Source organism: Mangifera indica, unplaced genomic scaffold (assembly GCF_011075055.1).
Source record: "Mangifera indica cultivar Alphonso unplaced genomic scaffold, CATAS_Mindica_2.1 Un_0072, whole genome shotgun sequence".
Lineage (NCBI taxonomy): Eukaryota > Viridiplantae > Streptophyta > Magnoliopsida > Sapindales > Anacardiaceae > Mangifera > Mangifera indica.
In genome coordinates, this window is record NW_025401164.1 from 1 (window position 1) to 70,532 (window position 70,532).

The 70,532-nt window shown below is 33.4% G+C and overlaps 7 protein-coding genes and 1 long non-coding RNA gene across 22 annotated transcripts in view; 4 read left to right on the forward strand and 4 right to left on the reverse strand.

The window, feature by feature from the left end:
- Positions 1-1,480: 1,480 nt before the first annotated feature.
- LOC123207329 (transcription factor TGA2.2-like) lies at positions 1,481-10,442 on the forward strand. Of its 10 annotated transcripts, none has more exons than XM_044624694.1 (13): positions 1,481-1,700; positions 2,552-2,593; positions 4,098-4,217; positions 5,694-5,809; positions 6,022-6,074; positions 6,184-6,372; positions 6,604-6,678; positions 6,768-6,827; positions 7,832-7,909; positions 8,035-8,086; positions 8,534-8,805; positions 9,546-9,794; positions 10,099-10,442. In XM_044624694.1, the coding sequence occupies exons 3-13, from the start codon at positions 4,120-4,122 to the stop codon at positions 10,243-10,245; spliced, it is 1,389 nt and encodes a 462-aa protein (XP_044480629.1). In that variant the 5' UTR covers positions 1,481-1,700; positions 2,552-2,593; positions 4,098-4,119; the 3' UTR covers positions 10,246-10,442. The 10 variants fall into 10 exon arrangements, with proteins under 10 accessions (XP_044480629.1, XP_044480634.1, XP_044480630.1 ...); XM_044624699.1 differs by having other exon boundaries at positions 5,706-5,809; XM_044624695.1 differs by lacking the exon at positions 2,552-2,593 and having other exon boundaries at positions 1,481-1,766.
- Positions 10,443-11,781: 1,339 nt separating this feature from the next.
- Positions 11,782-14,871, reverse strand: LOC123207331 (NADH dehydrogenase [ubiquinone] 1 alpha subcomplex subunit 6-like). Of its 2 annotated transcripts, XM_044624705.1 has the most exons (3): positions 14,477-14,871; positions 11,977-12,198; positions 11,782-11,946 (listed from the first exon to the last, which is right to left on the reverse strand). In XM_044624705.1, the coding sequence occupies exons 1-2, from the start codon at positions 14,687-14,689 to the stop codon at positions 12,013-12,015; spliced, it is 399 nt and encodes a 132-aa protein (XP_044480640.1). In that variant the 5' UTR covers positions 14,690-14,871; the 3' UTR covers positions 11,782-11,946; positions 11,977-12,012. The 2 variants fall into 2 exon arrangements, with proteins under 2 accessions (XP_044480640.1, XP_044480639.1); XM_044624704.1 differs by having other exon boundaries at positions 11,782-12,198.
- Positions 14,872-16,753: 1,882 nt separating this feature from the next.
- Positions 16,754-22,010, reverse strand: LOC123207326 (peptidyl-prolyl cis-trans isomerase CYP22). Of its 2 annotated transcripts, XM_044624688.1 has the most exons (7): positions 21,719-22,001; positions 21,596-21,619; positions 21,034-21,121; positions 20,107-20,199; positions 18,672-18,704; positions 18,107-18,163; positions 16,754-17,053 (listed from the first exon to the last, which is right to left on the reverse strand). In XM_044624688.1, exons 1-7 carry the CDS (start codon positions 21,880-21,882, stop codon positions 16,943-16,945), a joined length of 570 nt encoding a protein of 189 aa, XP_044480623.1. In that variant the 5' UTR covers positions 21,883-22,001; the 3' UTR covers positions 16,754-16,942. The 2 variants fall into 2 exon arrangements, with proteins under 2 accessions (XP_044480623.1, XP_044480624.1); XM_044624689.1 differs by lacking the exons at positions 16,754-17,053; positions 18,107-18,163; positions 18,672-18,704 and adding an exon at positions 19,678-19,891 and having other exon boundaries at positions 21,719-22,010.
- A 523-nt stretch (positions 22,011-22,533) lies between these two features.
- LOC123207342 (disease resistance protein RGA2-like) lies at positions 22,534-29,068 on the forward strand. 2 transcript variants are annotated; one of them, XM_044624721.1, is made up of 5 exons: positions 22,534-24,540; positions 24,640-26,053; positions 26,137-26,187; positions 26,443-26,541; positions 28,272-29,068. In XM_044624721.1, the coding sequence occupies exons 1-2, from the start codon at positions 22,603-22,605 to the stop codon at positions 26,047-26,049; spliced, it is 3,348 nt and encodes a 1,115-aa protein (XP_044480656.1). In that variant the 5' UTR covers positions 22,534-22,602; the 3' UTR covers positions 26,050-26,053; positions 26,137-26,187; positions 26,443-26,541; positions 28,272-29,068. The 2 variants fall into 2 exon arrangements, with proteins under 2 accessions (XP_044480656.1, XP_044480655.1); XM_044624720.1 differs by having other exon boundaries at positions 22,534-26,053.
- A 1,160-nt stretch (positions 29,069-30,228) lies between these two features.
- Positions 30,229-33,894, reverse strand: LOC123207324 (protein SUPPRESSOR OF GENE SILENCING 3-like). Its single transcript, XM_044624686.1, has 6 exons — positions 33,681-33,894; positions 31,905-32,799; positions 31,439-31,733; positions 31,042-31,286; positions 30,768-30,925; positions 30,229-30,679 (listed from the first exon to the last, which is right to left on the reverse strand). Exons 2-6 carry the CDS (start codon positions 32,778-32,780, stop codon positions 30,469-30,471), a joined length of 1,785 nt encoding a protein of 594 aa, XP_044480621.1. The 5' UTR covers positions 32,781-32,799; positions 33,681-33,894; the 3' UTR covers positions 30,229-30,468.
- An 8,242-nt stretch (positions 33,895-42,136) lies between these two features.
- LOC123207332 (jasmonate-induced oxygenase 2-like) lies at positions 42,137-43,445 on the forward strand. Its single transcript, XM_044624706.1, has 2 exons — positions 42,137-43,011; positions 43,094-43,445. Exons 1-2 carry the CDS (start codon positions 42,184-42,186, stop codon positions 43,340-43,342), a joined length of 1,077 nt encoding a protein of 358 aa, XP_044480641.1. The 5' UTR covers positions 42,137-42,183; the 3' UTR covers positions 43,343-43,445.
- A 6,530-nt stretch (positions 43,446-49,975) lies between these two features.
- LOC123207333 (protein unc-13 homolog) overlaps positions 49,976-70,532 on the reverse strand; it is a 29,152-nt gene continuing 8,595 nt past the window's right edge. For 2 of the 3 annotated variants that reach the window (XM_044624708.1, XM_044624707.1), the window contains exons 10-27: positions 61,108-61,317; positions 60,709-60,810; positions 60,380-60,610; positions 59,586-59,660; positions 59,262-59,342; positions 58,686-58,868; positions 58,444-58,599; positions 57,234-57,326; positions 55,340-55,411; positions 53,301-53,418; positions 52,457-52,635; positions 52,125-52,206; positions 51,791-51,892; positions 51,600-51,706; positions 51,082-51,159; positions 50,909-51,004; positions 50,599-50,694; positions 49,976-50,368 (exon numbers count right to left, since the gene is read on the reverse strand). In XM_044624708.1, coding sequence (XP_044480643.1) covers positions 50,192-50,368; positions 50,599-50,694; positions 50,909-51,004; positions 51,082-51,159; positions 51,600-51,706; positions 51,791-51,892; positions 52,125-52,206; positions 52,457-52,635; positions 53,301-53,418; positions 55,340-55,411; positions 57,234-57,326; positions 58,444-58,599; positions 58,686-58,868; positions 59,262-59,342; positions 59,586-59,660; positions 60,380-60,610; positions 60,709-60,810; positions 61,108-61,317 — 2,238 coding nt within the window. In that variant the 3' untranslated portion in view covers positions 49,976-50,191. The remainder of the gene's footprint in view (positions 50,369-50,598; positions 50,695-50,908; positions 51,005-51,081; positions 51,160-51,599; positions 51,707-51,790; positions 51,893-52,124; positions 52,207-52,456; positions 52,636-53,300; positions 53,419-55,339; positions 55,412-57,233; positions 57,327-58,443; positions 58,600-58,685; positions 58,869-59,261; positions 59,343-59,585; positions 59,661-60,379; positions 60,611-60,708; positions 60,811-61,107; positions 61,318-70,532) is intronic. The other variant, XM_044624709.1, reaches the window with a different exon arrangement.
- Positions 54,376-54,900, forward strand: LOC123207334. The gene is made up of 2 exons (XR_006500313.1): positions 54,376-54,494; positions 54,863-54,900. It is a non-coding gene; the product is annotated as an uncharacterized LOC123207334 (long non-coding RNA).

The window sequence follows — 70,532 nt, forward strand, 5'->3', positions numbered from 1 at the left end:
AGTGGTGGTGGTGGAAGATGGCTAGATTGGTGGGTGAGAGAAAGGATTTTAGGGTTTCATTTTGATCTTGAAACAATAGTGATGATAGTAGAAAATAATCGACAATAATGGTGAAAGAGAAAAAAGAACCATTGAGATTTTCCTTTGGAATGAACCCCATTGAAGGAGAAGACAAAAGGTTGTTATGATTTCCATTTGGGAAATAATATTAATTTTATCATAAAATAAAACTTAAAAGAACAAATATTAAGACAAACATAGAAGCATCGTATCAACTATCACATTAATAGGTATAAACTATCGGTATTATTTGTTGATAAGTTTAACATTATTCTTCAAAATATTATACCCTTCTACATAACTTTTTTTATTTTTATATTATCATACGTATATTTTTTCACTTTCAATTTTTATCCAGTGTAATATTTTGATTATTCATTACCCTTTAACTATTTATTATTCTATATATAAAACTATATAAGTTTAGAGACTTAAGCATTATTTAAATAACACTGGCTTAAAAATTACATAAATAACTATATGTTTAATATCAAATGGACATATATGTTAATTTTCAGAAATTTTTGAATGGCCAAAAAACAAAAATTTAACACTAGTAGTAATCCATCTTAAAAAAGTAAATCATTTTATTGACACTTTATGAAAAGATTTTGCAATAAAAATGAGACATCTTTTTTAAATCAAATAGATTGACCTTAATTCGTTGAGAATGTGAAAATTTCTTCTCAATATTTTCCACTAAATATTTGTATATTTATTTGTTCCGTACCAAACTTTGAAAATATTCACTTGCGTGACACAAAAGAAGAAGGGCATGTTGGGATTTTCAACGGTGTAATATAATATCACAATAAATTAATTTGAATCGTAAATTCTGGTTTGACTTGAAAATTTAAACCAGGGTAAAATCTGGAAAGTAGAAATGTGGAGTACTGGTAAAAACGAAAAGATAGAAATGTCGCCGCCCGTACTTTCTGCCTATTTTGAACATGAGAAGCGTGTTGTAAGAATCAAGTACACGTGGCCATATTTTAACTTGTACTGATAATTACCGTAAATGCTTTGACAGCAACGGATTACTGTTAGAAAGCAAGGTTGACTGTCTACCGTGTCAGTATTTCTGACATATTTAATGCGATGAAATATAAAATAAGAAAAGAAATCTTAAAATTTTTTTTTTTTCAAATTTTAGGTATAGTAAAATTATTCAATTAAAAAATTTTAATAATTTATTTTTATTTTTAATAGTAAAATTTAACACAAAAATGAATTTTTGAAAACTAACATAAGAAAGCTATATCTTGGGCGAGAATAAGCCTTTTGGCCGCTCAATTACATTTCAACGCGGTCCATTCTAAATCTAAATAAACCTAAACTATGACTGATATAAATAATTTTGAGTAAATATAGGCGAATTTAGTGATTATCCCACGAAAAATAAAAAAAAAATTCATGTCAAAGCAATCAACCCTATATAATAAGGTTTAATAAAAAATGACTAGTCCTTGGAAGGTGGAAGATTTCTACTGAGGAAGCCGTCTAGAGATTAGAATGTTCAGTACCTTGGCACGCTCTCTCTAATCAATTTTTACAAAAACAATAAGTAACAAAATTTTCGTAACCACCGTCACCATTAATATTATCATCATCATCATCTTGAGCCAGAAGCAAAATCCCAGGTGGGTTTAGTTCAAACGTGTGCTTTTGCTGTGCCTGTTATACTAAATCATATGCTAAATGATGAAGTGAGTAGCGTTTAGCGTTCAGTTCTAGCTAAAAGTAGTGAATTTGATTATAGCAAGCTTGGTTTTCCTTTTTTTGCGTTTTTTGGGTGATTTTGGTATATGGTTATTGCTTGATTGGCTCTAAAATATGTTTACAGTACTTTAGTAAAGTGGGTCTATGTCTCTTAGAGATTGGCGTCTGGGTATTGTTGTCTTGGTGTATTTTTGTACCTTTCTGTTGGTAAATATGGTTTTGTTCTTTGAAAGGTGCTCTGCTTAAGGGTACTTTTTGTTGTTTCAGTTTGATGATGGTTTCTGGATGTTGTACTGTGGCGCAAATTTGTTTGCTACTTGTTATGATTTTAGAGTTTGATAGTTAAGGCTGTAGTATTTATGGTCACAGCAGGAAAATTAGATTCCAGTTTTAAAGCTTGTGAAATTAGTGGTCTTGTGTTATTTGCTTTTGGTTTTTAGTTGGGGTAAAATTTCTATATTTTTATTATAAGTTCCTTTGATGTTTAGAATCTATATTCTAGGTTATATATTGTTTGATCGATATATTGCTGATTATGGCTCCTTATTAGGATTGAATTGTTCTTAAACTTATGCAAAGATTTTAAAGCTTTAGAAGATGTTTTAATTGAGGTTTTTGGCTTCTGGGTTTTGTTGGGTTGGAGTAAATTAATGATGTATGTTAGGATGGATAGGAGTGTTGATGTCTAATAGCTGTTGTAAGAGGTTTATAATATGTTTCATGGTTGATTCTGGCAAATGGGTCTTAAAGGGTTGCTGTTAGATCTGTGCAGGGATTTAAGGAGTGCTGCAAATTTATGCAATGCATGTTTATGGTAGGTGTAGATAGTCAGGTAATCTGTGTTTTATGGTAGTTTTGGCCTCTGGATGCTTTGAGGTTTGTATTAAATAATTCATGCAATTTTAAGTTTGTTCATCATTTAAGGCTTAAGTTTCTGGGTTTCTGTAGATATTTTGCTTCTGGGTATCAATGAATTGTATAGTAGGTTAAGTAGGCATCTAGAGTAATTGTGACTTTAGGCGTCTATGCATTCTCGGATTGTTGGATTGTGTAAGTTCTATATAAAGGCTTCTCTAATTGCCTTTCCCTTTTATTTTGTCATTGGTTTTTTCTGGGTTACTTCAGATGTGTGCTACACATCTTAGAAGGGATGACTTTAATCTTGTCAACTTGCCCTACCTAGGGTTCTGATGATTTCAGCTGTAAGCTCTGGTTTCTGGGTCAAATTGAGCTCTATCTTAGAAAGTTCCATACTGTCAATAAGTTCTATTTTTTTTTAAATTGGGCTTCTGTATAACTTTGGTAACAATCTGTTTATTACATTTTTCATTATGCAAGTTTAATCCTGAAAAGCTTCCCCATTGGCATCTATCTGAAAAGTTCCCTGGGTTAAGTTCCATTTTCTTTGTACCGAACATAAATGAACCGTGTTGGTTTCTTAGTCTGTTGCAAACCTCTTTTAGATAATAATAATTATGGGATATCTTTTTTTGAAATTGATCAGAAATCTCCTTTGTAATATCTCAGATTTTTCCTGCAGAAGTGATTTGGATTTCAGCCAGAACATAGTTGAAGTCAATGATATTTTAAAATTGTGACTTTTGAATTTATTATGTACAGAATTAATGCATATCAGGTGATTCTCTTGAAAGATCTGTCATCTTTCTAACTTGGGCTTCTGGGTGCTTTTGATTAGTTGATCTCATCATACAAATAAGTCAAAATCTATTTGACTAAGGATTTTTTTGTATGTCCTGTTTTCCTTGCAAATTTGAGGTGAGGACTTGTTGGCTTGTTGTTGTAATTAAGTGATCCATGAACCAATTAGTTGTGGAGCCTTGAAACCTCTGTGTTCTTTTAGTTGAAGATATGAATCAAAATAAGGTATTTGATTCTATATGCTTCCACAGTTAGATTTTTATCATTTTTGCTATTCAATTTGTAGTATTTTCTGCAATAGGACAATTTTCTCGGTACTACCTCATTCTGCCTCTGGATGCTGTTTGTTGGTGCTCTGAGACATGTTCTTCTTGTGGATGATGAAGACATATTCTATATGCTTTTGATGGACTGTCATATGGTTTTTGGTTTATGTGATCATGTAAATGGAACCCTTTTTTATTTAAGATTGTTGTTTTAGAGTAGTATTGTTCTTATACATTAGATCGTTGATATTTTCTACTTCTTTCTTTGCTTCTTTTTATTTAAGGAAGTAGAACGAAGGGATTTTCTAAGAATGTGGTATCTTTAGTTTGCATTTTTTTGTTTTCTTAGGGTAAGGGTTGGGAATTCTAATTTGTTTGAGGGACACTAAGCAGGTGATGATGATGATGGTGATGCATGGGGACTAGAACCGTGAGGCTTGAAGATGAAGATGGGAAAGCAGCAGCTACCAGAATGCCAAGTTTTGATTCCCAGTCGCCCATTTCCAACATACTGTGAAATTTCCTCCTAAGTCTCTGGCCTTTTCAATTTTTTGTGCATATTATGCGTCTCTGTTTGCTTCTTAAAAGTATGTGTATTGTATTGACTTGTGCTTCTGCGAATGTGTTCTTTGTTGCAATATATTATAATTTAGTCTAAAGTATTAATGTCTATGATACAAAACTGAGAATAAGTATATTAATAGAGACAAGGAAAATAGAAAAGAAGAGTAAGATTGTGCAAGGTTTCCGCTAGAGACACAACTTTATCCTCAGGTAGATGTATCTATAACTGTACTGAAACAATCAGAGAGGATCTCTAACTATATTTATTCTAGAAACTAGGAGTGACTTGTCTTTGAAATTCTCTGAGATGGAGGCCCCAAAGAGATACAAAAACTTTTTTTTTTCCTCACAAACAGTTAATGTCTTTTCTCTTTGACAATATGGTAATTTATTTCATGCCAAAGCACAAATGAAATATTTGTTGCAATTAATTTGACATACTAGTTTAATACTATGATATGATTATCAGAAATTTTATTTATTTTTAAATATAGAATTATGAACATTTTGTAACGCAACAAAAAGAAAGATGTGAAACTTTTAATCGTGGACATTGCTCTTAATTTGGCCTGGCTGAGAACAGTTTCATATCAAATTTATTTTGATATATACATTCAATATTTTAAGTAAAACCATTGTTTCTGTGGTTTGGCTAGAGTTACAGTTGTTATCTTGCCTAAACTGCAAAGGTCTATCAATTTTAGTGAATACTTTTTGTGATGTTAAATATATCTAGTGCTAGTTTGCATAGTGATGTTAAACATATCTAGTGCTAGTTTGCATTCTCAGTGTTTAGTACCGGACAGGTCACTTATGTTTTTTTTTCTGACAATCTTGGGGGTATCTGGATGCATTTTAGCAATGTAAAATATCAGAAAAATACCTTGAAGCATTTGAATGAAGTCTTCCATCTTCTGTAAACATAAATAGTGACTGCAATTTTTTTTGCACTTTTCTATATTTGATATGCAGTGTGCATTTGTGTTGCAAAATGATACTCATGCAAGTCTAATCTGTGTTGGAAAGTGAATTAGAACTTTCACAAACCCTAGTGCATTAGATTTCTGTGCCAACACTTTAAGTGTGTAAATATTCAATCAGATTGAATTGATTGTTTACATGTTCAAATTTGTTCTAAAAAATCTGAATAAGTATGCTAAGGTGCTGATATTGGACTTAATTTGTTGCTTCTGGTTACACATTCAATTGTTACGTCCACAAAAATCTCATATCAACATACCATGGCTGTGATGTTTTTCTTTTGCAACATTCTTATTTTGATTATCATGGCTTTTTTTTTTTCTTTTCTAGTTCCTTTGTCAAGTAGAAAATTGGTTTATTTTCAAGGCCATATATGCTATAAAAGAGTACATCATACCAAGTAGAAAATTGTTGTTACTGCAATAGCTTAAATTTTTTATGAAGTGTGGCTTTCAGTTATACAGAGGGTGGCACAATCCAGACTTATCATGTTTGTGATATTGGGGCATTTGAACACTCTGCCGGATTTTGCTTAGAGGATGCTGTCAACCTAAGTGGAAGTAAGTATTAGTCAAGTTTTAGAGATCAGTTATAGAGCAAACATTTTTACTGATCTTTACTTGTCGGAGACTATAGTAGAGGAACTTAGCAAATAAGAAATCAGTTTCTTTTTTAAGACATATTTGTATGATTAAAATAATTTCTTTGTCTCAAATTCTGAGAAAGTTTTATATGATGTGTCATGTGGACACTGTGATTTATTCAACCAAAGCAGGTGACCAAGCAGTTGTTTCTGATCCCCTCCAAATTGACACTTTTAATAAGGTGAATTCCATTTTTCCTTTTTATTAATGGACATTTATGCTTGATGTTCATTTGATCTATGGTCATCTTGCACTAACTGCTTCTATATATCCTTTTTTATCTTTCACAGGCACCGACTTCATTTAACATAAATAACCAAGCAGAGACCCAGAGGCTGCTGTTGGAAAAGGGTCAAAAATTGAATCTGGTTTCTATTTCTAGTGGTAATACAGAGAACTGGGGAGAATCTAATATGGCTGATGCTAGTCCCAGGACTGATATCTCAACTGATGCAGACACAGAAGAAAAAAATCAAAGGGTACTGTGTCTTTTTGCTATCATTGACATTCTATTTCTTAAATCAGTGATTTGTAAGTTTTGCATAACCATGCCATTTATCAAATATCGTTGTGCACTCTAAGTTTATTTGATTTAAGACTCTGTTCCTTTTTGCTTAAACAGGGACATTTTTTTTTTTCTAACTCATTAGAAATGTTGATGTTAAATGATATTCCTGTCCATCTGACATATCAGATCACTACTTCTGCAGTTTGATAGAGGTCAATCTGCAGCTCTCGTGGCCTATGATTCTAGTGATAGATCAAAAGACAAAATGGATCAAAAGGTGATATGATGATCTATTCAGATTTAATTATATGTGAGCTTTTTGTGGTTCTGTTTGATCACGGTATTTTGGCTGATTCTTCTAAGCAGATGCTTCGTAGGCTTGCTCAAAATCGCGAGGCTGCAAGAAAAAGCCGATTGAGGAAGAAAGTAAGTGTTGTGCTTTTGTATTATATTTTTTAACTTGAAAATTATCCCTCATATTTCTTAAATATTAAACTTTTCCATAAGGCAGGAAAGCAATATGATCAATAGTTGTCATTTTAGGATCTAACAAGGTGAGGCACAGCTTGTTTTATATATGTAGAATCAGTTTGGTTGGTAAACTTTGTAGGACCCAGTTAATGAGAGTATTAGCCAGGCCCCCATTTAGAGAATAACTTGGTGCTTGTTGTATGGGATTCCTTGGGATGCAGTTATAATCATGGACAAGCAGTTACAAAATTGAATTTGTTATATATATATATATATATATCTTGCCTTTAAAGCAGACTTTTTGAAATGAAGTTATGATGATGTAAAAATAACGCCCTTTTTTGGAAGGAAATGACCGGGTCATATCACTCTGGAAGAAAGATGCATGCCTAAAAAGCATTCATTAGTAGGACCTTAGATTGCACAAGAAATTCCTACACTAGTTGGAAGGAGATGTATGGTTCATAGAGAGGTGGCTGCATGGTTCTTTTCTCTGTGGTCCAAGGTCATGGCTTAATGTTTGATATTGCCTATTGAGCTTCTGCTTGACCTTATTAAGGTCATTCTGAAGCTTACCAAATCTTGTTTTGTGTGTAATTTCTGTTTCTCGGTCAATGATAATTGCCTGATGGCTACTAAAAATAAGGCTTCAATGCAGAAACATTTGATGAGTTCCTTGCTGGCCAATTTTATAATTATTCTGTTATGAGAGGGTTAAAATGAAATTTTTTGGGTCCCATATTTCTTTGCTTCCTTCTAACTGATGTTAATTCTACCTCCTTTTCAAGGTACATTCACATGCATATTCACAAATGAGTCTCTTATTGGCATCCATACATTACTTTTGTACTTTATGCTGCAAATGTTTAGATTCACTTGCTACTTGGCCGTGAAGCTTATCTTTGTGCATAACTGATCATTTATATTCTTGTCATTGAGCTGGTTTGTTTTTCCTGCAGGCATATGTCCAACAGTTGGAAAGTAGCCGTTTGAAGCTGACCCAATTTGAGCAGGAACTTCAACGAGCACGGCAGCAGGTAGGATTTGGTTTTCTTCTTTAGCTTGCTGTTTAGTGCATTTTGTTTTACCATTTAATATATGCTTAGAGCATCGTGTATATGGGTTTCAGGCTACTAACTTTCTTTTTGTGTCTCTTATTTAGGGAATCTTCATATCAAGCTCAGGAGATCAAACTCATTCAATGAGTGGAAATGGTATACTTCTTTCTTCTATCTGAAGAAGTGAATGCCTCCTCATAAATAGACTTGACATTTTAAATACAGATAGTACATTTCTCCAGGCAGTGCAGCATGATTCATGATCTACAAGTTCAATATTTGAACTAAAATTGAGTTCTCTTCAAATTATATTGACTATTTTTGCACTCCAATTTACCTTTTATGTGCTCTTGTTCTCTGCATTGGCATGTTTTTGCTGATGGGATCCAGAATATGCATGCTTATGGGGTGGCTCTAAACGATTATATTCTGTTCTGTGTATGCTTGTGCCCAAGAGAAGTTTAGGTGTTTTCTTAATCCAAAAAAGAAAAGAAAGAGTTTTCATTAAGGAAGGAAGAAAATTTGGGGATTTCATTTTTCAATCTGCAGTATTATTTGAATGAATTTCTTCTCATTGACTATCTTGTTCATTGTACCTTTTAGGGGCCATGACATTTGATGTAGAATATGCACGATGGCTTGAAGAGCATAACCGACAAATCAATGAGCTTAGATCAGCAGTTAATTCTCATGCAAGTGACACAGAACTACGAATTATCATTGATGGTGTAATGGCACACTATGATGAAGTTTTCAGGCTGAAGTCCAATGCAGCCAAAGCTGATGTTTTCCATTTGTTATCAGGCATGTGGAAAACACCTGCTGAGAGGTGTTTCTTGTGGCTTGGTGGTTTCCGTTCATCTGAACTTCTCAAGGTGAGGTCATTGTGATCATAAATGTTGTCTGTTGTCTAGGTTATTCTGAAAAGGGAACAATTGATTTAAAAGGAAGAAATTGCTAATGAATTAAAATTGTAATATCATTGAAACGGGCAATGGTAATTTTTTCTTCCCTTGCATACTTCACTGCAATTTCCACTGATTAACCTGTGAGATGCAGTACCTCGACTTTTTTCAAGTTTATTGTAATATCTAATCAACAAGGGCCTTGTCAGGCTTGGTCATAGAAGTATGTCATCAGCCACATCATGTCCCCATGAATTAGTAAGTTAATTGATTTGGACTATGGAGACAACTCAGTTTCTCAGATGTGAAAGTAATGATGAAATGTAGAATGGAGTTGGGCACTTTTGCCTTTATGCATGTGAGAGGAAGGGGGAGTTCTAAAGGGCAGTGCCTTATTTATAAGCATGGGAAGGGTCTAGTAAATGATAATATGTATGTGGACATAGAATCCTCCCTGTTAGATGTTGACAGTGGAATATTTTAGTGAGGATAATATAGTGTAAATCTACGCTCACCCCACACTTTTCAGTTTAGTGGTGACATAGAATGGAGTTGGGCTCTTGTGCATTTGTATTGTCCAATATACGTAAGTTTATGTTTCATGTAGTTTTGGTGGATTGAGGTATTCTGATTGTATAGTTAGCATTTGGATGTATATATTGTCTTTTGAGCTTTTCCTCCTTACTTCTGGTAAACGTATGTGATGGCAGCTTCTTGCAAATCAATTGGAGCCTTTAACAGAGCAGCAGCTTGTCGGCATTGGCAACTTGCAGCAATCCTCTCAACAGGCAGAGGATGCATTGTCACAAGGGATGGAGGCGTTACAACAGTCCCTTGCTGAGACACTTTCCAGTGGATCTCTTGGTTCCTCAGGTTCATCTGGGAATGTGGCAAACTATATGGGGCAAATGGCTATGGCCATGGGAAAGCTTGGGACTTTGGAGGGGTTCATTCGTCAGGCAATTTTTATTCCTCTCTCTTGCCAATTTATTAAAACTTCGTACCTTAGACAGATTGCAGAAAAACCATAATTCGTTTAATTAATTTAAAATTAAAGTTCCTAATTCAATTTTGTGATTCATTACACGATGTGAACTCAGGATTTCCTAGCTTTTTGAAACATTAGAAGTGTATTTTGTTATTGATGGTGCTTTTTTTTTGTTTTAATATATTTTGGGTGTTTTTTTTTGTTTCATTTTTTGTTTGTTTTGCTGCTTCTTAGCAAATAAAAGTCTAATACTTTTTGTTGGATTGTAATGCCAGGCTGACAATTTACGGCAGCAAACATTACAACAAATGCATCGAATATTAACAACGCGCCAGTCAGCTCGTGCCCTCCTGGCAATACATGATTATTTCTCTCGACTTCGTGCTCTTAGTTCCCTCTGGCTTGCCCGGCCAAGAGAGTGAAGACCCAATGTAATTTAGATATTCTTGTGTTGTAGATTTGATGTTTAATACGTAATATCAATCGAGTTGAGACTGATGATAGAATTTGTGTGAAGGATGTATTTCTGTTAATTGTTTTTTAATTAAATCAGCACTCTTGTAAGTGTTATTGTTGCTGTAACCAACACTTCTGTAATGAATTTAAACGATTGGAGCCTGATTACTCAGTTTTCTTCTTCACATTTGGTTGTGGTTGTTCTGGATTTTAATTTATTCTGTGTTTTCTCGAGGAAGAAAAGAAACCATGTGTTTTGTTGGCGCTCAAGGCTTTGAGGAAAGATCAAAATTAATGATTTTAAATTAAATATAAAATAAAATTTAATCACATTATAACATATTATTTATATATTTAAATTGTGTATAAAATATATATATATAAATATTGTTTGTTTTAAATAATATTATATGTATATATCTATTTTAAATATATAAATAGATATGCATGTGTTATTAAGTGATTATGTATTATTGTATATTTAATTTAAAATTATTTAATCACATAATAACATATAAGTGATATTTATTTATATATTTAAAATAAATGTATAAATAATATCTATTTATATATTTAAAATATGTGCATATAATTTTATTAAATTTTCTTTGCCAAAGTCTAGAGTAAGGAAAGGACATGACACTTAATATTCCATTATTTATAAATACTACCAAAATTGAATTACGAATGAAGTTAATTACTAATTTTTATCCAAATAATTGAAACAAATTTCAATGACAATAAATGAATAATAGTTTTATAAATTTATAAACAATTTTTTTATCATCTCAATATTTTTACAAGCAATCAAACTAGCTTTTTTTATTATCTAATCTTGGTATATAATAATGTCCTCATAAGATTTGTGGATATTAAACAATTTTTGAGGTTTATACAAAATTAACCACACCACACCACACCACATTCGAGTACGAAGAAATTATCCCATAGTAAACTCAATTTTCAGTCATATTAAGGAAGAGAAGCAAGCTCAGTTTAAGAGCTTATCAGAAATTACCCTCATAAGAAAAGAGTGAGACTCTCAGAAAATGACTCCTTGGAAGATGAACAAGCTTCATCTGTAAGAAAATAAGAAAATCTCTTGACAACCTTATGCTCCATTTGATGTTTTCAACAGCTACTTCTCTCATTGTAGCTCTCTCGACTTCTTCCCATTTGAGTTTGAACACACCTTAAATGGGGTACTGCTAGCCCCACAGAGATGTGTTCAAACTTAAATGGGAAGAAGTAAAGAGACCTGCAATGAGACACTAAGAACCCTTCATTCGGGGCAGAAGATGAGTCTTGAGGTCCCTGTGCCACCCCGATTGCCCTACTTACCGTTTTAACTTACATGGCTGTAAAACCAAACCACCAGGGAAATTTCAAATATACATCCCACCAGAAATAAAATGTTTTCCATGGTCGGCACTTTTTGATCCTGTGAGAGTATCGGAGTGTCTGAGTCTAAAACAAAGGACAAAAACAGCAATGCAACACAATAACAAGAAGAAGAAGCATATCATTCAGCAGCATTAACACTACCTGATTTATGGAAACACTGTGTACTACATCAAAATATAGTCATTTGGTTTCAACACTGTGCTCGAAAAAGGGCAAAGAAATGGAAGAAATTTTATCCAACAGAGAGATACACAAACAATGCTAAGTTTGTTGTCATTTGGGAGGTTTATACCCAAATGCAATCTCCATGTGGATGGATCAACCAATGTTCAAAAGTAATTGCTCTTATAAAAGTTCTTGAGAAAACTGGACATTCCCTCATCCTTAGGATCCCGGTCCTGCACAAGCCCTTCACGACCCACCACATATTGACCAATCATGTGATGCCGCTGCTTAGCATGCTCCAAAATATTGTTCAGCTCTTCTGTTCCCTTGAAAAGAAGCATATCAATCACCTACAGATTTACCAGGATCAGTACAATGGAGAAATTATTTTGAAGCCAAATATATTCATACTATTTGAGTAAACTTATCACAGTTATGTACAACCACTATAGTTTATTTTCTTCAAACAATTCTATGCCTTTCAAAAGTTTAAAAGAATAAAATCTAGGATGAGAAAATGGGAAATGTAATTAGCAAGAATATAAAAGAGGCACCGTTTCAAGTGCATTACCAACAAATCTCATTTTTCTTTAGGTACTAATAGAGATTCAGCCATCAAAATTGATAATTACATGATGTGGTCCATCTAAAACCAACAAATTATGTTCCTCTTTCCTTTTCCTTTTCTACATTGTCTTTTCTTTGTGGAAGCTGTTACACATTATTCAGGATATCAGGCCACTATGGCATTGCTAACTGAAAATAGACACAATTTGAAGGTCTAAAAGGAATTGAAATACACATTAGACATTGCCAGATTCAACTTGCAGGCTACATTACAGAGAAGAAAGAAAAACCAGAGAAGTCACAAGAACTAAAGAAAAAGATCTTTCAGCAGCAAAGATATCACCGCATGATCTCAGCAATCTATGCAACTGTGCATGTAAAATTTATTACTCATAGAGGGGATCTTTGTATACCTCACACCAGTCCCCAAAAGGAAAAAAAATTTTCTCCCTCTGTTTAAACCATACACTCAAGTTAAATTCATCCTTTGTCATTATTAATATTATATAAGTACAATCAACTTAGATGCATAAATCCTAGAGCACAACAATTTCATCACATCGGTAATTTTATAAATCAGCTCCATGCATCAATAAAGTTATATAAATTACTGAAATCAAATATTATAAATGGAACACATTACAAGGTAGGCAATGAGTATATATTGAAACTTTCTCCAACGGCCAATACTATGAAGAAGCCACAAGAGGAATTCAACTTTCTTTGTACTACATGAATTAGGAGATGAACAAGGGCAGAAATGTGAGCAGAAAAAGCAAAGAGATCATCAGATGGTATTGTTTACTTACTACTACAAAGCCAATCCTCGAATGATAACCACAAGAAAACTTAAACATTTAACCAATACTCTGAAAAACACTGAACCATACACTACTGTACTGTAGCTACCACAATAAGCAAAATGTTTAACAGGAAAAGATAAGGATTGAAATCAATTTAAGTTTCACCATATCCCTGAGAAGTAACAGAAGCTTTGTCCAAAGCATTCAAAATAAACAGCTGCCCCCACCATAACATGATAAATCAGGACACCAAGAAAGCAAATTAAGGAATTTAATCAGAGATTTGCAATGCTAAGACTAATACTAAAGCTCAAAATCTGATAAAAATCTACTTTAACACCTAAAGTATCTACCTTAAAACCTAAAGTAAACTCTTGAACGAAGAGGTTGAACCAAAGCTTGACAAGCTACAACCCATAGGACTCCCAGAAAATAATGATTGAAAAAAACTATATTGGTAACCTCCCTGCTACTCCGATCAAAATGTAGAATTCTCCATGTTTAAGTGAAAAAGATCAGCCGGCTGAGAATATACACCAGGAAGTTCATGTATTTTCAAAAGTGAAGAAAAGTTTGATTTTGCGTATATAAAACTATAATTTTCTTTAAACAATATCTGAAAATGAAAACACAACTTTGCTATATTTCTAAGATAAAAATGAAACACGGTAATAAAATAAGAATGAAAACACTGAACACATCATTTTCTTTTCGCTATTTGTATATTTTCAATTTTTATTGTTAAATACAACATAATTTTTTCTGTCATAAAACGTGAAGCTGGTAAGTGAACAAGTATTGCACATATAACAGTAAAGAATGGAAATCGAAAACCGAAAAGGGAAACCACAACAAACTCACCCTATTCACACAGGTAAATTCTGAAAGTGTTTGAACCGCGGAAAGACCACCAAAAGAAAATTCTCTTGTTTCTAATAAACTACAAATAGCCTTTACGAGGCCCAAAATTGAGAGCCAACAATTAGAAAACCTCACTTGAGCAAGGTAATACAAGAACCCTTCATTTCCAAATCAATCGATTCAAAATAGAAATAACTTAGTTCCAAGTTCACTCAACACAAGCATAAAGTTTTCGGTTTTCTTTTACTTTTCTCTCATTTTTCTATTAATTAAATTAAGCAGAATATCAAAAATATTTAATTGCCATAACATTTTAATAAAATAAAGAAAACGAAGAAATGACGTTTCGTATCAATTAGAAATATAGATATCAATTTAATCGAACAAAAATCGAAACCTTAGGGTTTGTGATGTGCGCGTTCTTGCGGATCTCGGAGGCGATAGTGGAGCGGAGCTGAGACTTGGAAACGATGTCGTCGAGGTTGTAGATTTCCATTACAGAAGGTATTGATCTGCACGAAGTCCTAAAGAAGTCGAAAACGCGGCTACGAGCTTCCTCCAGGCTCGCCGAGTTTGGTGGCACCTTCACCGCTCTGGCTGTGAACGCCATTTATAATTCAACTCTACCCAACTCACTGAGTCACTGACTCGCTCGGCCTCCGCTTCTGGATTGAGAGTGAGAGAGTTATTATGTTTCGGGTGGCAAAAGTACAAATGAATAGTTCAAGTGACGTGTGGGGAGCACGAGCGGGACGACGCCGTTTAGAACGCGATGTAGAATGACTCCGATTGGATGCACCCGTATTTCCGTCTGACATTAAAATTTAGTAAAAGATTATTAATAACGAAAATTCAATTTACTCATTAATTCTAATAAAAAAAATACTTCCCATTTATTTATACAATTTTAAAAAATTAAATCTTCAATAATAATAATAATAATAATGCTAGTTATTTCAATTAGACAAAATTGAAAATTTGAAATTACATATTCCTTGTATATTTATCTATCACTTGATTGGTCAACTATAATTAGTTGAGAGAATATTTTTTCCTATTAGACATGATTAGGGTTGGACTTGAATTGAGTCCGTTTGAGATCGAACTCAATTCGAACGAGTCCGAAATAAACCAATCCTATACGAGCTCTGTTGAGTTCGAACTACTTGTCAAATTTTTTAATTAAAATTTTTAATATAAAATGACATCGTTTTGATCAATATGTATTAAAACAACATCGTTTTAATAACGAAAAATGAGTCGAACCGAATTCAAACCGAGTTCAAGTTTGATTTTCACGAGTTTGAGCTCAGTTATATGTAAACCGAACCGAGCTCGAGCTCGACTCAAATCCAACCCTAGACATGACAAAGGGTTAGTCTTCTTAAGTTGATATTTTCGTAAAGAATATGGTTTTTAGATTTTGATTATACTTGTCTAGTTCGAATGATTATTTTCCATCCATACTATGATAAATCATGAAACAATAAATTTTTATTTTTTAAATTTAAACTTTTTATTTATTAATTCATTATCCTCTTTCACCAGTGAATTTCATTTGATTTTAATAAAAATTTTTGTCTTTTTTTGTTAATGTAATGACAAAAATATTCTAATATATAATATAAATATCAAATATTAATATACCCTTAATTTTATTGAAATTATGGAAAATTTTTATTTTCTATTTTTTTATTTTTTTCTCTCTCACCACCGCTACTTAGACTACTTGATAACACTATAGCCATTAACTTATACTCCTAACAATCAAAATTAAATGTTTACAAAATTCCATTATCGAGAATAAGAAAGGGATAAAGACTTAAGTTATATATAAAATATTATTTGTGCTGATTATCAATTTAACATTGACTAAACTCCTTTTTTTCCCTTGAGAAAAGAAGAGACACTCCTCTATTTGTCATTAGTTCTATCTTGAATAAGCTTTCATCAAAGATTGAAGAGGTAAATCCAACATTCAATAAGGCAACATGAGATTTTGAATATAGCAAAAATGGTCAACCTTCAATAGAACATTATAAAAGGGACAAATTCTATGCTATGCCTAAGTAGTGCTATCATAACATGCACATCAAACAAATTTCTCGCCATGCGTAAAATTTTCTAATATGTTTTTATAAAATCATGTACACACATTGAATCCCCTTAAACATTATACTTAGGGCTCAAATATCGCTTTCACCCAGTCAAAAATGCCCTAACTTTTAGATTCACTTTAAACATGTTTTGGTACCACTAGGTACCTCAATATCCCTTAAAACTCGAGTGAGAAATAGACAAATAGCCTTTTATCCTACTTACCAAAAAGATTATAATATAATTAAAACAATATTCTAATAAATGACTTTTTTAATACTCTTATTATATGCCCTAATTGTTGAATTTGATAATTCTCCATGAAAGAAAGAATATCTTAAAACTATAATAAATATTGCAAATTCAAAAGTTACATCACTTATAACACATCATTTAAAATAAAACTAATAAAATAATATGTTAAAAAAACAGAAGAAAAAAAAATTCAAAAATATAACTTCAGAATTCACAACTCCAATATAAGGGGTTAACTATTTTACTCCCGGATAGTTAACCTGAGAATTCGAAATAAGCCATATCCAAGTATATTTCAAAAAGAAAAAAAATTCTATAGGTATCTATGCAATAAAAATATGCATTAGATGTCAAATCCTCAGGCAATTTACAAAATAAAATTAAACAATAAAACACTTTTTCATAATGCATAAGCTTTTCTGAAATAAAAAAAAATATATATTTTTTTTGTTACAGAATATATATAATTTTTTTTGGTTGAACCTCAGTGGTATTTTCTTCATTTCACCTTTTACATTTCTCCACATTCTGCAATACTGCAAGCCAGTTTTGGCCGGTTGTTGGGTCCAGTAGCCACATTCTCAATCTTCCTGACAACCAAAAGACCGTCTCCAAGCACTCTCTGAAAGCAAGTATCAAAGAGAATGGCAGGTTAAGCAGAAGAGCAGATTCACTAATGGGAACAAAGCTATATATTAGGTTCTTGTTCCTTCAAGGCTAGGCCTGAATAACTCAACAGAGACAAAAATAGGCAACTATTTACACTATTTTTATAAAAAGGTCAATATAACAAAGTATATATATTATCCAAATTTAACTAAAAACAATGATTCAATTTGACACAACACAAGCTGAGTAACACTTTGGTGTTTTGGTTTGAGAAAGTCTTTCCAGGTTTATGTTTTCCACATGAAATTACCCCGTCAATGTGTATCAAGATTGAAATTAAAGACAACTGTGTCTTCTCTGATTTTACTAATCCAGTAGTGAAAATTATATTAGGTGACGGTATTTTAAATCCTGAATTGGGAAGATATACTTTTCCTCCTAGCAAATAGCACTTCTCCACTTTCAACTAATCTTACCGTCAAAATACCCTTGAATCTAATAGCAAAAGCCTTTTTATCTTCACTGGTCTCCATATTCACTGGATTTGTCGAGTTTTGGTATTTAAAAGTTGTTTGAAATCTATGATTGGCCAAAACTAGTCTTCAACACTTAAAATCCACCTAACCCATTTTATAAGTACAATTTCTAATGATACTTATGTAGATAGGTGTTTAAAATTGGTTGTTTGAATTAACTTTTAGGCGAAGATATTGAAAATTGAAGGATTTTGATGATTTTTACAACATTTAGAACTGCATATTGTTTGAATTTGGCAAGATTCAACAGTTATATCCTAAGTAGGATTTTGATGATTTTTACATATTCCTTTTCAGAAATTTGAAAGATACATCCCAAGTAGATGTTCTTAAGAGAATTTGAATCTTCAAGTAAGAATTAAAATATTAAATGCATTATCAACATAAATATGTCGTCAAACTATTGCAGATATAAAATATGAAAGACCATAAGAAAAATATATAGACAAACGTTAGATGGTACATACAATAACATCTTAAACAAAACAAATATCTGTGTACATTAAAAAAGAAAAGATTAGAGAACATACCCCAAATACAACATGCTTATTGTCAAGCCAATCACATTTTGCACAAGTGATAAAGAACTGAAATTAAATAAAGCAACGATTGAGAAGTTAACAAAATTACGAGATGATAGAAATTTGAAGAATCTTTACAACATGTCCTTCCAGTAATAATGTTGAATTCTCAAGTTGTAGAGAAATATTAAAATAAATTCATAAACAAATTTTATGCTCAACACTTTTGGGTAAAGCCTATTCACATGCAGAATAGAAAAAGAAAAATGCATATGACAATGCCAATGAATATGGTACACCATTGCACCTTTGCAAACGTAATTCAATGTAACTACATCTGAACGGAGAAGTATATTTTTAAGCAATTCTCGCATGGCCACTACAATATCAGTCAGCCCAGTTACATAGAAATGCAATCTACTAGAAACATGTACCTAACAGTTTAAAATCCAGATACTTGGTAACAAAATTAAAAAATAATTGATTTGAAAAAACTTGTGTGCATGCCTGCAACCCCCACAAGTGCATGTGAGCATGAAAAAGGAAGGGGAAAGTGGGAAGGTTGATAAAGTACCTGGCATCCATTGGTATTTGCTCCACTATTTGCCTGAAACATGAGCACAGAATACAATTTCAGAGTAGGAAGTAGGATCCCATCATTAAACTCAAAATATTTACAGCAAATTCAGAAGAAAAGACAGGAGGTTCTCCATGCAAATACAGGCATTCAAAGAGGTTGACGACAGATATTTCAACCAAATCTATATGCTGGAAGACACAACTCTAATTTCTTGTTCAGTTCTCACATGTAAACATTAGATGTTATCCTAAGGGAAAAGGGGAATTAAACATTATATGAGTGAAGAAGGCATTAGAAGATTAAAAATCTTTTTACAGTATAATTCCTTCATAAGAAAATTTTTTTCACCGTGTAATTTGTCATTTTATAGAAGATAAATTTCATTTACTACTCTGAAGATTTGGCCTACTTATAGCCGGATACTCTCACTTAGATAATTGACAGAAACCAGTGAAGTTTCTGATAAATTCAAGAAACATCAAAGTAGACCCTGATGATTTTTAAGGAAGTATAAAATGATTTTCAAAACAGAAGACTTCTCATAAACTATAACAATGAGGGTTTGTTGTGGTTTTAACTGAATCTCAGAAAAGGACAGTACAATTTTCATCTAAATAATTCTTACTAAGAAAAATATTGTAAATTTGTTAGAACTCGTATATACATTTCCCGCAGGAAAAGAGGAAGTAAAAAAGAGAAGACTTTTAGCTCTTGGAAAAGGGACCAGGAGACCATTGCTCTAATGCAAAATCAACCACAGAAAATAGGGAGACGTGGCAAAACAAAGGAAAAAGAAAAAGAAGTAGCTGTGGAAAAAGTTGTAAAAGGGAGTAGGTGCTACAGAAGAGAAAAAGGTGCAACAAATGAAGGAATGTGGGGAGAGAGTGGTTCTCTCCGAAGCTGAGCATGTACAGTGGAGACTCAACTGAGTTTTGTGGATTTCTTTTTGTGATTAATCTGTTACTGGAATTGTAATTTGACTAGCAGTTGTAATCAAACATAGTCATTGAAAATATTCATTGTATTGAAGAATTGATTTTGTAAACTTCACTAAGAAATATTTAATACAATACATATTTTCATCATCTACTTTGATTGTGTTACATTTCCTTTTCTATTACATTGCTTTGCATGCCCTTGCTGCTGCTGTGAATGGTTTGCTGGAGATTGGGGGTAGTGCAGAAGAGGTAGCCCAGGGAAGGTTCTGCAGTCAGCTATCGACCCAGGTATCCATCAAAATTCCATTCAATAGTTTAGAGATTTGCTCTAATTACATAAAAGTTTTAGAAATACGAAAGCATCACACCTGATGTTCCAATATACTTATTGTTTGTGCTCTTTATTTTTCCTAATGATTATTAATGCTAAAGTGTGGGACTTGCAGCTACTAGTAGAACAAAATTTAATTATCTAAGAAGGAAAAATATACCATTGATAATAGACCAGGACCAGTGTGTTTGGCAATAAAATTCTCATCCTCGAATTTATGTCCATAGATAGAAGTACATCCACTGCCATCGCCCTGCAAAACAAAATTCAACTGGTAAGCTTAGCAAAAATATCAATAGCTTACAAGATTCAGGACAACTTATCAGAATAATTATTTGACCTGAGATGGAAGGTTCTAATATCAGTTTAAATAAAGCAGAACAAATGCCTACACTATGGACTTCTAGAAATAAACAATGCACCCTTTCATTATTTACCAATAACCCATCCTCCCCACTTCTATTTAAAAGTCTACCAAATTGTTTTTCCGGCCATAGTCATTCAGGAAGAACAGTGAACAAGCCACAATAAATTGCCCAAGAAAAAATTTTGATACAAAATGTAATAATTAAAAGAAATATCGAGCTCCAAAGTTTTTTTATAACAAATGCACATGAATGTTGGAGTAAAGTTTGCGAAGGAAAAATAAAGAAAATTTACAAATCAAAAGGTAGGAATATGTGTTCTGAATTAAAGTAAAAGATAAGAATCATGAGACAGCACACTAGAATTGCTTAAGTAACTAGTAAATTTTGTGCATTATATATATTAAAAATATACTGCCCAAAAAAGTTGGTTTGTAAAATTATATGAGAGTTTTAAACTATTAAATGTTATCATTAAGAGATATGCAGTCACAAATTTGCTTCCTTTCTCAAAATGCTATGGCGAACCTTTACTTCACTTTAAATAAAAAGGAAACATAAATATCCTTCCAATCCCCAGGGATATGCATCTTCCAGTATACTCAGGGAAGAAAAAATAGCCGAGACAGTGTCAAAAGTAATTCATGGGTTAACTTCATTCATAGAGTAATTGGAATGATAAAACAAAAAAAAGCTTAAATGCAGGAGTTGACGGAACCAACCTTCACAAAATCACCAGCTTGAATCATAAAATCCTTGATCACTCTATGGAACTGGCACCCCTTGTAACCAACAGGCAATCCAGCTTTTCTGTTATTTCAATCCAACAGATGAGTAGAAGACACGTTAATCAAATAAGTAGTCTTATATGATACCAAATACAATAGCATTCACCAACAGATGAGTAGACAACAAGTATTACTGACTCAAAAAACGCAGTCTGTGCATCGAAATTTACCCCTATTTACGGGCCTTGGTCACCAGCCACAAAAATTTTCAGAATTTATACATAGGCACAATCAATTCCATCTATTAAAATTCATATTCCACTTAGGCCCCTTCATTTAAGAACACTTACAGTTTAGCTCCCAAAGTGAAACAGATAAGTCAACTAGCATATATCACCATAGCAACAAATACGAGGGAAACAACAAGAAATTACTTTAAGGAAAAAAAATTAGTTGACATCAACGATGAACCCATGATCATTAACGGTAAACATTACAGGATATAAGAACTAGTTTTTATGTAACGAGACAACTAGAAAACACAAAAGCCAGATACCTGTACTCACCGGTGCACAATTGCCTGCCAAACAAGAAAAAACAAGCGAACTTGAAAAGTGTTGTCGGAATAGATATAAGCAGAAGAACAACTAGGACAAGAAAGGAGGAAAGGTGAAATGACCTGAAATTTTCGGCGGTTTTAGGGGCAATGTCGGCGAAGAGTTCCATTTTGATACGACCGGCAGGAATTGTACCGATAGTAATGTCAAAGAAGACGATTGGATTCTTAGGGTTTGGAGGCCGCACGTGCCACTCCACTCCTCCGCCATTGCCGCCAGACGCCATCGGTAGCTTTCACTTCCGCACCGATTCTCTCTTTCTTTCTGCAAATAGGGTATGGGTTTTACTATTTAGGAAAACACGTGCTTGCCATTGATTGGTTAGATTTAATATTTGGAATTCGCAGCCACCTCTGTATTTTTTTGAGTATTGTCAGATACAGACTTTATTTTTAAATAATATTTTTTTATTGTATTACAATCCATCTTAATTATTTTATTTCAATATTTTAAAAATAATTATTTAAATGGTTTTTATATTTTTATTATATTAATTAAAAATAAAATTATTTTTATAAAAAAACTAATAAATAAAAATATAATTATTATAAAATTAAAATAATAAAAATAAAAATAAAAATAAAATTATATTTTATATTATTTATCATACTATTATAAAAAATTACCCATCGTATCACCATTATTAAATAAAATAAAAATTACTATTCTGAACCCAACCACGCATGACATGACCCAAGTTTTCCTGCTACGCTGTTATAGCAGACATCGAAGAAGGGAATTAACCAATGCATTCGAACATTCATCGTTAACAAACAGAAGTCAAAACGGAACAAGGTCAAAGTTGTCGGTAAAGGTGGAAGAAAAAGACATATAAATATGGTTAATTATTAAAAATCTTACAATCTTCACTCTTCAATCTTCATCCACAAATCGAACCTGACAAATAATTTCATAATTTACTTAGCATTGCGAGCTGCAATCGTCAATGGCAGATGGACTGGTATTTGACGCTGCTTGGAAGCTCTTGGAATTGTTGGGATCCCGAGCTTTTCAAGAAGTCGAACTGGCCAGTGGAGTCGGTGACGAGATTAGAAAGCTCAAAGACACTGTCGAAACAATCAAAGCCGTACTTCTTGATGCCGAAGAGCAGCACAACAAAAAGAACCATCAAGTGACGCTTTGGCTTCGGAGGCTGAAGGATGCTTTTTACGATGCCGATGATTTGTTGGACGATTTTGCCGGGGTACTGAAGCAACAAGAGGCGACAAGTGAGGTGCGGATTTTCTTCTCTAAATTTAATCAGATTGCATATAGTCTTAAAATGGCGCACAAAATTAAGACTATTAGGAAGAGATTGGATGATATTGCAAAGGATATGAGCCAATTCCACTTTCTTAAGAATTTTGATGAGAGGCCGATTTTCAACATTGGGAGAGAGCAAACGCACTCTTTTGTTCGAGAAGAAAAGGTGATAGGGAGGGATGATGATAAAATTAGAATAATAGAGCTTTTGTTAGAGTCAAATTATGTTGAGAACGTTTCTGTTATTCCTATTGTTGGAATTGGGGGAATAGGAAAGACCACACTTGCTCAACTTGCCTATAATGATGAGAAGATTATTAATCATTTTGATTTGAGAATGTGGGCGTGCATATCCGATGACTTTGACGTGGGGTTAATTGTAAAGAAGATAATTAAATCTGTGAATCCTAGGGAGGTAGAAAAACTTGATAAACTTGAAATGGATCAACTGCAGAAATGTCTTCGGGAAGAGATTGATGGAAAAAAATACTTGCTAGTTTTGGATGACTTATGGGATGATGAGAATCCCCATAAATGGAGTGAATTGAAAGATTTATTAATGGGTGGTGCACGAGATAGTAAAATACTTGTAACCACTCGTAATGAAAATGTTGCTAGGATTACTAGTAAGTTTCCATCTCAAGGCTTGAGAAGACTTGATGAAGACGAATCTTGGTCTTTATTTATGCAAATAGTGTCTGAGTATGGGATAGATCTAAAATGTTCAGAACTAGTGGCAATTGGAAAGGACATTATAGCAAAGTGTGCTGGAGTTCCCCTTGCCATAAGGACAATAGGACACTTACTCTGCAATCAACAGACCAAAAGTGATTGGTTGCAGTTCAGGGACAGTGAACTATCAAAAATAGCTCCAGAAGGAAGTGGTATTTTACCTGTTCTTAAACTCAGTTATGATCATCTCCCATCATATTTAAAACAATGCTTTGCGTATTGTGCATTGTTTCCAAAAGACTATGATATCCCAAGGCAGAAACTAATATGCCTTTGGATGGCACAGGGGTTTCTTCATTCACCAAACAAGAATAAATGTCCAGAAGATGTTGGCAACGAGTATTTTATGAACCTACTTTCAAGGTCATTTTTTCAAGATCCAGAATATGATGAATTGGGCAATATAACCACATGCAAGATGCATGATCTCATGCATGATCTTGCACAATCAGTTGCAGGAGGTGAATGCACTATGGCAACTTTGGATGGGGAAAATTTTAATGAAATAGTACATTATGTTTCATTTAAATATTCTGACATTGATTTTGGTGCATCTTGTAAAATTCCATCAATATTATTTAGATCAAACCATATAAGGGCTATTTCTTTCCCATGCAATCTATTTTTATTTGTGGAAGAATTGAATCAGTCCAATTTTAAAAAAATGTTATCAAGGTTCAAGTGCTTGCGTAGCTTGAACTTAAGTGGATCAAGGGTTAGAGAGCTACCGAGTTCTATTGGTAAGTTGAAACATCTACGATATCTTGATCTTTCTTATAATGTGGATATTAAGAAGCTTCCTACTTCGCTCACGAGGCTAAGGAATTTGCAAACACTTGATCTCTCTGGTTGTGGGATTAATGAATTGCCTAGAGATATTGAAAAAATGGTGAGTCTTAGGCATCTTATTGATAAATGTGATGATTTGATTAGCATGCCATGCAATTTGGGGTTATTGACCAAACTTCAAACTTTACCATTGTTTAAGGTAGGAAGGAGCAATGGATCAACTTTCCAAAAAAATTGTGAGTTAAGTGAATTAAATGGGCTGAATAGTTTGAGAGGAAAGCTAACAATCAAGAATTTGGAACACATGGAAAAAGCCACGACACCAACATTGGCCATCTTAGAAGCGAAGCAGTATCTTCAGTCCCTTAAATTAAAGTGGGAGCCAATTGATGATAATGTTGTTAGTGATGATAGAGGAGAGGTTAGGATTGATGAAATATTGTTAGAAGGCTTGAAACCACACCCAAATCTCAAAAGATTGTCTATATTTTGTTTTGGGGGTGTGAAGCTTTCTAGTTGGCTTTCCTCCATCACAAATCTAACTTCAATTAACTTAGTTGATTGTGAGAGGTGCCAGCATATCCCACCACTGGAACAGTTACCGTATCTTAAAATATTGTCTCTTAGGGGCTTACATGATTTGGAGTATGTTTCAGATCAAGGAATGGATAGTTCTTCTTGCACACCATCAACAACATTCTATCAATCTCTTAAGGAGCTCAAACTCACGGATTGTTCTAAATTACTAGGATGGTGGAGGAGAGATAAAGATAATGATGATGATGGAGAAATGACTTGGTTGATTGAGCTACCTTCTTTTCCCTGTCTTTCCAAATTAACTATCAATGGTTGCCCTAAGCTGACCTCCATGCCTCTATATCCATCTTTGGAAGAATTGTATTTGGAAGATACCAGCTCAAAGCCATTGCAACAAACGATGAAGTTGGTGACTGGTGTAGCAGTAGCTCCATCTACTTCCTCGTGTTTTTTGGTTCCTCTCTCCAGATTAAAGTCTATGTCAATTGAATGTGTTTGGGATTTAGAAGTTTTACCAGAGGAAGGAGTGAAAAAGCTCACTGCTCTCACAGATTTAAAAATTGTATCATGCCCGACACTTTTTCAGCTGTTTCGAGGCATAGGACACCTCATTTCCCTCCAGAATATCATTATTCGAGATTGTCACGACTTTTTTGATGAGGACAATTATGACATGCAATGGCAGGGTCTTAGGAGCCTTTGTTGTTTACGATTGTCTGGGCTTCCAGCAATGGAGTCCCTCCCATTGGGGCTTCAATATGTTGCCACTCTGCAGCATCTCGTGATCTGGGACTGTCATAATTTGCTTGTTCTACCGGAGTGGATGTACAATTTAACATCCCTTGAATATCTTGAAATTGTGGGTTGCCACAATCTGATATTTCTAGCAGAAGGAATGCAATTACGAAGGTTGTCTATTTTCGAATGTCCCCAATTGTCAAAAAGATATGGAAACCGCAGGGGTGACGGCTGGCTAGATATTGCTCATATCCCAAATATTATTATTGATTTGAAGTTGATTCAAAAGGAAGGCTGCTATCTATTGAGTGAAGAAGGATGCTCTTCTCCTTAGCTTGGTACTTTTCTTCTTTGCATTATCTTTATTTATAAATTAATAACTTGACCCTTTTTTTAGCTTGTTTTATTTTTTGTGCAACAGACATCAAAACTCGCTGCTAATGTGATTTTTGCAATTGCAAGAAACCAAGAGGTGCATATTTCTCACTCTCACCTGTGTTTTAACATTTTCATGGGTTGTACTAACTTGATTGTCAGCATTTGATTTGCAATATGTTACACATGCTGATTATTTCTCCAACAAAATAATTTAAATGTAGATATCTTTTATCATTGTCTAGGCAACAAGTCTCTAGTTAGTCAAATTTGACTCTTTAACCATACTTAATATCTGCCAATTGTACAAGACTCCAGACAATTCATGTCTTTTCTGTTTTGAATATTACAGAGCTGAATTTGGGATGATTACTTGCTCATCTTTAGGAAGACAGAATTAATGAATTTGTCCTCAGATCTGTGGCTTACCAAATACCAACAATTTGTCTAGGTAATCATCCAAATCTTATTTTTCTTCTTTGTCTAGTTTTGTACAAGATGATTACTTATATATGTTACAAAAGCTATATTCCTTTTTATTTTACTTGTTTTTTGTGCAGTATGCAAATTTAATTAATTTTGATTTTAGACTCACGCATAACATAAAACACTCTCAAGATTATTTTGGTTCTTTGATTTTGCACTCAATTCAGCAAATCAGTTTGTTTGAAAACTTCAACAGCTTCATAATTCTTTTTTAACAATATGAAAATGAATTTCTTTTCTCTACCTTGTCTCACACATTAGCATTGTCTTTGTTGATGGAATTTAACAAGCTTAGTTTTGAACCTCTCTATAAAATCATTCAGAATTAGTATTTCTTTTCTCCTTATTCAGCATGTCACTGACTCAAGGCAAAAACGATGATGGTTTTCATATCTGTATTATCATTTATCTACACTTTGCAGTTATTCTTCACTGTAACAAACACTAAATTGATTTGGTGATGCACAAGATTGCTCTGTGGATTCTTGCATAGAGTGGAGAAGTAGTAGTTCAGGAGAAAATCATTTCTGACAGCTGCACACCATGAATCTTTAATGTGGATATTATTTTTGCATTTTATTTTATATAAAACCTTCTAATGTTTTTGAACATTAGGTCAATATATTAGTGATATTTTTCTTATAATATCACTTTTTTCTAAAATAATTATAATAATTTACTGGTGTAGTTTAGAAATTTATCCAACTTTATCAAGAAAGTTTCTATTGAGTGAAAGATGCTAACATAGCAGAGTGAGTTGGTCAGGATCACCCACTTCCTAGAGCTTAATTTTTATACATTCCGAATAAAAGTTCATAACTCTTTTCTTCATCTTGGTTTTTTGCTCATGAATAGGACATACCATGTTATTCTCTCTGCTCTATGATCCTCCATTTTTCCTTAGGGGGGTTTAAATATACTAGGAACCCAGCCAACTAAGGCACTAACAGAGCAGTAATTTGTAACCAGAACTGTTTAACTAGAAATATAAGCCAAACAACACCAGGAAGACTGTAAAAATAATACCAACATACGACTGCTATTTTAGATGTTCTAAGAAGAATTCTAATATTTACGCTACAATTCTCTTAGCAGTAGAAATTGGAAATCTAAGCAATGAATTAAAATTATAAACTAGCAATTCAAGGAGCTGGGACCCCCCTCAGCCAACGGCTACCCAGACCATTTTAATAAACTCCTCTCCTTTTCTCTCTTTCTTTTTCCCTGTTTATTCCACCATCTCTAACTAACTTCCCAAACGTCCACTCTAAGCAATCCTTGTGGCCTTCCCTTATCATTTGAGATCTTCTAAAATCTCCCTTAGTTCCACATTCTTTTCCTGATCAGTTCTCCTAGCAGCAGCTCCCCGTCTCCTACTATACACCTTAAAGGAAGTGGTCTTAACAAAATATTAATCAATTTTTATGTTATACAAAAGTCGAGTAAGACTTGCTAGAATTGATCACAAATTCTCCGGTGCTCTTTTAGCATGGGGGGTAATGCACTAAGGCAAGGGAAACTTTGACTAGTAAATGTCACAAATATACTTTCTCATTCTTTTGGTATTTTCCTATGTATTAAATGCGTGGGAGGAAGATATTCTCCCAGAATTGTTGAGATGAAACTGATTGTTATTCCTTTACTTTTCTTCTGTCCTTCTTTAACAGTACTTAATTCTTTATGCACCTTCTGCAGTTGTAATGATCATTCTGAATGCTGGAGGATTGAATGCATCAGTTGCTGGGTGGTTTAGGATTGGTTCTGGGTTCAGTCATGGCTTTTTGATTTCTGCTGCATGCAAATAACCACAATGCCAAAGGGTTCAAAACTTCATTTCCATTGGCCATCTTTTTTCTACTGAATTTTAAAAGGCAATTCTTCAAAGAAGTCTTTACTTTGTAAGGAGATACGCTCATTGACCTGCAGATGCTTTACAGTTTAAATAATGAACCATGCTGCTGTTCTAGTGGATTCCCAATTTTCTGGTTGCTGGTCACCGGTTCCTTGTGTTGAAGGACTGACTCCTTCAACGTCTGCTAAATTAAATTGGTGAATAGATTTTCTGTATTTAATTTGTTGCAAACTGAACTTTGCTTATGGTTGGCAGCTCCTGAAATCAGGTTTGCAAGTTCTTTTGTGCCTGCCTTTCGTTGTTTCTGAACATGAGTACTGAAATCTACACGCAGCCATTTGAAGAATTTTACACGTATTCTATCATTCCAGCTAGAATGCAGACCCATCTGAGGGGTTATTTCTAAGAAAATGGTGAAACATGAAGAAATTAATGTTTATGCAGCTGCTGCAAGTTGTGTCAAAATGGTTACGGAGTACACGGCCTCTTTTCCCCACTTGCTGCGCTTGTGAACATTGTGGACTCTCAGCTGGCCAATTTCCCCCGTCATATGGCGTTCTTTTCTTGCTTTCAATGAGGCCCGTCAATTGGTCGGGCTAGCATTATTTGATCTGAAAAGAAAAAAAGAAACAGTTTCAAACTGAAAAAACAAAAAAAAAAAAGCTGCCATCTGTGGCCGTTCCATTTGTTTTTAATAGTATAAAAGAGTAATATTATGTATATATATTTTTTATATATTGATAATGTATCATTATATGATTGTATATTATTTTATCTAAATTTAAAATCATTCAATCATATTATGATTAATCATATGTATATTCAAATTATGTATAAAAAAATATACGCATAATTTGATTGTTTGCGAAATTGTCTTTTAATATTACAGTATTTTGTAATTTAAAATATTTAATATGGATAGTTTTGTTTTTACCATTTTGAAAATCAACCTGAGAAATAATGTAAATTTTAAAAGTTAATTAGGGCACCTTTTAAAAAAAAAAAAAATTTATAATAATTACATATAATCAGTTTTAAATATAGTTTTACTAACAAAGTGACATTGCATCCAAGAATGGGGATGTGCGGTAAATAAAATTTATAAAAATATAAATAAATAAGTATTGAACTTCCAGTAAATAATAGCACAGAAGAAAGAAAAAACATTTTCTTTATATTTGACGATATAATTTTTACCTTAATCTCTATCGCAATCGAGTTTATGTAAGCTTACACAATAATAGTTACTTCATTGGAGAAAATGGTCCCCTCAAAGTTCTGATTTAACCAGCACTAATCAAGGGAAACATATGTGCTCATGCTTACGCTTGAAGACCAAAATTTCTAGCATTAATTCTTAAATTGAAAATGGATAAATAATTACTTTCATATTTGGATATTCCGTTTGATAAAATATCGCTATATAAAAACATATGTGTATAAATAATTATGTATCACAATAAAATTAAGTATTATTTTATCATAATATATCACAATATAATTAGATATTATTTTATTTTTAATTTTTTATTATTCAATCACACAATAACATTACAAAATTATATAAATAACATTACTCTTCAAAATTACTAACTCATATAATAACACATCATTATTTATACACTTAGTTTTATTATCAAATAATATATTATCATATGATTAAATTTATCTTTAAATCAAAATCACATAATTATATAATGACATAACATGCAAGTATCCAATTGGACACTCTAATTGAATAAACATAATTTTATTGCATTTGAATTATTTCATTCCTGTTTTGTTTCAATAATTAAACTATTTTTGAAAATTATCTTGATATTTTAATGTCTTACATTAATATAAGAAAGTTCAACAAGAGAAAAATAGAAGGGTTAGCCATTGTTCAAGAAAAGAGTCCACATATAGTCATACTGAGTTGCATACACACCATTGAATAAGCTGGCTGCGTGCTCCCTTCGTTTAAGTCATGACGAAACAAAACTGAAAGCTAACCACTTCTTTCCCTCACAAATTCTTAGTTTTCATATCCTTCAAAAGCTACGAAGAATCCTGAATGTGGGTGTATTCCTCCATCAATTTGGTCAGCATTGCACTACATTCATTCTCGATCTCACACTGTTCTTCGTAAAACCTGTGCTTCAACGCTGCCATCTTTTCATCGCGTATTTTGAATACCTCCTCTCTCTTCTTCTCGAACACTTCCATTTCTTTGTCTTGTAGCTTTATGAAATTCGCCATCCTTTCAGTTCTGTGTGAGAAAACCATCAATCATTACCCAAAACAAAACATACCCGGACTCTAAGTTCTTCTATCTCAGTTAATTATTACATATATACCTTTGCCTCGTGTCTTCAATGTTGGATGCATTTTCGATTGATTGCTTCGCTTTCTCCCGCTCATCTTGCTGTAGCCTTTCAAAATCCTCCTCTTTGGCATCTCTTGCTTCCTGGATCATTCTGATTTGCTCTTTGTAAAACTGTTCTTGGAAGTCCATCTTCAGCAGCATAAACCAAGGAGTTAAAGACAAAATAGAGGAAATAAATAAGACATACTTTAACTTCAATTTCGTCATGGAAAATCAGAAAACCCAGAAGCAACGGGATGTAATACCTCTTCCTTGGTCTGTTCATATTGCATCTTTGTTCTTTGCTTGACAATGCGATTCTCCTCCATTGTCTTTCTCAGCCTCTCACTCACAATACCAAAAGATTCTTCCAGAGTTTTCGAATGCCTTGTAGCTTTATCCACTTTGATCTTTAAGTAATTGAGCTGCTGGTTGTCCTCACTCATTTGTCTAATCTGGCGTACAACCATCTCTTGATATGATCTTAACTCATACTTCAGCCTCGATTTTCCTAATGAATTGCAAAGCATGTCACAAACATAGTTAAAGCATTCTTCATGTTTATAAAACTGAAAAAAGATGTGTTTTGATGCTTACGCTTGTCCGTGTATCCGACACACATAAACACAAAAACAAACAGATTGAAAGATATATAGAGAGAACCTTGTGAGTGCTGATTGAAGAAATCGATGTCTTCCTTTACTGCCATAAAACCATATAATTGTCGCTCCCCTCCAGGGTGGAATAATACCTGCCTCCTATTCCAAGATTCTCTATCAGTTCCTTGCTCAGAAAAATGTTTATGCAGACGTTCTGCTTCTAGGTATCCCCCAGCAGAACTTTCAAAAATTAGCACACTCATTCCACGGTGCCCCTGTGGACCATAAGAATGTCGAGCCCTCACAGCAGCATAAGAGCCAAAGTACTCTAAAAGTTCCTGATTCCCCATCCCAATCCACTGAATCCAATAAAATAAAAGGATTAGTTACATCATGATGATCCAGCAAATACATTTATTAAATGATCACACAGGCAAACTGCATTTGTGAGCAAAACAGAACTTTATAAACAAAATGGCTTTCTATTGTAACCTCTATACAGCGACAAGACGATGTAAAAGTAATCGTACCTTCTCACCATCATCTTTCTCCAACCTGGTATTCATTATGATCACCATGGGTGGCCAAACTATCTCATGATCCTTCTCTTCATCTTTCAACCCTTTCCACCTGCCAAATAATTCAGAAGCTGGAAAGACCGAAGTTCCCCGCCGGTGCAACTCCTCTTCCAGAAGCTTTGCAAGTTCCCTGTGGAGCTTCACCCTCTTAGCTCCTTTTGTTTTGGCATGGACCATTAGTGGCTGAAGGCCACGGTACCAGTCGATAGAACCTGGACCGCGCTGGCACGCTGGACAGTGCCACTGCCTTTCTGGTTCATTTATCTCTTCAACAGTCAAATTATCCAAGCTTTCAAAGAATTTCCTGAACCATCGACTCTTCTTTCGAGTCTCATGACTCTTTTGACTGGTATCTGAATCAAATTCATCACTGAAGAGTTCATCCTCTGAATCATCCGCAATATCAGAGTTGTCTTCCTTGTCATCATCATAATTTTCATCAGCATTATCCTTGTAATCATCATAGACACTTTTGTCTTTGTCTTTGTGACCATCTTCAGAACCTTTAGATGAAGAAGAACCAGCTCTAGATTGCCAGTTCCAACCCCGCTCCAAAGGAGGAGGAATTACCGGTTGAGGGGCCATATAACTTCTCTCAGGCATTTTCCTGGGCAACTGGGGCTTCGCACTCCCCCAGCTGGGTTGTGTCCTAGATTCTGAAGTATGTGCCCATGTTTTCCCAGAAGCCCTTCCAGCGCCACTAACACCAGGTTTTGGAGCACTGCTATTTGTTTTGTTTTTAGACTTCCTTGAAGCCACCTGCCACTCACCATCATCTTCGGCTGCATTAGCACCAACTGGTTTTTCACCTCCTCTTCTTGAACTCATCTTCGTGCAAAATTTTCAGCTGCATTATTGTGACATATAACAGTGGTTAATCAGGGAAAAAAAAGAGGAAAAAGTAATATCTATCAAAAGAGAATGCAAGACTACCTTGTCAAAAGATCTTAACACCTAAATGACAAAAAAAACTACTATTCCTACCTTTAAGCTAAATAATTTTAAATAACGCTCAAGCTTCTTACACAAATGATTCCACAGAACAAACACTGAAGATTGAAATATTGTCTTCTAATGGTGAATGTGATACACTAGATTTTTCTAAAAAATATACAATAAGTTACACAAAGTGATGTCTTTAGTTCCCCAGCATCAGCTAGGAAAATCTCAATATTTCTTTGTGATTACCCATAACCAAACAGAGGCACAGCGAAATACATTCATTTGATAAAATCAAGAGCAAAATCACTGAATCAAGAAATATTAAAAAAAAACATCAAAACTAATAAACTATATTTTAGAAACAATCAACAGCCAGTCTACATATTTCTTCAAGAGAAAATGCAAGACTACCTCGTCAAAAGATCTTAATATCTAAGTTATAAAAAACATTTGTTACTAACTCATGAGCTAAAGATCGTTAATCACACTCAAGCTTCTACCACAAAAAAATTCTACACACTAACACTGAAGATAACAAATACTGTCTTCTAAAAGTATGTGTGATACACCAGATCGCTTCTACAAAAATTAAGTAACGCAAATTTATGTTTTCCAACGACTAGCAGGAAAATCGCAAAATTTTTGTGATAAGCCGTAGGTTATTTTTCTCAGCAATCAAACAGAGGAACATAAGATTCTTGCCACAAAATCCAGGAAAAAATCACTAAATCAAGAAACATTAAAACAATCAAAACTATTAAACAATTATTATAAAAGAAATTATACCTAAGAATATTTCGCCTTCCTCACGGTAACGTTAACAGAACCGTTATGAACGGAGAAAACCGGAAATTACTCCGTCGAGCAAAATCCGGCAACTCAAACTTTAAGCAGAAAAAAGATTTATTTCAAGTAGAGAGACTGTGGCTCTGTGAGTGAGTTCAAAATGAAAAGAGTAAATGGGGAAGAAAGCGGCAAGTTACCTAGGGCTTCGCTCCCTTTCTTGTTGAAGTTTTAACTTCACAAAAGCTAAGGACGACGTCGTTTAGAACACTTAGATGGTCCTTTTCCATTCAATCGTACGATTGGCAAATATTTGTAAGTCCCGCCCGCTTCAGCTAATATCATTTCAATTTTGTCCTTATATACCTCTCTGCGGTTACAGTCAATTAATATTCTGCTCAGAGTTTGCTTTTGACTTTGGACGGTAACAAACAACTCAGCGCTAGGATAGCTAATTTTCTTTTACGCCGAAGGATTGATTTTCGGATAAATATATATCTGCGTTACTTAAAAAATCAAAACCTATAGCATAAATTAATTTTTGTTAAAATTTTTAATTAAAATAAAATATAAAATTATTATTTTAATAATATTATTGAAAAATATATATAATTTATTAATTTTATTTTTAGATTTTAAAAATGAATAATTTTTATTTATATATAAAGTTTTATAATTTTAAAAAATCGTATTTTTCCCACAAATTTAGAATTTTTATCTTTTTTTCGTTTTAATCACCTTTAAGACTTTTAAAAATCTTAGTTTAATCCTCCCTTCAGTTTTAGATTATTCAAAAATCAGGTTACTTCTCCCTTTATTGATTGAGCCGACGTCAACCATTGTTTCTCTTTGATGATAACACAATACGATTTCTCCTCTGTCACATAATGTCTTGAAAATCTTTTCATCTTGATGAAGAGATTTTTACCTATTTCTTTTTGCCGTATCTCTTGCGTTGGCCAATTATTTCGACAGTAAAAGATGATTAGCCAAACAAAGAAAAAAGGGAAAGTCACCGAAGATAGGTGGTGGCCTAAGAAGAGAGAAATCTTTACAAATCTTTACATTCACACTTGGGTTGATAACAGTCATTTAGCCTTCTTTTTATGTAATTATATTTTTCTACCTTTATTGTACAAAGAGAATATTATTATGATTATGGTTAGATTTTGATAATACAGTTCCGTCTCTCATGGTGATAAGGTGATCCCCTCACTCAACAAGCATATTTTTCAAAGGTAATAGATTGATCACAAGACTAACGACCCAGAAATATAGATGTGTGTTTCAGTCTAGGATTGTAAAAATACATATGTATAGGAGGAATCTTTCTAAAACTTCCATAATTTTTTTTTTTCTTGGGTAACCAACTATATTAAGTAAATCAAAATTTTATAAGTATGAGAGAAACTCGAATCTATAGTTTTTTTATTTAAAGTTTTAATGTTTCATCAATTTTGTTAAACTTTAATATCTATAAGTGTTTTCTATTTTAATCTCTCTTTCATGATTAATACTGGAAGTTATCTCTACTTTCTCAATGAGATATTTACGATATTATAATATTTCATTTTAGTTTAATTTTAATAGAAATAGATCCTAACAATCATATTCGAATTAGAATTTTATTGATTGTTGTCACTGTAATTTCTCCTCGTAAACCATATGTTTTATAGTATATTTATGTGAAGAGGAAAGTAAAATTCAGGAAATTTGTCCAAGAAGGATTGAAAGATAAAAAAAATGATGTATAATGCAATTAAGCATAGATATGATCTAAGTCGGTTTCATTTAGTTCAACTCAAATTCATATCAAACTTGAGCCAGAAGATTTGGTTCGTTTTTTAATTTAAGCCGAACTCTAACTAAAGGGTGTTTGATTTGATTCAGTTTGAATTTAACTCAAATTTATAATTCGAATTCATGACTCTAATGATAAAATTTAAATATTATTTGGGTAAAACAACGTTATCTTGTCAATGAACCACAAACTCGAGTCAAACATTTGAACCATCAATTCGAACTGAACCGAGCTACAAATTCAAACTATTGATTCAAGCTACGAAATCGAGACAAACTCAAAAAAAGTTGAGCCATTTTTCATCCAAACCAGACTTAATTTTGGTTGGATGAACTTGAGTAAAACCATTTTCTATTAGAGTCAAACTCAACCCAAGGGGTTTTCTATAATATCCCTCCCTAGAAGTACTACCCACCGAAGGAGAAATATTACGAATTAATATTCGGAGCGTCTATTTTTTTCTTTTTAAAAATACTTTAAAATAAACGCATCATTAAAAGTGTTTAGGAAGTATTCCAAGAAAACTGAAAATCTGGAAGCGAACAAAAGATGTATATACTCATATGAAAACTCATCTGAAAGCATATGAAAACAGAGAGTAATCATATGCAACTGTACCATAATCTCAAAAAGTCAAAAATCGACAAGAACATGCCACTGTATGTATGTAATATAAACTAGAGATAACCTGCTCCAACCGGATCTACCTACGCGGACATGACCCTGCCTCGCAGCTACCTCGATCACCTGTACCTGCAATCAGGAAAGAAAAATGAGTGAGTGATAAGAACACTCAGTAAGGGGAAAGAATCAAGTAAACTATCTTTTTTTTTCCTGTTCTAACTCACTTTTGGGACTCAACCTCACATCCTAACCTCTATAAGAAATTGAGGGGATAATTTAGTTCACTGTTTACTATTTGGGTCATACTTTGTCCCATCTGGTGTCTATTTGATACTTTCTGAAAGCTAACTATAGGGATTTGACACTTTTCTAAGCTCGAGCTCTCTTTCTTTCTTTCACTACACCATTTTTGAATCTGAATTGAGCTCTACTACGAGCATGCTCTACTGCGAGCATGTTCTACTACGAGCGGACCCTACTGGGGGTCTATGTCCTACTACGAACGTGTCCTACTGTGGACATGGCCTACTACGGGCGGTGTAGTGTAAAGTGCCCCCTCATAGTTTATAGCATGCATGCGAGTCTTATATCTTACTAATTTTGCTTCCATCTAAATTTATTCATAACTCACCAGACATTACTCTTGGGATGACCCTTGAATCTTGAGTCCCAACCTTTTCTTGCTTTTCTTTCTTTTCTTTTTCTCTTCTTTTTTTTTTTCCTTTCCTTTCCTTTCTTTTCTTTTCCTTTCCTTTCTTTTCTCTCTTTTCCTTTCCAAACTGTGAAATACTGTTCACAACCCTGTTCATTTGACAGGGCAGCCTTCTTTTTCATACAATTTCACAGTCCAAACGATTCCTAATTCATACAAGCTATATATAGTTGAAAAGAGGATTCAAAGAGCTTTTTAACAAGCTATAATAGTACTTATAATTCATTCAATCAGGCAGTCAAAACAGCAGATAAAGTCAGTGGCAAAAACTGCCTCCTCTATTTATTTGATAAAGCAGTCCTTATGGTTCATGCAATATTTAACAATCTAAATGATCCCCAATTCATACAAGCTATATATTACTGAAAAGATAATTCAAAGAGCTTTCCAACAAGATATAATAGCACTCATAAATCGTTATATAAGACAGTCAAAACGTGAGATGAAAGTAGTGGCAAAACTGCCTCCTCTGTTTATTTGGTAAAGCAGTCCTTTTGGTTTATACAATATTTAACAGTCCAAATGATCTCTAATTCATACAAGCTATATATCATTGGAAAGAGGATTCAAAGAAATTTCCAACAAGATATAATAGCACTCATAATTCATCAAATAAGGCAGCCAAAACATGGGACGAACTCAGTGGCAAAAACTGTAAATATTATACAACTTTCTGCCATGAACAAAATCACATACATAGACATCTCAAATGGCAAAACAATATTCCTCAACATCAAAATCATCATTTATAACATAGATCCAAGGAACCAAAAGCCTAAAACATGTCACATATCAAGGATGATATCCTTTACCTTGTTTCAAGCCAAATCTTTGCAAGTTGGTTTCCTTCTCTTTGTTTTCCTTCCTTTATCATCAAGACCACTTTAAATCAATACCAAAACAAACTAACATATTCACATAACATGCATATAAACATAGATAAAAGGATAAAGAAGGAGATCTTTGGTTACCAAAGCTTACAAGGTGCTTCTCTTTTTTTTCTTTTTATTTTATCTTCCAATATCTCTTCAATTTTTTCCTTTGGCTTCAAGAAAGCAAAGAAAAGACATGAAGAATGGTGGCTGCTGGAATATAGACGGAAATGATGGAAAAGTCTTCTCTTTCTCTTTATATATAAAGCCTTATCTCTTTCTCTTTTTCTCTTTGTCTTTTTCCTTTTCTTTTTTTTTCATTTTCTTTAGGTATATATATATATAAACACACATATACATATAAAACAAATATATGTACTTAAAATGGGAAATATCTCTAAATAGAGTCAAAAGACATAAATACCCCTGAAACATACCTGAGGGTATTACATTTTCGGGCTTGGCCGAATTCACCCTAAAAGCAGTAGCATAAGTTTACATAAAAAATTTCTTTGGATTATGGCATATTGGGACTTCACAATAACATGTATGCCGCTTCATCTACAAAGGAAGAAATTACAAGTTTAACTGTAAATGTGAACGGAGAAATTACTTTCAGAGATAAATTGAGAAACTAAAACAGACCAACTTTACCGAACGAGAAAAAAAAAACTCAACTTACTAAACAAAAATACAATCGAGCTGCTTATAGGGTTGGATTTGAGCCGAGCCGAGCTTAGCTCGGTTCATATATGAGCGGCTCGAGTTCGGCTCGAGCTCGACTCGAGCTCAGCTCGGCTCAAGCTCGACTCGAGCTCAGCTCGACTCGGCTCATTTCAGGCTCGCGTTCGGCTGGGCTCGTTTTTTCTTATCAAAACGATATCGTTTTTAATATATATTAATCAAAACAACGTCGTTTTGTATAAAAAATTTAAAAAAAAAATCTACCGAGCCAGCTAGAGCTTGGCTCGGCTCGGATCCAGCCCTAGCTGTTTATATGCTTGAGCTTGAGCCTTTTAGCATTTTACAAGTTTTGCATGGAAAGCAGGAGTGGGCAAAAAAACATTCAAGATATTTAACTTTATTACTACTACTTCTACTCAGAAAGATATTTTTAAATATTTTCACCATGTAATTTCCCGAATAATAAAATTATGTATACAATCAATAATATATTATTTTATTTTTAATTTTAAATTATTTATTTATATAAAAACATGCCTTAGTTGTACATATTATTTGTGTACATGATGAGATTACTTTTTCGTCGAAACGAATAAAACATTGAGTATAGAAAACAGTAATAAAAAAGCAATACTTCCACTACTAAGAATATTATAAATCTTATAAAATGCCAAATGCAAAATCCCACTTACCATGCACATTATATGAAATTAAAATTGCCCACATTTAGACTATGATTATTAAATATTAAGTGCATCTTAGATCTGTCCACTATTTAGGCTTTGGTTTTTTGATGGGAAATTGAATTGGGTGTTCTCTATTTTAAACTTGCAAGAGACTTGAATTACTTGACACAAGTAACTTAGGGGAATTATTCTTCAAAACTGGAGCCACATTATTATAATTTTCAGTTGACAAATGGTCACACCCATAAAGGACATGCTCATCTATCTAAGATTCCAACCCCTTGACTACTTAACAAGCTGTGATTTGGAGAAAGTCCAAACAATATTTGACCTTCTCCAGTGGTAGTGTATTTGTCAACATATCCGCTGCATTGTTTTATACTATACAACTATTTACTTAGTTATAACATGAAACATTTGATTATTTGATAGGAGTTTTGATACTTTAATTGTCATAATGTGAATTGAGAGCTTGTTAATCAAATCCAACAACGAATATCAATCTTTTCAACCATAACCATTTTTTTTTTGTTATCTTTGTTATTATCATGTATTTACTCTCAGTTATAGATAAAGTTACTATACTTTTTGTTCTTCTTTTTCTTGTTAATCTCCATAGCAAGATTATTCTTTGCCGCACCTAAATCTTCGATATCAAATTCTTGATCTAATATAGACTTAAGTTAACAAACATAATCCATATTTCTAGCAGAAATTGGAATATGCTCATCATAAATTATAGCAAATAAATATAAGAGTCCATCATTTAAAACCATAAATCACACACAATAATCACACTCACAATGAGCAAGTAAAGCCAATACTCAATATATAAAGGTCTAATCGTTTGTACCTATAACACCCCCTAAAGAAAAATTATTCCTTGGAGGGAAGCATTATAACTTTTGATTTATTTAGTATGATTATAGAAAGGCCAAAGGACTATTTCCCACCCAAACTATGTTGAATTTTCAAAATTCTCTCTATTAACTTTAAAAATCTTATTTATCCACCCATGATCATTTAAATTTGTTAATTTTAAAGATAAAATTGTCATTTTATAGTTAATATTAAAAATAAACTTAAATATGATTTCATTCCCCCCCTAAATTTAAAAAACTAACTTTTCTCTCCTAAACCAATTTTGAAAAAATCACATTGCCCCCCTAGGGTTTAGTTTCAAAATCCGTTCACTTTCTCAGGTGTCATCGTCGGTCATCTGTCCCTCCCGACCGTTTCCCTTTTTCCGATGACCTGCCTCAACTACACTCCAACCCATCTAACATCAAGAGACATTGTTTGAAAAGAGAAATCGTCTTCTTAGATGATGAAGACGAGATCGATCGATTACAATTACAATGTAATTGATTCCCAAAAGCTGTTGTCTTCATGTCGGCTTCATGCTTACTAATTACAATTCTCATAATTATTTATTACTTGCAATATATGAAAATAGAGGAGTGAGTGTTAAATCACCCCGTAAGTAGGGAACTTAGTCCTATAACTTAAATTTTAATTCTTATATTTATTTTAAATTTATTTCATCTTTACTTTGTTATCAAAAGTACATTTTTGAGACTCCAAACCTTGATAACGTGAAATTTATATCACTTAACTCACTTATCTTGAAAATACTTTCAGTCTTGTTCAATCATCAGGGGAAGTATTGTAATTTCATAATTACGATGATTTCATTTTGATCATTTAAGATACACTCAAGATCTTATACATTCATAATTCCCTAGATGTAATGTATGTAAAAACCATGTGATTATAAATATTAAAAGAGACAAGTTAGTATATTATTTCCAACGATTTTTATTAAATAATTTATTAAATCATGGGTGTACTTATAAAATATTTACGGTAAACAATTGAGATTACAGGCAAGGCAAGTATTAAAAAAGAGCACGTGATGAAAATCTGGACTCAGAGAGCAGTAATTTGATGTCGGCCAAATTATTATAACCAGAGTCTGCCCTCACCACCAGATCTTTTATCTTTTTCCTTTTCCAATTATTAATTATCCAATTTAAAAAACAAAAAATCAATATTTTTTCTCGTTGAAAGGGCGTCCTCCAATAACGCCGCGGCTACTTAGAAGTCGCCGTATTTAATAAGCGTGACCCTCTTGATAATGAGATACATGATGCAGCATGTCGGCACTACAGTTCTCGTTAAATTATATAGAGAATTGAGAAATTATAGACCTTTCAGATTCAGTGCGCGCATCATCTTAACAATTAATGTACCACTACAAATTAAAATAATTTCACATTCTTTTATTGTGTGCCAACTCACTTTGGGCACTCTAGTCGTGGTATGATAACTGGATTTAAATTGAATTAATTTAAATTTAAAAATTAATTTAATTCAATTTAATTTGATTCAAATCAGAATCTAATTTGACTAAAAAAATTAATTCATTTTAAAATGGATTAAATTTGAGTTAGAAAAAGTTTAACTCAGAGTAAATCAAGTTAAATTTGAACTGAATCATTTTAATTTGAATTATTTTTAATTTTAATTTGACAAATTTGAGACATATTTGAATTGAACTATTTTTTGTTTAAATCGAACTCAAAGTAAGAGATATTTAAACTTGGTTCGATTTATATCGACTCCTATACTCAAGTGTGTATTTGTGGAATGGTTAGCAATTGAAAAAAATAAAAATGCCGGATTCAATGCAAGAGCTTTGAAGTTGAGCTCTGTAAACCAAAACATAACTACATATGTAAAGCTTTGCCGTTTGATTATGGGTATTAGCACAACACTCTTTACTTTCAAAGCTAAACAAAATAAATAGAGGAAAAAGTAAGTTGACAGACACAAACTCACTGTCATTGATATTAAATTTTGAGTTCATCCAATCCAGTTTTCTATTATTGTATTATTAATATGTAAGTTGTTCCTAAAAAGGCACGTGGATAAATTTGCCCAGTGAAATGGCACTCACTTGTGGCACTCAAGTAGCCAAGTCGGCAAGTAGCCAAATGGTTGGGCTATGGTGTGATAAACATCAGCAAATCAATTTCTTCACGGCGCCGAAATTAAACCTCATTTCATCCTTATATAAACCTCTCAATATCCCCTTCTGTTATCATACATTATTACCAGCCACAGAATGGAGTGTCTTCAGAGTTGGCCTGAGCCTGTTGTTCGAGTCCAATCTTTATCTGAAAGTGGCATAACTTCGATTCCAGAGAGATACATCAAGCCCATCCTTCACAGGCCTTCAGTGAGCACAGAGTTTGATCCCCATGTCAACATTCCTGTAATTGATCTCCAAAATATTTTCAGTAACGACCGAATCCTCCGAGACGACACTCTAAAGAGCATCTCAAGGGCATGTCGTGAGTGGGGTTTCTTTCAAATTGTTAACCATGGAGTTAGCCATCAGCTTATGAGAAACATGCGAGAGGTGTGGCGTGAATTCTTCAAACTGCCGCTGGAGATTAAGCAAGAGTATGCCAACTCGCCTGATACTTATGAAGGCTACGGCAGTCGTTTGGGTGTTGAGAAAGGGGCTAAACTTGATTGGTGTGATTATTTCTTTCTTAATTTTATGCCTCTCTCCCTCAGAAATCCTACCAAATGGCCTGCTCTGCCCACTTCCTGCAGGGAATTGGTAGCTGAATATGGAGAAGAAATGGTGAAATTATGTGGAATCCTAATGAAGGTTCTATCTGTGAATCTTGGACTTGGAGAAGATGAACTTCAAAATGCATTTGGTGGAGAGGAAATCGGTGCATGCTTAAGGGTAAATTTTTACCCAAAATGTCCACAGCCTGACCTTACTCTTGGCCTCTCTCCACACTCAGACCCTGGTGGCATCACCCTTCTCTTGCCTGACGAAAACGTTGCTGGACTTCAGGTACGAAAATACCATAACTGGATCACTGTGAAGCCTGCTCCAAATGCTTTCATTGTCAACATTGGAGATCAAATTCAGGTATAAATAAATAAATTATGTATATCTTTTCAGTATTAGTACTATAAAGTATACTGAAGTAGTGTTGTTAAAATATAAACAGGTACTTAGCAACGCCATTTACAAGAGCGTGGAGCATCGAGTGATAGTGAATTCAGGGAAAGAACGTGTGTCATTGGCTTTCTTCTATAATCCAAAAAGTGATAAATCGATTCAACCAATGAAGAAGCTGGTGACAAAGAACCGACCACCCCTTTATGAAGCCATGACTTTTGATGAATATAGGGTTTACATACGGATGAAAGGTCCAAGTGGTAAGACACAAGTTGATTCCTTAAAATCTAACACATAACGATGATGATGATGATGATGATGATATATCCAATCATATACATCATCAACTCTAATATTTTATATTTGAATAATTAAATGAATTTTATTTGATGTATGATTTATAGAAGTGTACTTTAATTTAAAAAGAACTTAATTTTCACTGAGTCACAATTTGAACTTAGAGTAATCCAAATTTGCCCAAACTCTTGTTCATATGCTTTTTCGAATCATTATTATCATAAATTGTTGAATAAGAATCGTGTCCTGACATAAAAATAAAAATTAAACATTAAAGACGAAGAGATTTTAATAATTTTTTATTTATTATCTTATATGTGCTCATAACCAATTCTAAGAACACAATGACATCTATAATGTACCGAACGAAGTTTATTTAAATACGAATTTTTTTTTTTAACAGTGGTAAAGACAAACTCAAAAGTTACAATAAATATTAAAATAACAATAATATATCGAGTAACCTTATGTAACCTAAGATATTTGTACAAATTAAACTAAGGGAGCATATTACTCAATTGGAGCTAGAATCAGACCAACCACAAATTGGTTCCAATCCAATTTTTATGAAATTAAAAAGGTTTCAGCTTTGATTTTGGTTTCACCCTGGATCAAAGCCACATTGTTTCTTGGACAAAGACTCAATTTCATTTGTTGCTTTATATTCTCATATCGCCAATGTCATGATATTCAAATTTTATATTGTATTATGTATTAAATAACTAATATTTTATATTTTGTATTATATATTATATTATATCGTAAAATATACATTTTGAATAAACTAATAAAAATATGCAGAATTCAAAAAATCAAATTAAAGTATTTTATTATATTTTTCATTTTGTTTTTCTTTCACTTTAGAGTTAACAATGTTTCCAAAACAAAACCCAACTCACAGCAAGGAGTTTGTTATGATAAAATTAACGGTTTGTTTTCGAAAAAAAAGAAAAAGAAAAGAGTAATCAGAATATGACTACAAAAAACATTAGATCATTGATGTAAGATCAAAATAATCGAGTGTTTCACTACCAAAAATTAAAAGTAATATAAATGATAATCCTAAAATTACCTTATCAAATTTTACTAGCTCAGATAAAAAGCAAAAGATAACAAAAGAATCTAGATTTAAACTTCTTCAAACAAAATAAACAATATAACAAAAAATATAAATATAAATATGTGACTATACATTAAATGTGTAACTTTATAATAAAAAATTATTTTTGTTTCAATCATTAACATATCTTTTATTCTCATACCCATTAATCAAATCAAAATAATCAAAACATTTCATACTTAATTTTTTTCTACTAAAACAATTAAAGCCCTTACAACTCAAACCACTCTAAGTAAAAATTTAATCATTAACATATTTCCAAAGAGACTTAGGAAAAAGTTTGAAGATCCGTGTTTGGAATAGGTTTAGTAACGCATCTCCACCCACTTAGATATTAAAAGAAATGTTAGAAATGAATTTGACTAATAAATTCTTTTGTGGAGAAGAAAAATATCATTAAAAAACATATTATTTTCCTCTTAATCATTCATATCATCTTAAAATTACTGTCAGTATCTATATCTCCATCCACTGGTGATATCACTCATTATCATGCAAAATAGACAATACATTTTCCTTTTCAATTTTCTCATCTACATCATGCATAATTTCAATTATTTAGTCCCAAATAAAAATCATTATGAGTTGTCATAATATTTAACCAGTGATGCGATGTATTTATTGAAGCTTACATTTCTTGCACACATGATGATGATGATGATGATGACGTAAAGGAACAAATTAAACCCTAAATTTCTTGCACACATGAGAGGATCCACCTATTTACATGTGAATCAAACTTTAATCTTAATTTTTGTGTGTGTGAGACCAATTCTTTTGGCTAACCCGTTATAAGTCTTTTAGGAAAACTTTCATATATGTATGGTATATAATATTTACATAAATATATATAGTAAATATACTCAAAATTGTAAATTATTATAAATCATGTGTATAGTAATTTGATTAAAGTAATATATATATAAAAGTTTAATTTTCATATATTTCCATATAAAAGTTTTTCGCTTAGTTTTTGTGTGTGAGACCAACTCTTTCGGCTAATCCGTTACAAGTTTATAAAGCAAGGATGTTTATAAATCACAAGCAAACTATATATTTAGGTAATGTGAGATTCAAGTCTTTTAGGAAAATTTTCATATATGTTTAGTATATAATAAGGGCATAAATATATATGGTAAATATACTCAAATTATATAATTTGATTAAAGTAATATATATATATATTACTTTAATTTTCCTATATTTCCATATACATATATGTATCTATTTGTGTCTGTTACTTGAATTATATATATATATAGGTGTGTAAAATAGCTTATACATGAGAAACTCAAAATTTATTTTTAAAAACAAAAATGGTTGTTTCAAAACACTCTGTTTTCCTCCTATTAGTCCTTGTCCTACTAGTCTCATGTGGTAAAACACTCTTTTAAGTACTGCATTAATATTCAGTTCTTCCTATTTCTTTCTTTCTTTATTTTATGCCTTCTTTTTTCATTTGTTTATTAATGTTAATATTTTTGGTTTTTAATATAAATGTTAATATTTCATATTTTATGAAACGACAGTTGCGTTATCTGTGGAGGCACAAGGATACTGTGATATAGTAGAGCCTTGCACTGTTTCTCGATGCACCCGATTCTGCACTTCAAAGTATCCAGGATTGATCGGTCGTTGCTTTAGCAACGCCAAGTGTTGTTGTTTAACTTAAGACTTTGCAGTCATGACTCTGTTCAAATCTTATTGACGAATAATATTCATAGTAAATATTATTCGAAACTGATTAATAAAATAAAACTTTCATAATTGTTATATTTGTGCAGTATTTATCCTTTACCTTTCGTTATTATTATTATTATTATTTTTTAAATCTCGATAAACTAAAAAAAATTATAGGTATATTTCATTTAAAACTATATAGAGTTATCCGAAAAACATATGATCAAATAAATTTATTCGAAATAAATTTGACTAATTAGTTCTTTAGTGGAAAAGAAAAATATCAACTAAAAAATATATAATCTTTCAATAAATTATTTATAAGATCAATGTCAATATTTATATCTCTATTAGTGTTATCACTATCACGTAAAATGAGCCACACATATTTCTTTTCAATTTCTCCATCTTCATCATGCATTATTTCAATGATTTAATCTTAAATATAAATTATTGTGAGTTGTCATAATATTTAATCGATAACATGATGTATTGATTGACGCTTACAAAATTTTTTATATTTATTTCACAAAAATTCATACTATAATTAAAAGACTATTCTCACATTGCCTAAATATAAACATCCTTAATTTATGGACTTGTATAGGGTTGCCGAGCCAAAGGGATTGATCTTATGCATACCAAAACTAAGCCAAAAGTTTGATTCATGTGTAAATCAATGTGATCTCATAAATCTTAATTTTAACAAAAATATTTAGTCTCAAATAGATATTATTGTGACTTATCATACTGTTTAATCGGTAACACGATATATTTATTAAATTTTGTAAATTTTTTAGTATCTATTTTACAAAAATAAAATAAAAAATTAAACTAATGATGTATAAAAATAGACTAGGTTGAATATTTCTCACCCACATGGTGGGATCTACCGATTTACACGTGAATCAAACTTTTGGTTAGTTTTGGTGTACATAAGGCCAGCCCGTCTAGTTGGCAATCCTTTATAAGTTTATAAATCAATGATGTTTCTAGATTACATGGAGACTATATATTTAGGCAAGGTGAGATTAGAGTGTTTTAGGAAAATTTTCATATATGTACAACACATTATTATTATACAAATATATATAGTAATAAGATTAAAGTGTGTGTGCACGCGCGTGCGTATCTATGTGTGTGTGTATATATATATATAAAGTAACATGTATATATATAATTACTATATATAAAATTACCATATATACATATAATTACTATATGTATAAAAACTAATTACCAAATATACATTATTATAATTAAATTACAAAACATGTGATTCACCACCATTTTATATATGTGTGTGTGTGTGTTTAATAACTTTACACATATAAGACTCAAATTTTATCTCCTAAAGAAAAAAAATGGCCTTTTTAAAACACTTTCTATTCTTCGCATTGTTTTTCTTCGTATTCTCGTGTGGTAAACTCTTTTAAGTACACATCAACATTCTTTCTTTTTATTTATTTATTTTTTTGATTGTTGATATTTCATTCAAAATTATCTATTACAAATTTAAGATGATATTTATGGATAAGTCTTAAAAGTTGTATTATTTAAGTTTTTTACTTCAATATTTGTAGAATTTCATGAAATTCTATCAAATTTTTTGGTTAATAAATTTATCATATAAAAAGTTGAATGTAGGTTCTAAAATTTAGATACCACGAGAGAGATTGAGATTGATAATGATGCTTTCTATTGCTAAATCGAATAAATTTATTTATTTTTTATTTTTAATGTAAATGTGAATATTTAATTTTATGAAATGACAGTTACATTATCTGTGGAGGCACAAGGATATTGTACTATATTAGAGCCTTGCACTATTCCTCAATGCACTGAATTTTGTGCTTCAAAGCATCCAGGGACGATCAGTAAATGTTTTGGATACGCCAAGTGTTGTTGTTTAGTTTAAAATATATATGGTCATTCTTTTATGTGAATCTTGTTAACGAATGATGTTCATGATTGATTAATAAAATAACACATTCAAAATACCCATGCATTTTTTCATTGTTATTATTTTTAAAGAAATCTTTATAAACTCAAAAAATTAATAATATTATACGTATGTTTTGCCTAGAATGTATAATACCATGTTTGTTTACATTAATTATTCCGATTAACCCTCCTTCGTAATGTTAAAAACATAAAAACTTAACTTGACAAGGTTAAAAAATAAAAACTATAATTTTTTGCAATAAAAATTCTCTAAGCGCGCCTAGACAGGGCGTGTCTATCATTTATTCTTCTCCTGTTACATTTTTGTATCATTTTTACCACAAACACATCATAAACATGCATTCGACCTAATCAAATAAATTTGTTCGATTAAATAATTAATATTTTAACTTAAAAAAACAACATTTATCAATAAAATCTCATTTTCCTAACAAAGTTTATGTACATGAAATTTTAAGATTTTTAATTGTGTATAGATAAAATTACAGGCATTTGGGTCAATACTTACTTCTATTAAAATGAGTTTTATGTAAGATTTTGACAAAATAATTGATTAATTTGCAGTGAAAAGTTGGCTGAAACTTATGTTTTTAAAGTCGAAGAAGAGAGTAAACTTGATATTATATTAGAGTTTATGGTATAATTATATAAGTGAAAAATGGTTGAGTAAAATTGTATAAGTGCAGTGAAATGTGTGTGTAAATTTCAATTCCCCTGATTTTAATGTGGTTCGTATAATTAAAAACGTTTTACTTGTTATGCTTTGTGAACTGATGTTTGAATTGCAAGCTGAATCTTTTTGTTTGAATACAGGAACTTATTTTATAGCTTTATGAGTAGAGGGGAGGAGAAGAAACTTGAATGGATTGTAGAAGTTTTTATAAAATAACAAAAAATAATAAAGTTACGTGAATTTATAAAGAGTATTAATTTAAATATTAATAATAATGTATTGTTATATAGTTGAATAGTTTTAAAATAAAAAATAATTTAATATTAAATTATATAATGATATATGATTATTAATATCTAAATAAGAATAAATTTATGTTTTGATAGATATTTTTATTTTTAAAATTATAATTAATATTAAATATTAAATAAATAAAATTATTTAAATACTTTTTACAAATAAATCTCACAGAAAAAATTATGAATATTTATTATTTTTTAATTTTAAGGGTAAAAAATTATTGTTTTAAAATAGTTGGGATGTAAAATAACCATCCTCCCTTCTATAATTAAATGAAAGAAAAAAAGAAAAAGTCCCGAGTAAACCGAAAAATTAAAACATTGTTATGATTCAATCCTTATTTTTGGTGCAAAAAACACCCCGATCAAGCCTCAAATACTACCATGAACAATTACTGTAGTCTGAGGTGGTTTCCCAAATTATTTTCTGAACTACGAATTCCAAAATTGCTAATGAATTGACCATTTAAATCGTAAAACATCCGCAATAAATTAAATAAATATACAAAGTTTAGAACCGTAATTATAACCATAACCATAGCTCAAATTATGGATAGATTTGAATTAAATTTATTTAAACTTATATTTTTAAGCTAGAGTTAAAACTCAAACTCAAGTTTTAGTATTGTTCAATTCGTCAAACTTATAAACATAAAAAATTCAATATAAAATGATGTTATTTTGACTAATATGCATTAAAACAACACTATTTAATAACGAATCAAGTTCAAAGTTTATAACGAACTCAAACTCGAGTTTAACTTTTTTGAAACAAGTTAAACTGAAACTCTTTTGAAGCAAGTTTAACGAACTCACATTCGGTTCCATGTAAATTAAACCGAGCTCAAATTCAATTTAGATTGAATTTAGCCCTAACTACAATAATCTCGTTGGATCTGAAAGAAAAAGGATGCAAATTTCATAATTCTTTAACAGAGTTGCTTCTCACATATTGTACAAAAGACGAATAAATGGAAAAGAATAAAAGAAATTAATGCAAAAAAGGGGAAAAAAAAAAGTATAATCACATTCTCAAAACATTAAAATTATAGTACAAAGCCGGTACTAAAAATGAACGAGCACTGACACTGAATTCTAAAGATTCATGTATGCTTAGGCCAAAGACTTGGGTATCTTGTACTGTTTCTTTAGAAATTGAGAGGCCTCTGAATCACTCCTGTGACATAAAATTCTTATTAAAGTGTCCGTATCGGCCCCTAATCTGCCTCTGGTGCTACCCTGCAAATCTGCACCACTTCCTGCTCTACATTCCTCTATCAGCTCTCGTGTCTGTGAACGATTATCGATTAGTAAACATGACATAAAGAGCTACAAGTAGTTAACAATCGGACCAGGTTGACTTCTGCGATAGTAATAATACTAGCACTAGAAAAGGGTATTATTTCATATACAACTGTAATTAATAGCCTTATTGGAGATGCTAACTAAATTTTCCTAAGTAGAAAGCATCCGTGATTTGGCTCCCTAAGAAACATTTGAACTGCAGCACAATAACTGACCTCATAGCCATGCAGCTTTATCACATTCCGAGCACGTGCGACTTGATTTTCTACCACTCCTCGAGGAAGCCCATCTCCCCCAGAAATAAAGAATTCCTATTGAAAGACACCCAAACTTTGTTAATGGTAAATATCTAGTTTCAACCAAGTTAACATAACAAAATTATCACATAGCATCAAATTAGATTTTCAACATGAGATCGATTAACTTTTATATGCTTTGAAAGCAGCAACATCTAACAGCCCGTCTCTTTTCCCATATAATAAATGCTCCTACTGTCTTCACATTTGATGAGTTATTGGGCAATACCTTTAAAATTTCTAAGTCTTCTTCCAACTGTTTTGCATCGCTAGGTAAGAAAACTCGTGATGGGCCTCCATTTAGTAGGACACGTAATAGACCATCCTGGAAAGAGAAATATTATTAACAAAAAATATACTTCGAAGGATACTTCGCAATCTGTATACAAACATTGCACATACCAGTGATGCTTGAAGTAGACTAGTTACGATGCGATCCCGAAGCGCCTCCACAATAATATCACATAATTGATTTAGTTCCTGCAGAGAGTCAAACAGCCTCAATCTCAGTATAAATATATATACAAGTTTAAATAAATGACTCTGCTAATTAAATTTCTCAGATAAGTATATGTTTGTTAATTCTAGTCTTAAAACTGACAGGTGACCCAGAGAATTCCTTAGTGGTTACAGCAGATCCGATTTGTTTAAACCTTTTGAGTTTGGAAATTTTGCAGATGATATGAATACTATTTTTCATCCTTGTCTGTATTTGCGTTTCACAGCTACAACAGATGCTATAGTAAATACGTAAAGAAAAAATGCTTAACAAGGAATATACTCCAACCAAGTTGCTATGGGGTTTAGTATGTATGGATAAAATTCTTGTTACATGACTACACTATTAGTTCAAACCCATACTCAGCTATGGTTCCCCAGGAGACAAATTGCTACGGGGCCTAAAATGTGACATAGCTTACCATATCAAGTGGTTCAATTATTGCTTCCAACCTAGATCTGGAAACACTCGGTTTATACAAGTTGTTAATAAATGGCTCCCTCAAATCCCAAAAAATTATTTTGGTACCTGCAACATGGAAAAGGGATAATAATTAGCAATTATGTATTTTTCTTCAAAGAAATTAGACTTGGAAACAAAGAAAAAAAATACCAGTAAACTCGCAAATGTGGTCAATAGCGGCATTTATCTCTTTTCTACTCCCTTCAAATGTATCCTTCTGAGTGACTTTGGAATTCTCATCCACTGATTTCCCTACCAATAAAAAGATTAGTGAAACAAGCAATCATTCGTTAACACTCCAGAGGAGACAACAGAAGGATGTGTTTTAAATGATTGTAAACTACAGTAAATTAAAAGGTGGCATCTGAATAGAAGCATGAGGTTACTGGTTAAACAAAAGCATTCCAACTAAAGGTATTAAATTTCAATCAAAATAATGTAAATGAGAAGATTAAAAGCATAATTTTCATGTTTAGATACATACAGACAAATTGTTCACGAGGCATTTTTCTTGCCCAGCGCTCCAAAATGCTGTCTTCCAACTTATTTAGTTGACTAATTGCATACTGTCAATGGAAAATAATAATAATAAAAATTTGCATCAGCAAATGATTTTTCATATAACTAAATTGAAATTAAGTGTAGCCAGAACACAAAGCCCACATATTTTACTCTGGACAATGAATTCTATTATCAGAATCTTATGGCAATCAAGAAATCCAAAAGCAAAACATAAGATTTTCAACGGAAACAACATAAGAAGCAATATTAAAAATCGATCTTCACTAACATCGAGTAGTTAAGGCCAGAACTCACATGTAGAGTATTTAACTGAACACAAAGAGTTGGTGTCGTCAAGACATTAATTTCAGTTGATCTTATTTCATCTGACATCCTAGGGTCAAATAGTTCCTTCTTCACAAAAGCTTTTATTCCAGCTTCCTTCTTGTATCGTGTGAGGACAGGCACAGGTGGAACTAAATCGTCCTTGCTACCTACATGCCAAAATAAAAAATTCAATGCCCATTTAGTAAAATGTTGAAATGTAGGAAACAGATGCTGTAAAAGTGGCAATAGCAAAAGATGATAACAGATTAATTTAATATGTAAAAATATTCACTTCCGCACAATGGGTACAAGTTTCTTAGGTTCAGGTGGAGAACCAGAAGTGAAAAATCAATAAAGACAGGATAGAGAGGAAAAAAAAAGTGGAAGAAGTTAAGGGGATAACTTGGTGGGAAAGAAACATTAATGTCTCAACATCATCGGCAATTTGTAACATATCACACACATGTAATGGTTAAACCTAGAAAATCCTAATACTACCAAAAAAGATAATTAAAATAAGTCTTAGCTACAATAGGTAATACCACAAAAGAAGACAGAAATACACATTGCATAGGAAATACAAAGGACAAGCCTTAAATAAAATAGACACTAAACATACTCTCATGTCTAATATGTCCTACATCAGAAACAGAAACCAAAACTCTTCTCGTAACAAGAAACTCAAAATCACTTCCAGTAAGAAACCTAAAATTAGGAATACAAAAATTCCTAAATTATCAGTTAAAATAAGCAACTTTCGAAAAAAGACACTGAAAATACCTCAAAACTGGGCAAAAGACTATAATCCATCAAATGAGAATGCAGAACATACCCGACTTGTCAATAACATGATTTGAGTACACTTGAAATGTGTTGTCTATGCCACGAAACAGTGCACTCAATTCTGAAGACCTCATTGGAACTTGAAGGGCAAAGAATTGATCAACCGTCTGCAATCAAATGAAAATCATTCATTATGAAAGGAACTGTCTTTCAAACTGTAACATGCTAAACCTCCACAAACAAAGGTCTACAACTGAAATGAAAGTGTCTAATCACACTTGGGTCAAAACAATGATTAGATTACCACTGATTAAATCCCTTCCCATAAAAACCAAATCTCATGCCAAACATTTTAGTACAATGAGCAAATGTGCATATTATTGGTGTTTATCAAATTTTACCCATACCAGATGTACTTTCAAAGTTGTTAGAATCTAATTTGCATTTGAGACATTAGTTATAGAAAATCAATGTTACTAATTGTATAAGTTCATAATATTAAATCTGTCATTTGATCAGTATGGATGAACATCTAGATCAATATAACAACAAAAGATATTTTCATGAAGCTTATACACAGGAGAAAAATAAAAGAGTACTTCTAATTCAACTGAAAATACATAATTTTTTATTACAAGACACTGTAAAAATTTGTCAATAATAAAAGCAATACAAAAGCAAACAAGTAAACCACTAAAGAAAGGCAAGCTTCAAAAAGCAAGAAAGAGTTGTACTATACATAACATATAGCCAGAAATATTAATTTGAAAATCAACAGAAAAACAAACATAAGCTCCCAATAATCAAAAACTAAACATGGGTCAAAAATACCTCCCAATTTGAAGGGATTAAGAAAGAATTCTCTCAAATTTCTTTTGCTATGCTTATAGGGAAGCTATAAGTCAAACTCTATCGTAAAATGAACAGATATCTTCCTCTTTGTGAACACCAAAAATCTTTCTATTCTTACTAATCTGATCACCCAAAAAGTTCAAAACATTAAATTTCCACTTTTTAGGGTTGATTAAAAATATATCACATGGGTAATAATTCTTTTCATCTTCTATGGTTAGCTTGTAAGCACAAGTAGTACATCCCATCTTTTCCTCAGTATCATGCCTTAACCACAATAAAACCTTGGCTGCCATGCTATTGTATTAAGGAACATCAGACCAAAAAGATAATGTGTATGAAATATGGGAATCCACCACTTAATTACTTCATAGCAAAATCATATATTAGGGTCCTGTTAGGAACCCAACATTTATTCAATCACAACACAAAATCAAAACACAAAACACATAATAACTAAAATATTTCATTACTAAAAACATTACAAGATAAACCGAATAATTCGAGGAATTCGGGACCTCCCATTTTCCGGCCATTCGAGACGCCGGAGATCTCCCATTTTCCGGCTATTCGAGGCGCCGGAGATCTCCCATTTTCCGGCTATTCGAGGCGCCGGAGACCTCCCTAAATCAGCCAAAGGTGGCTGCCCTCAAACCCAAACCCAAACCCTAATATTTTCCTCCCTTTTAAAACTCAAACATATATATTTATAAAAGAAATGAGCTATTGGATTGGGGACAAGTGTCCCAATCCTAACAGGTCCCAAGTGTAAGGTATGAGACTTGAATCCCATATTGGAAAATATGGACAACTAGTGCGAAGTTTATATGATCTTGGGCTCTCCCAACTCAATAGTTAACTTTTGAAGTGTGATTCTCCTAAAATTTATATAATTTGGTATCAGAGTCATCACTATGTGGTTTATGTCTCCTAGTTGCAATTGTGCGGTACGGATGGTGACGTCGGCATTGTAGTGTTTGACCGGTGCTAGCAAGGAGTTAGCGCACAGTCAACTTGCATGGACACTAGAGCTGCGGAATATGGGGGTTTGTTAGAATCCTAAATAAAAGTATAAGACTTTGATCCCACATTGAAAATATATGAATAACTAATGTGAGGTTTATACGGCCTTGAACTCTTCTATCTCAATAGTTAGTTTTTGAGGTGTGATTTTTCTAAAGTTTATATCACTATAAAAGAACACAATAGACTTGAAACAGCTACACAAATTCATACCTCCTCAACAATCCTATAAACTTCAACAATTGAACTGCCATGCCGTTGTTGAGGTGAGATTGGGTCCCACCGCTGCAAAAGAATTATCCAAAGATAAGTTCAATTTCTAAAGAAAGAGCTAAGAAAGCAAAAGCAAAAGTCACCAAAAATTATAATTGAAATATATGGAACTACTGTTATAGCATGAATATTGTTGTTACTTATTCACTTTTAGGCTTGATATTTTAGGTTAACAATCGCTTAACAGAGTTAGCGAATGGTTACTAAACTACGTATAAGACTTAGATTAAATAAGCAATCTTATGCTCAAATCCCTCAATCACATACAAGTTGAGATCTTTGTTCATTGTCATGCCCGTGATTGTTACTGTTTAATCTACATACCTATCATATGAGACAATGAGTTTATCGTTGGTTGCCAGAAAGTGTAGCTTAAGTCAAACTGTAACTTAATGAGAACGTACTCTTAAGTGGAGCTTAAGTCAAACTGCAACTTAACAACTAAAACCTACTCTTAAGGCTAACCAATGAATAACCTTTTTAAAAAACTTCAGTGCAAAGAGTTACAGTTATATATTGTGCATGATGCGGTAGGAAGCAGGTATACTTTTTTCATATTCACTATATTTAGTCTTCTCAATTTAATAATGTTTCAGCAAATACGAGCCAGACGTTAGCAACCGGATGTGAGCATCACAATCCCAATATTACAAAATAATATATTTAATATTCCAATTTGACAATTCACAATCTATCATACCACAATAAAGACCTCAACCTGAAGCATGCATCTAATGTAAACAGAAAACAAAATTAAAAAAAAAAAAACTAAATATGGTATCTGAACCCCAATAGACCACTCCAAACACTTTTTGACTCTAGAAATATCCTAAGAATAAGTATGAGAAAAGCCTTAATCAAAAGAATACTTGGAGTTTCAAGAAAACGGTGGATTTTTTTCTTGAAAACAGATTGCGTTGGATCATCTGTACTCCTTACATAATATTAGTGTTAAAGTACCTTCCTAACAACCATAGTGTTTGTAGTTACACAATTAATTAATGACCCTTACTATAAGACTACATTTTGAAACAAAGATCACCCTTCTATTTGAGTTTTCAACTCCCAACTCAATAACAAAACTCTCTCAGTCATCATTTATTAATGACCCTTACCACACCAAGATTACATTTCGGAAACAAAGACAAACCATACACTTTGAGTTTTCCATTCTTAGTTCAACAACAAAATTCTCTCTCATTTATCTTAACGTGACTCTTCTGACTTTTCATTAAAGGAATAATTTGACCATGCAATTTAATGTGTGGCGCTGTTCAGTTTTTTAATAAAATTTTTAATTATTTAATTATTTTTAATTTTTAATTATTTTTTAATGGGTTGTCAAGTCGTGCTGGCCGTGCCCCTACAAGCCGTGCCAAAAATGGCGAGGCCCTGGCCCAGCCCCCTACCTGTCTTTAACAATGAATTTCAATGTCTACTGTTGTTCAGTTAGTGATACATGCTCATATAAACAAAAAAAAAAAAGGCATTATAAACCACTTGAAGAGAGAAGCTCAAAAGTAACAAAGAAATAAGAAAATCTTCCATTTCATGTGAATATAGTGGAATTACAAGAATAAACTTTAATTCCATATAAAAAGTTCACATGTTCAGATCAGAAACAACAAACAGTATATGATCCAAAATAAAGTAGGTTTATTATGAGCATAAACAAGAAAAGAAAGAAAAATGTAGGTGATACATTCATATAAATAGAAAAGCTACTGCTAATGAAACATGCATTAGCCAGCAGCATGACCATTTCTAGGTGACAAATAGTGGCTAGACAACAAACAAGTTTTGTGATAAGCAATAAAATAATCTAAGTATTTACCTCTTGTTGAATAGCTCGCTCCACCCAACCTAAAATTCTTCCAAGCTGCGAATTAAGCCACCGCATCACTAATGTCCCAGATATAGACTCAATCTGGTAAAAAAAGATAACAAACAAATTTATGAATATAGACAACCAAATTCTAACTAAGAAAAATTTGAAATTAACTAAAGTATCATTAGACAAAGCAATCAATATGAGAAAGTAGGTCCAACAAATAATTTAGCCATAAATAGCCTAAGGAGGGTCATTGAAACCTATGTTAACAATACAACTATAAATGAGAAGTTTAGACAGTCCAAATAGCCAAATGGTCCTTTATACCATACATCCAGAAGATTTAGACTTCTAACCACTTCTATAAAAGTCTTTGCAAGCCAAAAATGGTTTGGAAGACTGGATTTATGGAATGGTAAAATAGTGGCATAAATACTTCACAAGGGCAAATCAATATATACTATTATCCAGAGAAGAAGATGAAAGGCATGTTTAACTTATTTTTCTTTTCTAATGTAAACAAGAAACTTTGTTTCTAATCAAAAAGAAAAATTACAAAGATTCTTGCCCCCTTAGTTTGCTGATATAAAACAGAATACATGCTCGTTAAATTCTTAACACACTATTCCAGGAGACCTTTCAGCAATCTCAGTATGCATTATTATTTCGTGACTGAAGCTCTTGCCATTTATGCTCCCTCACAACAGATAATAGCCAAAAAGGGAGGAGCATCAGTGGTGGTCGCATATTATAATTTACAGTGTCTAAAGGATTCCCTAAAATTGGATATTCCACTGCACTAAGAATGCTACAATATGTGGAAATGTTAAGTCTGGGTATCAGTGCAGAAAGAAAGATTAAAAACAGGTCCATCTTTGACTTTCAATCCGCATGCATGGGTGAGATCCATGCTCCTTAGCCATATTCAGAATATCAACCTGTCCAAGGAGCAAAGTGATCCATTGCAAAGCTGGACACAGAGCATGACATCATATGAAAGAGAGAGAAGCATGCAAATCAAAAATCGAGTATCTTTGTTTGTATGTATACCTAACATAAAAACAAAGATGCCCAAGAATGATTCCAATTATCACTCAAGATTGAATGAATGAGCTTCAAGGTATATCGCTGTAACTTTATAAGTGAGCATATTTCTATTAGAGGCTGTTTCACATTAATAAAACAAAATCAAAATTAAACTGAACGATCTCACCTGGTATGGAACTAATTTTCTGTGGTAGACAGCTGCAGTATCTTCCCCACATGCAGATGTGATCAGTGATATTATATACTGCTCAAGGCTATCGGCAGCCGGAAAAACAGATGCGACATCCTCAGTCAAATGTTCAGCACCATTGAGAAAAGGTTTCTAAAGAGGACAATAAGATCTCATAAATCTAAAGTGACAATCCATGCTGTATGAGGGATCCATACGACAGTTACAAATCAACTTACCAACTTGTGCCCATAAAGCTTGTGAAGAAGTGAAGCAGAAAAAATAATTGCCTGTGGATGCCTCTTAGAAAGAACAGGCATGAACATAGATGAATCTTTCCTCAGAAGTTTAGTAGTCTCTACAGCAAGCAATGCCAAATGATGTTCATGTCTTGTTTCTGATTTATCAACCGCCTGTAGAACCTGCACAGAAGTGTGAATATTAGAGTACAGAAGGGATATCAAGTCGGCATCAATATTTGAACCTTGAACAGCTCTTTTTGACATTTCATCTGTTACATAGGAAGGTCTGGAAATAAAAGGGTCAAACATTTTTCTTGCATACATTATATAGTGATTGACCAAACAAGAATATTCCAGTATGTCATTGAATTAATGAACTATCAGTACAGTTATGAGAAAAACAAGATCCCAGTAGCCAAAACAAAAGTCAGATAAAGAACCTCTTCCAAGTAGGATTATAATGATTTACATGTCAAACATAGTTTACAGCAGTTAAAAAATGTATTAAAGGAGATTGAATGATATAGCACATTACAAAACCCCAAATTTGCAACAATCAGATACAAGACTTACCCTTGCAAATGAATTCTTAATGGATGATGATATATACAATTCTATTTGATCGCAATCTGAGGCAGATATAGATTGCATTGCCTGCAGAAAATATAAACCATGTGACATTTGAAATTATACAGAAAAAATAACATAATGAGTTCAGCTCAAATTAAGCATCAATTCCAGACAGACTGAAAAAAAAGGTCTTTCAGCATATATTTGCTTCTCCAGCAAACAACCCATCAGCTTAAAAGACAGAAATCTGTTTAAAAAAATATATTTTGGACACTATGTATATCAGATAATTTGTGCTGAGAAAAATACTAATTATGGTGGCTATACCGCTTCAGGTTCTTCCAACAAAAGCCTCCGAGAAAGCATTGCAACAGTTACTACATTCTCCATCATCAGTAGCCCCTACAATTAAATGGAAAAGTTTTATATACTCAGTGGCAAGACTAGGAAACTGACTTGTACCAAGTGTTTTATTTCATGAAAAACTATCGCATGCCCTTTGTTCATACATTAAGACTCAAAAATAGTGTTCAGAAATAGATGTCTGCAAGCTGTAATTGGCAATTAATATTACAATTTCATTAAATTAAGACCCTTGTAAGTTTAAAAACAAAGTTTAAACTCATGTCAAGGTGGCCAGGTTATCAAGCCCAGTCAACCTTAAATGCAAACTTAACCTATAGAGGTCCAAGTTCAAGCTTGATAATGGACCACAAAATTAAGCTCAAACTTAATTGTTTGTTAATTGGTCAAGTTACAATAAAATTTCATCAAGCAGAACTCAGTTAATTAGGTAAAACACTGTTCAGTTGCTTTGCAACTATAAAAGAGAACAATCAACTCACAATTTACAAAGTTGTAGTTCTAACAAAAGTTTAAATTTTATAAAAGACAGAAAAGGAGTTCAAGTACAGCGGAAAAAACATAATTAAATTTAATGGGTTGCATGAGCATTTGAGGGCAAGCAAAATTAATAGCACATAGATCATCGTCATTTGTGTTTAATGAGAAATTAGATGAACTATAGATGACTAACTATTATTGATCCCATTAAATCTTAAACCTCGAAAGAGATCAATCTTCAACATAGTTAATTTAATGCTTGCAGAAGGGAATCAAACCTCATCAAAGTGAACATGATAGTCTCCTAGCTGTTTATCTGCCCAATTTTTTATAGGCAATAAGAAAGACTGCAAGAAAGGCAAACTCCAAGAGCCCTCTTCACCTTCAACTTTAGAAAGCAAACTTTTCAAGTGTAACCTCTCTTGTGGACCCCGTTGCTCTTTTAGTGGTATCTTCTTCAATTGGTCAATGGAATGTTGTAACATTCTTTGCTCACTTGTGATTGCATACTATAATTACACAACCACATAATTACAAAATACTATCAGTAATTTTAATGACCACAAGTTAATTTGCCATCAAGAAAAAAGCTCCATGAGTGTAATACCTGTCGAAATAATACCCATGCATAGCATGTAAAATGTATAGTCTCTGTGATCCCTAAAATGCGCCATGTCGACTTTAAGAGCTCAAGAATTTCTTCCACTTCCTGGAAATAAAACAAACTGTAGTTGGTCCAAGAAAATTTCTCACATCTACAATGAATAATCCTCTTATCACTGAATAAAAGTAGTCACATCTACAATTGATTTTTCTTGGGGTAATGACCAATATGAATGTTATGTCATATTATCTTAAAAATTTTAAGTTATTGCAATGGATTATTTGCATAATAGAAAGTTTATTACAATAATTTCAGAAAACAGAAAGATATTCAAAATTGTTTAGAAACTCAACTCCTGCTTTGGTTTCATGTTACCCTGATATTATACAAAAATGAGCTTACCTCTGTCAATTTCCCCTCATCTAAAATGTCAAAGACGCTGAGAAGGAGTTTCTCATAAATTCTAACATTTAAATGATAACCATCTGCCCAGTGGCATACTTCACCAGTTAAGTCACCCCGAGCTGGCCTCTCAGCAAGTGGAATGGCAATCTCTCTGAGAGATCTCAGGCATTCTGTGCGCTGGAGTTCACCCGTAGAAGATGGCAGAGACTACTAACAAGGAAAAAGATAAAGCACACAAAGATGATAAGAGATGAGTAAAAGACAAAGAAATATTCCACAATAGGCATAAAAGCATTCCAAAATGTAAATTAACATAACTCTGAATGACAGTTAACCGAAGTTACTAAACTGTAAAGAAAACCAATAACATCTCAAAAATCTGGGAGCATCAATTTAGTTCAAAATTAAATTTTGATTAACCATTTTAAGAAAGGTCGCTTTTTACAAAAATTACTGACAAGAAATTGACAAACAATGTAGAGAAGTGATAAAACTGTTACTCATGACCAATGGTTACTAAAAAGTGACTATGCTTAAATTTAAACCAAAATGAAGCACAATAATTGAGATAATATGATAATTGTATGTGATGGCAACGAGCTTATGCTTATAAGAACAAAATTGTTAAGCTTGATGCCATGGATAAGGCACAAAAAAGCGAAAATAGCAAAAGATGCCCTGACAGAAAGACCATCACTATCATTTTATTGCAACACATTTTAGCCAGTACATAATTTTGGACTTGGAATTAAAAGCAAAATATAGAGTTCACAAAGCATAAACATCAACAACAACAACATCAACGTAACAGAAGATTAACCAACATAGATTCAAATAAAAATATGATGAAAAACTTTTATGCTATAACCTATATCTAAAATTAAAAGTAGACTGATATCTTGTATCCTAGTTACTTCTCATCAATAGCAGACGAAAAACCTTGTTTCTTGTTAATAAATAAAAATAATAATGATTGAAAAACATTAACCAGAATGTTAGCAAGAAAAGACTCTTTCATCACGTAGGCTTATTGCATCAGTTGGTTAATGTAGGAAACCAGGAATAAATCCCTAAACTTTAGGGATTCAAATTCAGATTTAGTCACTTAATATTTCTTCTTCCTAGTTTAGATTGATTTAATTCTTTTTCTTAGTCTAGGCTTATTGCTTTCTTAGTTTGTTGTTGTAAATTACGTATAAATTCACCTATTTACTACAGAATAAAATCAAGCAAGAATTCCTCAAATTTTCATTCTTGTTTCATGGAATCAGAGCCCAGGCTCTAAGACTTGTCTTTCCTTTTTTTTTTTTTTTTCACTCTTAGAAAAAAATGGTGTAATTTTCTGAAATATTGTCAGAACCCTATCGGAATATTGGCAGAAAATTGTTTCATACCTTAGACACCATTGGAGTCATTTTTTTTTCATCACAAAAGCTACTAGAGGCACACAAACAGTTGCGGAAATTCTAAAATCTCGCCAGAAACAGTCATATATTGTCATTTTTCAGCCAAACGTCGTCAAACATCATCAATTTGCCATTGGGAGTCACCAAACATCGTTGATCTACACATCTCTTTAAGTTACCCTATTGCAAATCTTTGAACATTGCTAGAAAATCTCATATTTTGCCAAAATTTTGCTAGATGTTTCTGAAAGTTGTTGATCTAATATCAGGAGTCACTAGACATCATTGATCTACACATTGCCTAAAGTGATCCTACCGAAAATCTTCAAACAATATCAACAAATCTCAAATTTCGCTAGACGTCGTCAACATTCACCAATCTGCCATCAGACTTCTCTCAAAGCTTTTAGCTTGTTAGGAATTTTAGAGGCTGATTGGAACAATTGCCAGCTTCACAACAAATTTCAAAAAGGCCCCTCAACAGTGAATTTTAAAAAGCCCTGTGGCAAATTTCACAAGGCCCTCTTGTGGCAATTCCCTTCCAGAGGAAACTTCCATGGCCACGGGTCCTTAGGCTTGACAACCTCCTATGTTTTCTTAATTGCTCCTTCTCATACTACTACAACCTCAATTGCTCATAAAGGTACTCCTAAGTCTAATTTTGTGTCTCACATCTTGCCGAATAATGTATGGATTGTTGATATCGGTGCCTCAGATCATATGACTAGTTTTATCTCTATGTTTGCTTTCTTTGCACGTTGTATTGTTGATTTAAACATGATAGGAGCCTGGTTCCAGAATGATCAACTGACTGTTGTTCAGTTGCACTAATGGCGATGACTTCTTGGCTTCAGTGATGGAGATGACTGTTTGTATTTGTGAGATGTATAAAAAAAGTGCAATGTAACAGTGTTCAATGTAAACAGTGATTATATCAATGAAATAGCAAAATAATTTTATAGTTCACTCAGATATTCCTGGAATCAAAATGATAAGCTGAGTACAATTCTCCCTTCACAAAATAACACACAATAAGCAAAACAAGACTCTAGGACCGTTTTCCAGCTTTCGAGAGGTTGGCTCTCACTAATGTTTTTCTTCTTCCTGATCTCTCCCCTCTTTCTCTATTTCATTCATCCTTTTATAGCCATTTGCCTCTTCCCTGGTTGCCACCTCAGCACCTAATATTTCAGTGGTCCTAATTTCTGATGGCATGGGTACTGACTTATTCAGATTATCTGTTGTTTGTCTCCTAAAGTGCGTGTCTGTTGCCTGCCCCTCCAAGTGCTTTTGGCTCCTAGTCAACTCTTCCACTTGGCCAGTTGTTCTCCCTTGTCCAGTTTCTTTCCTTCCTTTCTTCCTCACGTAGACCCTTTCCCTAACATTACCGCCCCTATCAAGAGGCACTTTGTCCTTAAGGTGCATTATTGGGAAGAGTTGGTGGATTTTAGTGTAGAGTTCCCACGAATTTTCACAAGTTGGCAAGCCTTTCCACTTGACTAACACCTCCAATTCTCCTTGTGGATTATACCTGTGAGCAATTACGTTGTCAGGCTTCACTTCCAACTCACCTTCTTCGTCTAAGCAAGTCGGTAATTGTTGGCAAATAATGTTGGATCCAATTTGCTTCTTGAGTTGGGATACATGGAAAATGGGGTGAATTTGTGCAGATTCAAGGAATTGTAATTTATATGCGACCTTTCTCACCCTTGCTATAACTTCGTATGGACCGTAGAAACGAGGACTTAACTTTTCGTTCGGGTGTGATGTCAACGAACGAAGGCGATATGGTTGAAGTTTGAGGAAAACATAATCGCCTACCTGGAATTCGATATCCCGACGGTGCTTATCAACGTTTCTGTTCATTCGTGACTGAGCTTTGCAGAGATTTTCTTTTAGGTGATCCAAGATACTATTCTGCTCCCTGATTATGCTATTTACTTCCTCAATTTTTGAATCTTCTTCCACCAGTCTGAGGAGGGGTGGTGGCTCCCTCCCATACACGACTTTGAATGGTGTCATCCCTGCTGCACTGTGGTAGGCCGTATTGTACCAATACTCAGCCCAAACTAACCATTTCACCCATGTTTTCGGCTGACCCATGCAGAAACAGTGTAGGTAATCTTCAAGGCTTTATTGACGACTTCGGTTTGCCCGTTTGTTTGAGGATGGTAAGACGAACTGAATTTTAAAGAGATCCTTGCAACCTTGAACAGTTCCCGCCAAAAATTACTCATGAATACCCTATCTCGATCAGTTACTATGGTTTTTAGGAAGCCATGAAGTCGTACTATTTCTTTAACAAAAATTTGAACTATGTCTTTGGCAGTGTAGGGGTGTCGGATTGCAATGAAATGGCCATACTTTGTTAATCTATCAATCACGACCAATATAGCATCAGCTCCCTCGACTTTCGGCATGCCCGTTATGAAGTCCATCAAGAGGTCTTCCCAAATGTTGGTTGGTATCGGTAATGGTTGTAGTAAGCCAACGGGCGGCATTGCTTCGTATTTGACTCTTTGACATACATCACATTCAGCCACAAATTGTTTTATATCCTTTTTCATTCCTTCCTAAAACAACACTTGTTTTATCCTCTTGAATGTTCTAAAGAACCTCGAGTGCCCACCATAAGGAGAGGAATGAAATTCCTTGATAAACATGGGAATAAATCTGGACCCTTTGGGTAAGACCAACCTACCTTTGTAGAGAAGAGTACCATTCCTTAAAGCATAACCTTTACAGTCTCCCTGTTGGCCGAGTAACTTCTAAGTAAGTTGCTGGAGTTTTTCATCTTATAATGCTTCCTGCTGTACCTCCTCGGTTCCCATAATCTGACTAACAGAGATAGCTTTAAATTCATTACTGAATTTTGGATTCCTGGATAAAGCATCAACCAACTTATTTTCGCACCTCGGCTTGTAAATTATCTCGAAGTCAAATCCTAGCATTTTTACCAACCACTTCTGCTGCTCATGACCGATAATCCGCTGTTCTGTTAAGAAACGTAAACTCCTTTGGTCTGTACGCACCTTGAAGTGTCTCCCTAAAAATAATGTCTCCATTTTTGGAAGGCCAACACTATGGCCATCAACTCTCTTTTATATACTAATTTTCCCCTGTTTTGAATTAATAATGCTTTGCTTAGAAATGCGATGGGACGCCTCTCTTGCATAAGGACGGCACCTAGACCACACCCTGAAGCATCTGTTTCTACAATAAATTCTTTGGAAAAATTAGGCATGGCTAAAATTGGAAGAGAGGTCATGGCTGCCTTCAAGTCTTCGAAAGCTTTCTGTGCCTCCTCCGACCACTTGTAGGCATTTTTTTTTAGCAGGTTAGTGAGCGGTTCTACTATCTTTCCGTACCCCTGAACGAATCTTCGATAATAACCTATTAAACCCAATAATCCTCTCAGCTCATGTATGTCCTTCGGCATAGGTCAATCTTGCATATCTCTGATCTTCTTGGGGTCCACTTCCACCCCTCTCCTTGACACAATATGCCCCAAATATTCAATTCTTTCACTGCCAAAAAAGCATTTTTTTTCTGTTAATGACCAAATTATTTTTCTGCAGTAGTTGCAAGACTTCCTTGAGGTGCCGCTTGTGCTCCTGCATGCCCCTACTATACACAAGTATATCATCAAAAAAAACCAAAACAAATTTTCGCAAAAATGGTCTGAATATGTCATTCATGATGCTTTGGAACATTGCTGGAGCATTCGAAAACCCAAAAGGCATGACTAGGAATTCGTAATGTCTCTCGTGTTCAAAAAGCAGTCTTTTCCACATCCTCTTCTTTGATTCGTATCTGGTGATAACCTGATTTGAGATCTAGCTTACTGAAAATTTCTACCCCCACAAGTTTGTCTAATAATTCGTCGATTGTTGGAATGGGAAACTTATCCGGAACGGTGATTTTATTTAATGCTCGTTAGTCCACGCAAAATCTCCATCCCCCATCCTTCTTTTTGACCAAAATTACTGGACTCGAGAATGGACTTACGTTGGGTCTGATTATTCCAACCAATAACATCTCTTGAACAATTCACTCTATCTCATTTTTTTGGTAATACGAGTACCGATAGAGTCGAATGTTGGGAGGAGTGGCTCCTTCCAATAGACGAATGGCGTGATCTTGTCGACGGCAGGGTGGAATACCGTGTGGCTCGAAAAATAGGGATTGAAATTCTTCCAGCAGGTCGCTCAGCTCAGGTGCAAAATACTCTTCATTTCGTATTTCCTCTCCCAAGATTGAACTCATCTCTATCCAGTAACCTTCCCCTTCTTCACACATAGATTTCATCAATGTTCTAAGTGAGGTCTCCAAACGGGTAAGTGAGACATCCCCTTTAATTTCAACTCTCCTTCCCTCCCACATAAATTCCATCCCCCTAGTCCCCCTACTCTCCGATCGTCACCCAAGACTACAACAAATTTGGCAAGTTTCACCGAAATGTTCAGCTTTGTAACTACTCTATCTGAGATGAAATTATAGGTGGCTCCGCTGTTCGAGAGGATCACCACCTCCTTCCCCTCTATAGTTTCTAGCACCTTCATCGTTTTAGGGGTGTTGAATCCCATGACTGAACTTGAGTTCAACGTGGCCTCCATTTCACATTCCTTCATATGCGTTGGCTCCTCCTCGTCAACAACTTCTTCTTCTTCCTCTCCTTCACATGCTATCATCACCCTCAGCTGCTTAAATCTACACCTGTGACTTGGAACGAACTTTTCATCGCATAAAAAACACAATCCCTTTTCCACTTTAGATCAGTACTTCTCATCGGAAAGGCGTCGTGAATTGCCATCTGGTCGTCAGGTGGACGTTGCTACACCTGAGTTGAAAAGAGCCCTAACAGTTGTTGTAACATTTTGGGGGATGTTTGAATGATTTTATGGGATGAAACGAGTATCCTCAGTGCAACAAGTTGAGTCGGGTACTACATTTTGTGGCGATTTAGTATTATGAGCCTGGTTTGGATTAAAATTAAACATAGGGTTGGATGTTGTCTGGCTTTGGGCTCGAGTTGGTTGTGGACGAGTTGGGCTAGTGAGTGTAATTTGATTTGTATAATGGGCTGGAGAGTTTTTTGGATTGGGTTGGTTGGGTCGGATCTCATATTTTCCATTGATTATCTCGTTCTCCTCTATCTTTACTGCGCGTTGCATCGCCTCTTCCAAGTCTCTAGGATGAAAAAGCTTGGTCTCCGCTCGAACATCCTTTGTCAACCCATTCATGAATAAGTCAGTCAAAGTCTCTTCTGACATGTCATCCACCGCCGATGATAGCAGCTCAAACCGACCTTGGTATTTCAAAACAGAATTCGTCTGCTTGAGAGCTAGTAGCTCTTCTCTGAGAGTCCGTTCATGCCTTCCTCGGAATCGTTTCAACATTGCCTCTCTAAATTCTGCCTAACTTCTGAATGCCCTTCGCTTCTCTCTCCATTTCAACCATCCGTGAGCTAGTCCTTCCATGCACACCCTTGCCACCGTGAGGCGTTCTCTCTCGTTCAATTGGTTGACATCAAAATACCTCTCACATTTGAAAACCCACTCAAGCGCTTCGTCGCTGTTAAACACCGAAAGATCCAAACGTCGATAGGGGGTGTCTTGACGACCCCCTGCAGAGTCCCCCTCTCACCTTCCTTCTAAAACTGTTTCTTCTACTCCCAGCACTCATTCATCCCCTGGGGGTGGAAGGGCTGTCGCCTCTGGTGGTGAAGGGGAATATGATGGTGATGCCTCTTGCCCCATTGGTGTTTTGCCCTTGTCTCTATTTTCCTTTCCGATGATGGCCTCCCTTAGTTCACGTAAGTAGTCGTGGAGAGATTCCACACTAGCCTCTAAACATCCCATTTTGTTGTTTGTTTCTGTGTTTAGCTCCACCATTTGCCAACTCATCTCACCTATTTTCTCTCTCATGTCTTCCATTTCTTTTTCAATTCCTTCTGCCCTCGCCTCCATCCTCGTCATGCTCTGATACCACTATGATAGGAGCCTGGTTCCAGAATGATCAACTGGTTGCTATTCAGTTGCACTAATGGCGATGACTTCCTGGCTTCAATGATGGAGATGACTGTTTGTATTTTGTGAGTACAATTCTCCCTTCACAAAATAACACACAATAAGCAAAACAGGACTCTAGGACCGTTTTCCAGCTTTCGAGAGGTTGGATCTCTCCCTCACTAATGTTTTTCTTCTTCCTGATCTCTCCCCTCTTTCTCTATTTCATTCATCCTTTTGTAGCCATCTGCCTCTTCCCTGGTTGCCACCTCAACACCTAGTATTTCAGTGATCCTAATTTTTTATAGCATGGGTACTAACTCATTCAGATTGTCTGTTGCTTGTCTCCTAAAGTGCGTGTCTGCTGCCTGCCCCTCAAAGTGCTTTCTACTCCTAGTCAACTCTTCCACTTGGCCAGTTGTTCTCCCTTGTCCAGTTTCTTTCCTTCCTTTCTTCCTCACGTAGACCCTTTCCCTAACAAAACGTTTTAGTGGTAGAGGATTTGTTTGCCATGTAACTAGCAGTGAGACGGTCAAAGTATCTAATTTGGTGTTGGACTCAGTTCTTCATGTTCCCAAATTCTCTTGTAATATATTATGTCAATAAATTCTCTAAAGACCTTAATTGTGTAGTAACATTTTTCCACTCACATTACAAATTTTAGGATCAACCTTTGAGGATGATCATTGGCTATGCTAAGGAGTGTAATGGCCTATATCATCTCAAGGGTGCTCCAACTCTTTTAGGTTCTAAAGATTTTTCAACTTCCTTTTTTTGTTTATATTGTTTCTAATAATGAGGTATTTCTTTGGCATCAACATCTTGGACAAAGATTTAGTATTGAAAACAATTGTATCCATGTCTTTTTATTATTAAATTATTATTAAAGACATGAATGTTTTTCAGTGTGAAGACTGTATGCATGCTAAACAGTCTAGACATTTTTATCCTTTGCACTCATATCAATCATCACAACCATTTCATCTCATTCATTTTGGGGACTTGCTTGTTCTGCAAGTTTAACTCACAAAAGTTGGTTTATTACATTTATAGATGATTACATGCAGGTTTGTTGGGTTTATCTCATGAAAGACAAATCTCAAACCAATTCTATCTTTCAACAATCCCACAAATCTATACCAATTGTTCTTCAAAAATCTATTCAAATTCTCTGCACTAATAATGGAAAGGAATATATGTCTCATGACTTTCAAAAATTCCTCTCCAATCATAGCATATTTCATCAAACATATCATGCATACACTCCTCAACAAAATAGTTTAGTTGAAAGAAAAAATATGCATCTTTGAATGGCTTTGGGTACAATCAAGGGCAAGCTAACCATATACTATTTACCAATGATTCTCATTATGGTAATCTATTTTGATCGTTTATGTGGAGGATATTATCATAACAGAAGATGATGCCCAAAAGATTAAGAATTTGAAGAAATACATGAAGACAAAATTTGAGGTCAAAAATTTGGGAAACCTCCTATACTTTCTTGGTATGGAAGTAGCATGAAGCAAACAGGGGATTTATATCTCTTAGAAAAACTATAACCTTGAATTATCGTCAGAGACTTGAAAAAATGGTTGCAAATCAGCAGGTACACTTTTAGAATTGAATTGGGAGTGCAAAAGTACTCAAGAAGATCCTCTCATAGACAACAAAAAATAGCAAAGATTAGTGGGTAAACTCATCTATTTATTACTCACTAGACCGAATATAATGTTTGCAGTAAGTGTTACAAGTCAATTTGTACATGCACTATCACAAAGACACTTTGATGTTGTCAATCATATCCTAAGGTATCTTGAAGGGACTCCAAGGAAAAGGCTATTGTTTTGAAAGACTTATCAAAGAAGAATTGAAAGTTATGCAAATGCTGACTAGGTAAGGTTTGTTGAAGATATGAGATCCATTACTAGTTACTACACAAAGGCTTGGGAAAGTTTTGTTACTTAGAGGAGTAAAAAGATGTCGATTGTATCTCCTAGTAGTGTTG

Bases quoted from the DNA above. Each gene is read 5' to 3' on its own strand.
- LOC123207342 (XM_044624720.1), top strand. From the start codon at position 22,603: ATGGCAGATGGACTGGTATTTGACGCTGCTTGGAAGCTCTTGGAATTG.
- LOC123207324 (XM_044624686.1), bottom strand. From the start codon at position 32,780: ATGAGTTCAAGAAGAGGAGGTGAAAAACCAGTTGGTGCTAATGCAGCC. The intron at 31,734-31,904 runs GTACGATTACTT...TATTGGATTCAG, and splicing joins AGAAAGATGATGGTGAGAAG to TGGATTGGGATGGGGAATCA. The intron at 31,287-31,438 runs GTTCTCTCTATA...GCAATTCATTAG, and splicing joins CTTCAATCAGCACTCACAAG to GAAAATCGAGGCTGAAGTAT.
- LOC123207329 (XM_044624695.1), top strand. From the start codon at position 4,120: ATGGGGACTAGAACCGTGAGGCTTGAAGATGAAGATGGGAAAGCAGCA. The intron at 5,810-6,021 runs GTAAGTATTAGT...ATTCAACCAAAG, and splicing joins TGCTGTCAACCTAAGTGGAA to CAGGTGACCAAGCAGTTGTT. The intron at 6,373-6,603 runs GTACTGTGTCTT...CTACTTCTGCAG, and splicing joins CAGAAGAAAAAAATCAAAGG to TTTGATAGAGGTCAATCTGC.
- LOC123207331 (XM_044624705.1), bottom strand. From the start codon at position 14,689: ATGGCGTTCACAGCCAGAGCGGTGAAGGTGCCACCAAACTCGGCGAGC. The intron at 12,199-14,476 runs GTTTCGATTTTT...GTAAATCTGTAG, and splicing joins CGCACATCACAAACCCTAAG to GTGATTGATATGCTTCTTTT.
- LOC123207326 (XM_044624688.1), bottom strand. From the start codon at position 21,882: ATGGCGTCTGGCGGCAATGGCGGAGGAGTGGAGTGGCACGTGCGGCCT. The intron at 21,122-21,595 runs GTATCTGGCTTT...TTGAAATAACAG, and splicing joins TTGTGCACCGGTGAGTACAG to AAAAGCTGGATTGCCTGTTG. The intron at 20,200-21,033 runs GTTGGTTCCGTC...TTTGTTTTGCAG, and splicing joins AAGCTGGTGATTTTGTGAAG to GGCGATGGCAGTGGATGTAC.
- LOC123207332 (XM_044624706.1), top strand. From the start codon at position 42,184: ATGGAGTGTCTTCAGAGTTGGCCTGAGCCTGTTGTTCGAGTCCAATCT. The intron at 43,012-43,093 runs GTATAAATAAAT...AAATATAAACAG, and splicing joins ACATTGGAGATCAAATTCAG to GTACTTAGCAACGCCATTTA.